The sequence below is a fragment of the Lycium ferocissimum genome, chromosome 11 (assembly GCF_029784015.1).
Source record: "Lycium ferocissimum isolate CSIRO_LF1 chromosome 11, AGI_CSIRO_Lferr_CH_V1, whole genome shotgun sequence".
Taxonomy (NCBI): Eukaryota; Viridiplantae; Streptophyta; class Magnoliopsida; order Solanales; family Solanaceae; genus Lycium; species Lycium ferocissimum.
Window position 1 is genome coordinate 26224195 of NC_081352.1, and position 72089 is coordinate 26296283.

Consider the following 72089-nt stretch of genomic DNA (forward strand, 5'->3'; position numbering starts at 1 on the left):
CAAACAAACAAAACTTACTTCGGGGCATTTTACAAACCCTAAAACGATGATCCAAACATTTAGGTAAACTTGATGTAATGAACAGACATTATTGTCGGCAAAAAAAAAAATCAAGTTATATAAAATATTAATATTTCGGAGTTTTGAAACATTACTAATCTTGCGTCAAAGTATGAAAAAAAACGTGAATTTGAGAGCTTTAAAATTAAGGGGAAAAATACTACTCTTTGCGCACTAAATTAGTGCGCAATAGGGCAAAAAACGCAAAATTGTAGTTTGGTCCTATTGCGCACTAATTTAGTGCACAAAGGTTAGTTCGGTCACTTTTTTTTTTCTGGGGTATTTTGGTACCTTTCAACACATTTTGGGTCATTTAAGTTGCGGACTCGTGTTAGACATGTTAACACACCCCCCTCACCCCACCCCCACCCCACTCCCCACCACCCTAAGTCCCGAAACAATAGGGAAAAAGAAAAGGGAGAGGAAAAATGGGAAACTTAAGTAAATGTACCTTCCGCCAACTAGTTTACCAACATGGCCGAAGTATACACTATCTCATACACTTTGGTTGTATATATTGTGTATGTATAGTATATGTATATTTAGTAAAAAGTATACACTCGGTTGTATATGTTGTTCATAAGTATTTGATATAAAATATACACTATGTACATATTTTGCAAATTAGATTACCAATTGGTATTAGACTGTAATTTTTTCAAGAAAAAAAGGGTTAAATTTGTTGAGCAATTTTACCCTCCCTTAGACATGTAGGCTAATATTACCCGCCACCAGACTGTTTTTTAAATTATGGTTACAAATTGAGGGGTAAATTTAGATTCTTTTTCCAAAGAATTTGGACATGTTGTCTCCATCAATTTTGCTCTGCAATGTTAATGGCAAGAAAACAAAAATACGGACATTTACTAATGACAAGGGTATGAATGGATCCAAAGTATAGAGTGAAAATTTAAATAATTTCTAGCGGTACAAGGACAGATTCGAATCTTTTTCCTAAGGAAATATGAAATTTTAAAATATTTTAATATACCATGCTTTCTTAATGTAAAGAGGTTCGGGGAGAAGTTTTTTAGTCCTTTACAAAAAAAAATTAGTTTTATGATCTTTTTTCAATAGACCTTCATTTTTTACAATAAAAGATCTAAAAAAAAAAATATAAGAAATCTGAAAAAAAAAATTCTTATATTTAAATTGTAAGAGACAAATAATCTTAATTCCTCGGGTTAAAAGCCACTAGACAATGTCAGAAAAACATAGGAGGATGTGCGATTCACTGTGATGACCATCATTAATGAATCCTCCTTATCCATTTCTTAAAATTTGAGTCTTGGTTACTTAAATAAAAATCTCAATAGAATACTTTTAATTCATTTCTAAAGAGGAATGGTTTTTTAGCCTTTTACATTTTTTTTTAATTTTATAACCTTTTTATAAGAAATTTTTATTTTTTTACATAGAGATCTGGAAAAAAAAAAACATAATAGATCTAAAAAGGTCATTTCTTCCATTAAAATTGTAAAAAGACAAAAAATTTCATTTTCGTGACTCCTATAATAAGGTACAGTTGGAATGCTGCTAAGTAGGGGTGTACAAAGTAAACCGATAAACCGCACCAAACCGATAAATCGAGTCAAACCGAGAAAAAAACCCGACTAGTGGTTTGGTTTGACTTGGTTTGGTGTTGGAAAAAAAAAACCGACCATAATTGGTTTGGTTTGGTTTTAACTAAAAAAAAGTCAAACCGAACCAAACCAACCCGATATTACATGTATTCAATTTTTAAAATATTTTATACATAAAAATATTTATTTGTAAAGTAATTTATAAATATTTCTTAAATTTTTTCGTAATTTTTTATCTATTATCATATTATTCAAGCTTGAACTTAGAATTTTGAATGTCAATAAGTTTTATATCCTATGGATGTTAGTAACTCAAATAAAGTCCAAACCAAAACCAACTCAACACTAATCCTAACAAAAGAAATTCAATTTACCACTAGAAATGACAATAATGTTGGATATTTATTCTTTAGTTTTGCATAATTGATTTAGAGCGTAAAAATACATAACTTAATTTTTTTTTTTCTTTGTCATATAATTAATACTTATTTTAGCATGACTTAGTATTTTTAGATTATGGTCATTTTCTTTTATGGCTTGTTAATTAGTAATATTTATTTTAACCGATTATATTTGCTTTTGTTGAATAATTTAATACAATGTCATCACTCTTAGCACATTTTGTGTTATTTTCTTAAGAAACACCTTAATTATATAATTGTATCTTACTAGGACTAAAGAAATATTTAAAGTAAAAGTTATATGTTTTGTATCAAGACTATTCCGAAAAAAAACTCGAAAAATCCGAGAAAACCGAACAACCCGAGAAAACCTGAGGTTGAAAAACCCGAATTTTATTGGTTTGGTTTGGTGTATAAATTTTAAAACCCGACGCAATTGGTTTGGTTTGGTGTTTAAAAAATCTAAACCAACCCGGTCCATGTACACCCCTACTGCTAAGTATGATTGAGAATATTTCTTTGATTGGCTTTTGATTACCATAAGAAAGGTCAAAGCAATCATATATATCATATATATAAAAGGGAATTTTACATAAATGACTAACATTTAGGGGTTTGAAATTGGGCATAGCTACATTTTAACTATTTACATTTCGTAGCTACAGTGCGCGCTACAGTAGTTTGCTACAGTTGATTGTATTCAGAAATCGGATTGTATTCAGAATTCGGATGAGTCGGATTTTGCTGTATTTAAATCAGATGTATTCAACTAAAATATCAAAAACCCAAAAATTTGCACTAAAAAAATTAATGAATACACTCAAAAACTGAATACAAGAAATAAATTTCACTCTATTCATTTGTATACACTTCAAAATTCACTGTATTCATTTGTATACAAGAAATAAAATTAACGAATACACTCAAAACTGAATACAAGAAATAAAATTTCTGGCCGATTCCCAGATTTGGTTGTTCCCATCCAGATCTGACCACTGCCACCGTCGTCGTCATCAACACCGGATTGTATTCAAAATAAGAAAGCCATTTCCAGCCAGATCTGACTGTTTCCGTCCGGATCTTACCGCTACGGGAGGCGGAGTTGTAAGTCGTCATCGTCGTGAGGGAGAAGAGAGAGAGACGGTGAACAACAACAACCACCACAGCCAACAACAACAACAGCACTGTCAAAATGAATACAAAGTCTCCTAATCTTCTCCGCCACAACAACAACAACAGCCATTGCCGGAGCTTACTTCTCCCGCGAACCACAACAACAACAACACGAACCACAACCAACAGCAACATGAATTAATCAGTGATTCCCCAAGTACAAGAAATATCCCTACAATGTTCCGTTTGGCTTTCTCATGAAGAAAAGGACGATGACGATGAGGAAAGGATGTGTCGAGTCGTTCGCGGAGCTCACGCGGCGATATTGAGAGCGTAAGGGAGGGAGAAAGAGGGAGAGAGAGAAAATGTGGATACGGGGTTCTTTTTTTATTTTAACCTATTTTGTATGTTTTAGTTATGGAGTGTAATTGATATACACCTTTTAGCTACGAGGTGTAAATAAATAAAAGTATAGCTACTAGATAAAAATAAGGTCTAATATTAGCTACACCATGTAGATTTCCCTTTATAAAAGCAAGACAAAAGCCCGTTGACGTGGCACTCTTAGATGCAAGGAAAGATATTTATCTTTTTTCTCAAATTTTTGATTTTTTATCCTTATTTTTCATTTAAAAAACAGAAATTTAAAGTTACTTGATTTACTTCAGGAATCCGAAAAATCACGTCATTTAGTATTTGAGCCCAGAATCAGTTGAATCGGTAGGCAGTGGCTTAACAAAGACAAAAAGACATAGTAAACAGACGTAAATCCAGCAAAGAAATTCCATTTCAAAGATCCACCAATCATTTGTCTTCTTTTATTTTCTTCTTCCTTTTCAACTATACACTTATTCAATACTCTGGCAAGTACCAAGCATTAAATTATATGTTCACCGCAAAAATTACATCATGAAAATGCTTCAGAACATGGATTGCGGAAGTGGGCAAATGAATCGTGGATGTTTAAATAAGGTTAACATGCCAGGTTAACACACAATAGCCTGAACTTATTCGCTTTCTCAGTTCACATTTCTTTACTTTTACTTCACAATTAGTTCATGATCTTATTATACATATATTTATGAAGGACTTTATGAATTGTAATTGATCTACTTTTAAAAAAAAAAAAAGTAATTGAAGCAAAAGAATTGTGAAGTTATACGTGAGTATGTACTTCGCCCAAAAAGAATTGAAACCCTTACTTTATTTTCGGGGAGAAATGGGTTATTTGGTCCTTTACAAGCTGTTTTTTAAAGTTTTATGGCCCTTTTACAAGAAATCTTTATTTTTTACACATAAGAGATCTAAAAAAAATACATAATAGATCTGAAAAAGTCATTTTTTTCTATTTAAATTGTAAGAGGCCAAAAATCTTATAACTTCCTGTTTTCGTTCGGTGTTTTTTTCCTTCATGTTTTGACAAATTTGTTAATAACATTGTATTGTTTCTTGCAGTATTCCTACGACACCAGTAGGATTGGTGATTTACTTTATTCTTGGTTGCTTTCAAATGGCAGGTCAATTTTCTAACTGTTTTTCTTTTCTTTTTTTTTTTTGGTTAAATAGATACTACCGATATATTATATATCTACATAATAGTTAAATTAGAGTTTATGGCATGGGAGCCAATTAGATGTTCAAAAGGGCCACCTCCATTGGTGGTACAAAAAGGTACAGACCGTTCAAAAACAACTCCACATTTGTCTGCCCAAAAAACATTCCTTACAAAAACAGGAGTTACTTCTAATATTTTCATTTCCTCAAAAAGCTGTTGCTTCCCTCCTTCCTTGGCTAAGAGATCCGCCACCTTGTTTTGTTCTCTAAAGCTATGCCTTAGATCCGGATGTCCCAGCCTTCTCATTAAACACCTGCATTCAGAGAGAATAGAATTGTAAGGCAAGTTTCCTTGTTTAATCATTCTGATTACCTCTGTTGAGTCTAAATTGATTTCTAAAGGAATTAGATTATGCTCAGCGGCAATTTTTAGACCTTGCATGATAGCAGATAATTCAGCAAGGGTGTTAGTAATGCGTGGTAAGACCTTCATAAACCCTATTACCCAATTGCCCCTATTGTCTCTAATTACTCCTCATATTCCTCTTATACCAGGGTTACCAGTACATGCCCCATCAGTATTGAGTTTGAAAGTATTGTTGTTGGGAGGTTCCCATTTAATGGAAATGGTTATTTTGGTAGTAGGAGGGCTGGTATTACTGCATATCCTAGAGTATTCCATGGCTTAGCTGTAAATGTGGGTGGCAGAAGGATACTCATGTTTGTGATTGAAGAGGTTTTGGTTCCTATTAAGCCATATTCCCTAAAAGCAGAAAGGCATTAGTTGTGTCCAATGGATTAAACGGTCAAAGTTCTGTCTTCTCAGAGGTTCCAGGTGTTAATCCAGTGAGTAGTGCTACTAAAGGCTGAATTGCTAATGGTAAGGTTACCATGCTGCTTTAGGCTGTTCCAGAAATGTTTGCTAATATGGCACTCAAAGAAAATATGGTTAATGTCCTCTTGGTGGTGTCCACAAGTTGCACAGTTGGGGTTAACATTATTGCCTATTGAGTGGAGGCAGGAGGTTGTGGGCAATCTATTATGGTTCAGAAGCCAAAAGAAATATTTGATCTTATTAGGGGCCTTGAGTTTCCAGATCCAAGTAAAGTCCATAAAATAGCCCTGAGTATTATTGGTTCTGTTGTCCAGCATTGCATAGGTTGAACTAGAGCTAAACCTACCATTGCTAGTAAGTTTCCAATGGTTGTAGTCTTCTTCACCACTATAAGGATTAGTATGAGTATTGACAATGATGTTTCTAACAGGTTTAGGGAGAACAAAGGATAAGTTATTCAATTGCCATGTCCCATTATGATGGATGTCAGATACTTTTGCTTTATCCTCATCCCTATTTAGTGGTCCTTCTATTGATTCTCTTAAGCTTGGGCTGTGAGGGATCCAATTGTCATGCCAAAAATTTATCATAGTACCCTTATTGACTACCCATTGGGTGGCTTTTCTATAATGTTTATACCCTTCTAGGATGTTTTTCCAAGTTCTGGTTTGTTACACCCTGTACTTGCGGAGAAGCACTTATCAAATTTGAGCGTAAGTATGTTGAACTATGGTTAAGTAAAATAACTTTGAAGAATAAGGGATGAAGCATTATTAAGTACATTTTATGAGTAAAGGATGCGTATGAGGAATTCCAGAAGGTCCTATAAGGAAATGAGTGGAAGAAGTTGAGTTAGTATGACTTTGGAAGAAGATGAGCGCTACTTTGAACGACAAAAATGAGTAGAAACGCACAGCTACAGTGCGCGACACGCGCGCTACAGTACCCGAAAATTCTAGGTCGGTGCCAACCGACCCTAGAACATTATAAAAGGGGTTTTACCCCTTATTTTTTCATCCAAACACCCCTAAAACCTTCCCTAACCCCCTAGAACATTCTCCCAACTTCCTCCATAGAATTTTAGCCCAAATCAAGTGAAACCCCGGGATTTAGGCTCGGGAAGCGTATAAGGTCTTGCAGTTCTTGTTCTAAATAACGAATCTCGACGAATCAAAGGAGGCAGCCGAAGATAAATAAGATTTCAATCCCTACCAACCTTGATTGAGGTAAGGATATTCTTTACTATGGGTATTATGAATTGTACCATGGAAATTTAGTTGTTAAAGCTTCGTAAAGTCTAGTGAGTGATTGAGAAATTGGGGAAACATCGTGTGGGATGTTTTATTAAGCATATTGATGTTGATGATGATGTTGTTGATATTGGTGTTACTATGGTTGTTGTTTTATTGGTATTGTGATTTCGGGCTAGGGATATAAACAGGGGAGATGCTGCCCGAATTTCGACAGATTTTAAGGGGATTTAATTTGAAGGCTTAAAACAACTATATAACGATAAGCCTAACAATAGTATGAATTCTCTTGGAAGTAGATTTACAAGCTTGGAAGGACAAGCTTGGAAGGATAAGCGTTAAGTAGTTAAGGAGACCAAAAAGGTATGTTAAGGTTGTTCCTTCTTTTCGTGGCATGATTCCATATGTGGTAAGAGTGTAACGAACCTTATTAGTAGAGATTTGTCAAAGTAGAGCTTGTCATATTGTTGCCTAGTTTCCGAGTGTTATGTTATTCTTTTTGAGAGGCCATATTCCCTCCCTATGTCCTTGAGTTTATAGAGAGACAAAAGAGACATGTTACAGTATCAGTGTTTTTCAGCATATGCATGATATACTGCATGATATACATATATATTTTTCTTTAGCCTGGCCACTTGGTCAGGGAGACATTTTCTTTAGCCTGGCCACTTGCCTAGCCGATTGCCCGGCCGACAGGTCAGTGAGAATTTTCAGTTGCCTGGCCACTTGGTCAGTGAGATATATAATAGTATTATATTTCATGTCATATGAGACAGGTCAGGTGAGATTTTCAGGGAATTTTTTGGCCTCCAGATTGTATTATTTTCAGTTTAGTTTCAGTTATTCCATTGCCTTACATACTCAGTACATTGTTTCGTACTGACGTCCTTTTACTTGGGGGCGCCGCGCGTTCGTGCCCGCCGAGTTCGGTAGCCGACGGACGATCCCGGCTCGGTGGTCTTCCACTCGGTGCCGCCGGGGGCGCTCCACTTGGTTCGGAGCTGCAATCCCTTTTGGTATGCTATTTTGACATATATATATGGGTATGATGGGGCCTTGTCCGTCCTTTCTACAGCCCGTGTTCTCTAAAGGTCTGTAGACAGTTGTATGTAGTTGAGATGTTATGTAGCCTTGTCGGCTCTCATTTTTGTTGTACAACATACATAGCAGTTTCGTCGTCTTGCTTAGTTGTGTATATATATTTTGGATGTATGTGCTCAGTTCAGACGAGACAGTCAGCATTTATATTTATATCCAGATTACGGCCTCGCCAGCTTGTTGGTATTGTCTGTGTGCAGGTAGGCCTTATCAGAGTTTCAGATTTAGAGTGGTTAGCTCAGGCCTAGTTTCACTACTAAAAAACTGCCAAAAATCGACGGACAAAAAATCGACGCACTGCGTCGGTTTAAAAAAAAACGACTCCCTGCGTCGGTTTTTTACATTTCTAATTTTTTTTAATTATTTTAATTAGAAAACCGACGGACGACGTCGGTTTTTTTGGCAGAATTTTGAAAATATATATTCTCAAAAAAAAATCGACGTCCCACGTCGGTTTTATTAAAAAAAATAATAATAATAATAATTAATATAAAACCGATGGTCGACGTCGGTTTTATTTTTAAAAATATTTTAAATAATATGCAATTCAATTTGTTTTTTAAAAAAATAATAAACAATTTTTTTTTAGGAAACCGACGGACAGGGTCGGTTTCCTATTATTATTTTTTTAAAATTTTAGGTCAAATCTGGTCAAACGTGCGGGAAAAACCGACGGACAGGGTCGGTTTTGTCCGTCGGTTTTTCTTTAAAAACATTCCAGACGGGTTTTCATACCCATTTCTTCTCCTCTTCCCAATTAAACTCCCATTCCCCTCAAACCCTAGCTACCCGCCGCCCTCCCTCCGCCCGCCGCCGCCGCCCATTTCCTCGCCCCGTCCCCACCAACCCCCCCATGCACCCGTTTTTTTGAAGTTAATTAATTGAGGTTAGTTTCTCTTAAATTAGGGCTTTTAAAATTCTTTCAATTTTAGTTTTATTTGTAGATTTTAGGCCTAATGCTAATCTATTTAGCTTTGTTAAACATCATTTGCAATGTTATTAATGTTGAATTTGTGAAAAAAATGATAACTAAGCTAATACATCATTTGCAATGTTATTAATGTTGAATTTTCACAAAAAATGATAACTAACTTTTGTTAAACATCATTTGCAAAGAATGATAACTAAGCTAATACAAATACATTGACCGCTTGAGATTGTGCTATATTTCATGTTCTTTGTCAATGTATTTGTATTAGCTTAGTTATCATTCTTTGTACTATTATTGATGTTGAATATGTGCAAAAATGTATACTTTAATTATTTGACTAGTTTTTTTTTTTTTTTTTTTTTTGTTGGATTGTGCTTTTTGTTAGAATTCCATAAGTTATTAGAATTGTTATTGATCATTCCAAATTAGAATTGGTTGAGATTGTGCTTTTCAAAGTTAGAATTGCTAAGTTATAGTATTTCTATAACCTCAATACTAAAATGTAGATTTTATTTCTCTAGATTTACTTTTCAATTTTTAGAATTGGTTGGAATTGTGCTTTTCAAAGTTAGAATTATTAAGTTATGTTAGAATTATTAAGTTATAATCTATATATATATAATAAAAGAGAGACTTAGGCCCGGTGATGTGGCACTTTCTAAAGCCAAAATTGCTATTTATCTTTTTTCTCATTTTTTTTAGTTTTCTCAATTTTTTTCACTCACAAAAATTACTCTTTTAAAATATTGGTGCCTTTTCGGATTCAAAACCGTTTATCTCCGTAAAACTTATGGTGCCTTTTCACTATCCAAAAGGTGAGGTACATTAATTGTCTATTAGATCAAACTTTATCTTTTGTTGTCACACACACACCGTTTGGATTTCGTCTCCCTTTCTTGCTTCTTTTTCATTTTCTCTTATTCAATCATTAATTTTTGTTTTAATGACAGACTACACTCATCTTATGGTTCCATCCAATTGTCAATTTCAGTTTCCACCATTACATTGAATGTTATATAGAGGAAGTAAATAAAGGTATATATAATGCCCTCTCCTCACCGAAAAAAGTAAGTGAAAATGGAATAGTACACGTTCTCTCATGTTCCCAGTTAGAATTATGGGGAGATCTCTTTGTTGTTATAAATTTTGAAAAATGGTCACACGAACCCGGCCATAGGAGATACCAAAATTACACTCAACAGAATGAGATTTGACGACAGCTTTAACACCAAAAAAGTTATGACATGGCTACGAAGGTGGCGAAATGATGGCGGAAGGGAGAAGCGTGAAGATGCGGCAACGCTCAAATACATTTGGGTATGTGCTTAGTATTATTACATATAAATCATAATATAATTTTACAAATGATAAACAAATCGAAGTCTCACAAAATTTTCATTATCCATAAGTTGATCATATTATACTCTCTTTTTCCTTTCTGTTGAACTTTGAGTCGTGATGCCTTTATTTTATAATTAGTGTGTTTTATATGCAAGAAACTGGTGAAAAATTGTAATTGGTAAAGATGATTTTTTTAGATATTTGTGTATGAGAAGTGGCGTTTTATATTATGTGTGATTTTTCAAGGAAAATTAATTTTGCTAACGTTTAGTGGTTGCTAGAGCAATGATTTTAGTTGCTCAGTATATATGTGCCAAGTTTAGACGAGAAAGAAGAAAGAAGTTGAAAACAAAATTACGAAGAAAAACAAGGCAACTAGAAAAGAACAACAAAAGATAATAAATGAACAACAATATTAAAAAAAAAAAAAATTGCTAGCTACAGATGATAGTCAGGGTCAGGATGAAAAAAGAAATATACTTATTTTCAAGTCCTATGAGGTCCAATAGTGTACAAGTTGGAAATCTGCTTAATGAAGTTGTAGTAGCCTTTGTTTTTTTAGTTTTCACACCCTTTTTACTTTCCGTGACATGTTAAGATAGGAAAAAGTTGTTAAAGTACTGATTTTCAACTATCTTTTAAGTGAAGAAATCAAATATTTACACCTACATGTACCCACATAAAAATAAAAAAGGTAATTGCCTAAGAAAACAAAATGTGTTTATAAAATAAAGATGGAGTTCCAAACGTTATGTAAGAAAATTTAAGCAATATTATTTCTTTTTTCAAAGCAACAAAACATCGATAATAAACTCACAACTAGAGATCTCAAAATGAGATTTCTTAAAAAAAATATTTAAACACATAAAACTGTACATTTTTTAAGAAAATGGAGAGTTAAATAAAGCATATGTAAATCAAAATTTTGTTATTCTTAATATCCAAAATTCCATCTAAAAATCATTTCAAGAAAAAATATTTTATAATCGCGCGAAGTGCGTGCAAATCTACTAGTATTTCTATAACCTCAAAACTAAAATGTAGACTTTATTTGACTAGATTTACTTTTCAATTTTTAGAATTAAAGTTAGAATCCATAAGTTATTAAAGTTAGAATTGTTATTGAGAATTCAAAGTTAGAATTGGTTGGGATTGTGCTTTTCAAAGTTATTACAGTTAGAATTTATAAATTATTAAAGTTAGAATTGTTATTGAGAATTCAAAGTTACAAGTGGTTGGGATTGTGTTTCCTTAAGTTATATTTTAAGTTATAATTCTTAAGTTATAATATATTTCTATAACCTCAATAATTTGTGGGTATATTTTTTAGATGGATCGTATGTGGATGTATAATATGAATAATAGTAATCGTGTGGGTGTACATGATGAATTTGTTGAAGGTGTTGATGGGTTTATCATACATGCAATGACACTTCACACTAGTAAAGCTTTCACTTTAAAACATGGCCACAAAAATTCATGGTTTGATTGTCATCGTCAATTCTTGCCTATGGATCACCAATTCAGGAAAATGAAACAAGCATTTAGAACTAGTTTGGATTTAATAATGGACTTATGTTAAAACTAGTTAATGGTACTTTTGGTTGGACATTTAAATATTTCTGAACTTTGAAGGTCTATTTAGATCGTATTTTATGTGTTTAGATAGTGTTTGATGTGTTTTATTATTACTTAGGGTGATTTTATGTGTTGTAGCTCTTTTAGAATTGATTTGGAGCATTTTAATGCTAGTTTTGAGCAGCTTTTGGTACTGGTTTCTGTGCAGGTGTGGCTGCAGAAAATGCATGAATTGCATGCAGGAAATTTTCCAGAAAACCGACGCAGTCCGTCGGTTTTCTGGAAATTAATTTTGCAAATTTTCCAGAAAACCGACGGAAAACCGACTCAGTCCGTCGGTTTTCTGGAAATTAATTCTTAAATTTTATGAAAAAACCGACGCACTGTGTCGGTTTTTTCATAAAATATATATTATTTTTATATAAGATCAAAAATCAGAAATTAAAAAAACCGACTCAGTCCGTCGTTTTTTTTAATTTTTTTTTTAAAATTATTGGATAAAACCCGACGGACCACGTAACCGACGCAGTCCGTCGGAAAAAACCGACGTGGTCCGTCGGTTTCCAGAAGGCGAGGCTATGAAAATCGACGGACCGTAAAAGGTCGGTTTCTCATCGGTTTCATTAAAAAAACCGACGCGGTCCGTCGGTTTTCGTCGTCGGTTTTTCCCGTTTTTTTAGTAGTGTTTGGCACCGAGTGCCGGTCATGCCGCTCCAGATTTGGGGCGTGACATGGTTGGGTATCTAATAGGGTTTGGCCTATAGTTTTTAGCAATAAGGATGGAAGCCCAAAGTGAATCAGGCTTCTTTAGGAGTCTCCGAGATAGGCTAGTTAGGTTGGTTTTATTCTTCACTTCAGCTTTTTGGATACCTAAGCCCCCTTCTTTTTTTGGCCTAGTAATAGTTTCCCAACCTAAAAGGTGGATTTTCTTCTTCTCAGCAGTAGTGCCCCATATAAAGTTCCTTTAGGTCCTATTGATTTGGTTAGTAATCTTGGTGGGGAGCTTGGTATATTGCATAACATAGGTAGGGATACTACTCAAGCAAGCCTTGGTGAGGACAGTTCTGCCAGACATGTTAAGGAACGTGGTTTTCCAGCCAGCTAGCCTTACTCTAAGGTTGTCTAGTATGAATTGGAAATCAGCACTGGTGGGTCTTTTGTGCAGAATTGGAAACCCAAGGTATTTCCCAAAGTGGTCACTTGTCTTTATGGAAAGGTAGTTTGAAAAGTTGGCTTTATCAGTGCTACTACAATTTCCAGAGAAGACAACCATGGATTTGGTAAAGTTGATTTTTTGACCAGACACAGAACTAAAACTGGTAAGGGTGGTCATAATAGTGTGACAATTTTTGTAGTTTGCTCTAGCAAACAAGGTAAGGTCATTAGCAAAGAACAGGTGGGAAAGTTTTGGGCCAATGTCGCATGTGGAGATAGGGTGCCAGTTAAGGATATCAACTTGGTGATTAATGCTTCTAGAGAGTCTTTCTATACACATAATGAACATGTAAGGGGATAAGGGGTCACCTTGCCTAATATCCCTGGTGGGTTTGAAGAATTCTATTCTTCCCCCATTCACAAGGACTGATATTGAGGAAGTGGAAATGCAGGAAAGAATTAGATTGGTAAGCTTTTGAGGGAAGTTAAAGAAGGTCAGGGTATCCTTGATAAAAGACCATTCAAGTCTGTCAAAGACTTTTTCCAGGTCAATTTTCAGGATCATATTAGCATTTTTGCCCTTCATGTTTTTGAAATGGCTGATGTATTCCTGGACAATGATAGCATTATCAGCTACCCTTCTTCCTGCTAAGAAACTAGCTTGGGTAGGCCCTATGATTTTGGGGAGAAGGGGTTTAATTCTATGAACAAGAATTTTGGTAATAATTTTGTATTGGGTATTACAGAGGCCAATGGGTCTAAAATTCTTCAGAATGGTAGCATTGGCACATTTAGGAATTAAGCATAGATAGGTAGTGTTAACATCTTCCTTCATAGATGCAGTAGTAAATACTTTTCTGCAAAAGTTCTCTAGGGGTCTATTAATGTTCTCCCAAAATTTTTGATAAAAGAAGGGGTGAATTCCATCAGGTCCAGGTGCCTTGAAGGGTTTAAAGGAGTAGACTGCTTGCTTGATCTCCTCAGTTGTAAGGGGTCTATCAAGAAGGTTTCTATCCTCTTGAGTGAGGCTGCCTCTTATTGAAGGGTTGGAGCTTAGCTGTCTAGTAGTTTGTTGTTGTTCAGTGGTGTAAAGGTTTTGATAAAATAGTGAGATGGTAGCCTTAATGGTTCTAGTGTCATATATCCAGTTACCCACATCATCCTTAAGGGCAAGGATTCTGTTCTTTCTCCTCCTATTAAGGGTAGAGGTGTGAAAAAATTTAGTGTTAGAGTCTCCCTCTGCTAACCAAGATATTCTAGATTTGAGTTTCCAAAATTCATACTCCTGCCTTAGGATGTCATTATACTCAGCCTGGAGAGTATTCTCTAGGTTGTGTAGAAAGGAACTATAAGGGTAGTGGATAGCTGAATACCTTGAAGTCTGGCTAAGAGTTGTTTTTTTTTTTTTTTTTATGAAAGATATTCCCAAAGGTTTCTTTATTCCAATGGGTTAATCTATGCCTAAAGGATTTTGTGTCTCTGGTGAGCTCTTGGGAATTTTCAAAGCTTTCTCTAACAATGTGTTTAAAGTCAGGATGACTGCACCACATGGTTTCTAGTCTAAAGGGCTTGTCATTGGGATTCAGCTGAAGGTTAGTAAGTTTTATAAGGAGTGGACAATGATCAGAGTGGGTTCTTGGGAGATGAGTAACAGTAGCATCAGGATATAGTTGGAGCCATGCATCATTAGCAAGGCATCTGTCATCTGTTTTTCATTTCTATAGTTTTTGTTTTGTGTTATTTTAAATAAAAAACCAATCATTAAATAATGAAAATAATTTCGGGGATGAGAACGAGGCATCTCAAGCAGGTGACCTACAGCATGTCTATATTTATCTCTTTTCCTGATCTTTAAAATTTTAATCCTTATTTCATTACAATTACTCAATATTAAAATATTTCACTATACATAATTATGATTACGAGTCTTAAATAAGAAAAGAGAAGGAGATTTTGAAGAAATTGCATTACGCTTTTGTAGGGTTACAATAAAATTTAATATACACCTATAACTATATAAAATTAATATCAATGAGAACAATGAAAATTTGTAAAAGCAATAAAGAATTATAGAAATGAGGATAGCGGGGACTCCTCTTCCTCGCGAAGTTCCTCGCGAAGATAAAGGTTTCTTTTTACAAATTCAACCCTCCTCTTAATCCTAAACATAGGGTAGAATACTGCTGTAAAATTTTCTCTTTTAATCCTTCCTTTGTATTTTGAAGTTTCAATATGTAATATAGAGTTTGTCTGTCACATAAATATGAATGATATGACACTTTGTTTTCTTGAAAACAAAAATTAGGTATATTTGGGCTTTCTAATAGTGAATGCTATATTTCTTTTGAAGAGCAATAATTGGATATAAAAACTTATTTTTGTATGTCTAATTTGAGAGTGTTATTACAGGGATTGTTTGAGAGAGAGAGAGTAAGACATTAACAAAGATAAAAGATTTATAGGTATGTCTATTACTGATTTTATCGTTCTCTGATGTTTCTTTCTTGATTATTTGTTATATTTTACATTCTAGAAGTTAAGATTTTACTATAAAATATTAATTACGTACATAGAAAACTAAATTTTGTGTAGAACTTTTGTTTTCAAAGTTTCAAAAGTGATACATTCTCAAATTTTATTTAGTATTTTAGCTCTCCTTTTCCCATTTATCTTATAGCTTATTTTGGATATTCAATCCTATAGATAAAAAAATAAAAATAAAAGAGGATGATACAAATATTATAAAATTAAAACTAAACTTTGTGTTGATTTTTTTATATATTTTATTATCCATGAAACTAATTTTTTTTTTTTTTTGATAACATGGGAACCCGCAGCCGCTACCCTTCGGGTGCGCACAGGGTAAACGAAATACGTAAAAGAAATTATATGTTGTTTTCGATTTCTAATTCAGTGTCTTATATTCGTCTGTAAAATATGTGATATCATCCAATTCTGCCAAATAGTAGAACAAGGTATCCGCGTCAATAGTTAGACGAGGTTGAAGGATATAAGAAAGAAGCATTCAATTTTGAGAATATTATTATATCAAGGAACACTGAATAGTATTATGGTTGGGAAATGTAAATAAGATAAAATTGCTAAAAAGTAAAGATGAATATTTTTATTATCAGAATTATAATAATTATTTGAACATAAGTTAGTTTTTTAAATGATCGCGCGAAACGCGAGCATTCTCACTAGTTTTACTAGACATATACACTATAAGCTAGTGATCTATTGGGCCACGTATCAATCCATTAAAGAAAACATAAGGCGAATAATACTCTTGGCTTCTCAAATTTTGGTAAATTGTAATTTTGATCCCTGTGATGTATGATTAAACACGTTTAATGTTCAATCAGTTAAAATATATATTTTTTATCTCTTTATATAAAGCGCTTGATACAATTAGACAAATTTAGAATTATAATGCCTTTAAATATGAAACAATAATACAATTACTTAACAGAACATATGGGGTAACTAAATGATGTAACGGTAGATAATTCATTAAATTTGTGAATATTTAAAAGCAGATAGATCAAAGGTGCACATTTCAATTAATTCAAGATTAAGTGTGCTTAGCTAGATACCACAAGGACTAAAATTATAATTCGTTGATACTTGAGGGACTAAAGCACAAATTTCCGTTGTAATTTTCTTTTCCAAATTAACATTACTTATAACATGTGATAATACTAGGTTAAACAACCCCAATAGGAGAAAAATTATACATTATCAATATAATTAGATCCAAAATATTTAACTCCACAAAGATATTTATAAGGAAAGTGTATGCATGTAATAAAACATCAAGATCTCTCGAATATATTTCGAAGATACAAGTATATCACTTTCCTTATCTACGTTAAACCCCTAATTTTCCTTTTAAATACATGTAAATTTGTAGCTTCTTTTTCATTAAAAAGTATATTGATCAAATTAAAGTTGTGCCCAAGTTAAATGTCCGTATGCCAATTTCGCACGTCATATACATACGATGCAGTAATTAAATATACAGCAAGAAGATCCTATTATTTATGAAGTCAATTTCTATGCGCTCGTAGTGTAAAAAGTATTACACGAGTGGCCAAATAGGTCGCTTATACTTAAGGTAATTACAAGTAAATTTTTATGCTAAGCATTAATTATCAATTTAAGCTGATAAAATTGGTACTACGAGATTTATCACTAATAAGTAGTTCGCAGTTGATATGATTTTTTTAATATGCCATTAATTCGTCGTTAAATGGAATTAGCTACGGAATTTTACCCATTTAGTGATAGGGAGAAATGGATTTTTGTCCCTTTACAAACTTTTTTAGTTTTATGACCTTTTTACAAGAGATCTTCATTTTTTACACGTAAGAGATCTGAAAAAAACACATAAGCGATCTGAAAAAGACATATTCTTCTATTCAAATTGTAAGAGGACAAGAGATTCTATTTCCTAAGTATATAAAATGCATATAACTTAAATCCATTATTTATTTTAAGCAATTAGCTAGCTTCACCGTATTTATTGTGTGGTTTGTACCTCGTCGGAAAATTTTTCAACTCCACAAAGACATTTAATTTATAAGAAAGTGATCAATGTAACTAAATAGAAACTTAATTCAAGATCTATCGAATATATAGCAATGATCAAAGTATATCACTTTCCTTATCAACTTTAATTACAACCCTAAGATGTTCCTTTTAAATACATGTACATTATTATTCACAATTTTAAAGATTGTTGCATGCGTTTCACAATGTCTTCAAGAGACGGTTCCCTCAAGTTGTTCAAAATAATCAAGAAAATCTATGCAATCGCAGTGTAAATAAACACATTTAGATCACTTATAATTAAAGTAAAAATAATAAACATTTATGATAAACATTAATTGATAAGTTGATAAAAATGGTAACTAACCGGAATTAAAGTATAATGATCGGATAAAATGCGTATGTATAACTTAATTAAATCCATTATTTATTTAAAGTTTGTAGGCTCGCTTACACTAAGCCAATAGATGCACAACATGTGTTTGCATGTACATAGACTTTTAGTATTTAACTGTGATGAATTAACATGTATTTGAACCTCTTTAAATTATTTAACTATAATAAAATTTACATAATTTGATGTTATTTTTTGTTTCCCACCTGGTGCCGGTCCCCCATTGAGCCTGACTAAATTCAGATTCGCAGCGTATGGCTTACATAATTAATTTGATGTGCGAGTAAATATATTCTTCGGAAATTTTCTAACTCCACAAACACAAAGACATTTTTATGGAAAGTGATCAATTTAACGTGAAAACTTGGTTCAAGATCTTTCGGATATATAGAAAATATACAAATTATATCACTTCCCTTACCAGCGTTATTATTAATTAATTAAAACCCTAAAACGTTCCTTTTAAATACATGTACATTATTAATTCACCAACTTCAAAGTATTGCATGCGTTTCACAATGTCTTCATCAAGAAACAATCCCCTCAAGTTGTTCAAAATAATCAAGAAAATCTCTCGTATTTTCTTCATTTCCTCAAATAATAATCCCTCCAAAAACAAAAGAATTAGAAAAAAAACTCAATCAATGTATCCTTGTACTTCCTCCTCAGAATCGAGTCTTTATGAATGCAATTGTCAATATCATGAAAAAGAAAGAAAAAAGGTTGAAAAAAGGAGAATTTTTTTTTGCCAAGAGAAATTGCATGGCCAAGAATTGTGGAATACAAAGGTTGATTATAATTATGATGAGCATAATTATTTATCAGATAGTGAGGATGATGATGAAGAAGAAGCTACTTTTGAGGAGAAGCAAATTTTGGAGCAAAGAGCAGAAGACTTCATTAGGAGATTTTATGAGGATCAACGTATACAAAGCAAATATTCGGAGAATGAACTTGTGACCTAAAGCAATTTTTGAGAGACTGCCTGTGGAGTGTAGAAATATTTGGCATTTTTAGTATGGAGGCGGTTTCAGGATCTTAAGTTAGTACAGTAATAGGTTTGTGGCCTTGCATCTTTTTTTGTTTACTAAGTTTTAGGTAGATTATCATACATATTTACTGAATTTTTTTAACATAAATTCGAAGTTTGAAATAATGAATTCTGCCGAACTCGTAACTTCAACCATAGATTAGCCCCTGTTTTTGGATGATTATGTCTATGAACATCTCCTTCTTTTTTGACAATTTAACTTAGATGTTGATTAACTTTTTTGCTTTTTTTTTTTTCTCATCTTATACGGAGGATTCAGAAAATAACTAGAATAATCATACTTGGGATTTGGACTTATGACCCAAAGCAATTGTTGAAGCTCCTTTGTTACAAATATTTACGTCAAAAAGATTCAACTGATTAAATATAGAAAAAATGTATTTTTACCTTATTTCCGCAATATTGTATTTCAAGGAGAGACATTCAGTTTAACCTCTTCCCTCAACTTAACTGCCTTTGTTTACATTAAATACATTGTTCTATAGTTTAAATATAGAACAAATGTAATTTTTGTCTTATTTGTGAAATATTATTTTTCTTGCCTCAACTTAGTTTCCCCCTTGCTTACATTAAATACATTGTTTAGATAATTAATGTATTTTAACCGGTTTTAGCATTTATTCACCACTATTTGATTAAGTCACACTAATTACCTAGGTAATGTTCATCTTCTTGCAAGTGAATACCTCTTGGACACATACAGAGTAGTCAAAACTCAAAAGCAAAAATCCATAAACATAAACAGTAACTATTTGTTTGTTATGCACGAAAATGTAACTATAAAAACAAACAATACTTATATATAGTTGGACAAAAAATGGGGATAACTATACTTATGCTTTATTTGCGAGGAAAAATCATGGCAATTAAGTTGAGAAACTGTTTTAAATTTTTAATTTAGATGAAAATATTTAGTTTAGAGTTTTTTTGTGACTAGTTTTCATATACTAAATTTCTCGTTTAACCATTAAACATACTCTTACCCTCTGTTTGGATGGTTGTTTCCCCTGGTTCATTAATGTACAGTATGGTATGGTACGACATGGTGTTGTATTGTATTGTCTTGTATTAATGAACACAATGTTTGGATAGATTAGATCGTTTGTTGTGGTTTAATAACATTTGTATTGTTTGGTTTGACTGTATGGTACTGTATAATAACTTGTAAGTTTACTAAAATACCCTTAACTCTTAATTAGAAATTAGTTTATATATATTAATAAATTTCAGGTAAAGAATGAAATAAGAACTTTAAAAAATAAATAGGTAGTGAGTGGGGGTGGTGGAGGGGTAGGTGGTGTGAGGTGCGTGGTTGTGGGATGAGGGTGGGGGTAGTGGGTGATAGGGTGGGGGTGGGTGGTGGTGAGGGGTAGTGGGTGGTGTGAAGTGGGTGTTTATGGGATGAGGATGGGAGTAGTGGGTGGTAGGGTACGGGTGAGTGGTTGTGAGGGTGGGGTTGGCTGATGGTGAGGCGTGGGTGGTTGTGGGATAAGGGTGGAGGTGGGTGGTAGGGTAGGGGTGAGGTGGGGGTGAGTGGCGTGGGTGGGGTGGGGGTGAGTGCTAGGGTGGGGTGGGGTGGATGGTGGAGGGGGATGGGGGTGAATGGTAGGGTGGGGTGGGGTGGATGGTGGAGGGGGTGGGGGTGAGTGGTAGGGTGGAGGTGGGGTGGATGGTGGAGGGTGGAGCAGGGGTGGGGTAGGGTGAGGGGATGGTGAAAGGTGGGGTATAATGGAGAAATGAAATACATAACCACGGAAAAACCACCAAATCCGTCGTTACAAAAATTGGGACTTTTGATGGTTATATAACCATGGGATGAACCACGGGTTTACAATATCATACCACATAATTTTAAGAATAATGGAAACAAACATGGTTTCATACAAAATCATACATTAATGAACCACGGGAAACCACCATCCAAACAGGGGGTTAAGAATTAACACATCACCTTTTTACTGTATATATTCTCTAATATTTTGCCCTTAAAGACAATGATATTAGCGAAGAGGTGTCTGTAGTCAAAGATCTAAAATTTAAATTTGGTCAGTTCAATCTTTAGTTTCTTACATGAACTGATACACTAATCTATTCTTCAAGCTTTCGCCTATCGGCTCGACAAACAAGCTACCTCGATCCGTCTTCAGCTTCGATTCATTTGCTTAGAATCTTCAACGAGCCCTAAAAGTCTCTTAGGAACTAAGCACCCCGGCGAATAAAGAAAATCTAGAACAAAAATGGAAGCCTAAGCCTTCACATGCAAAACTAAAAAATAGCCCCTCTTTAACTTTGATATAGAACACATAAAGAGGGAGAGTCACAGTCTCCCTTATTTCCTAACGATCCGGCTAAAACTCAGAGAGCATCAATATTTGATCGTATGCACCCATAGAATGCTATGTATTCTTCACTTTCGGATCTCGCAAAGAGAAACTCTCTAGTTTTCACATATATAGAGCCCGTTTGGCTTAGCTTATAAGCTCGTTTTAGAACTTTTTTTGAGTGTTTAGTTTGTGAACTTATAAGCCATTTTGTTCTTAAAATAAGCCCAAAAAAATAATTGAACCCGTTTGGCTTAAGCTAAAAAAAAGCAGCTTATAATAAGCCAAAAAAAATAAGTTGGGGTATAAGCTGCCTTTTTTATGCCCATCCAAACAGGCTCTTTAGACAATTTTTCTGCTACGGAAGAAATACTAGTTTCTTTAGCTGAGACTTTGGTTCATCAAACTGCTAGAGCTATTTTCAGTTTTAAAACACAATCGCTGCTATATAGTTTCTTAACTATGAATCTATGATTACTCTTTTCAAAATAATGACACATAAAACAAAATCTATACATATTTTAGGAGTCGTCTATAACACGTACATGGTTTAACTTTTTAAGAACAAAACATCTGTTATAGTAACCTTCACCTCAATTCTCAAACATATTGTAAAAAAATTTGTATTCCAAAAACTTTTGATGGAACAGATTTTCCTTTCCATCTGTAGAGAAGAAGCTATTTTCATCTACAAACTGAGCCTAAATAAGGATATTATCGTGTGCATAGACTACAATTAAAATTGCATAGAAGTTTTTCGAGTAATCCAATTGCCTCGCGGTGAGCCTTGAATGGCGCGAACCCAGATTAGTCGAACTTGCGTGTTTCGGACACCGAATACACTTGTATATAGCAAAGCCAATTAAGGGTACTTCAACATCACTAAAACCTCGAAATTCGTCCTGTTCAAATTAACATTTGATAATGAGTTTCTTTCACAACAAAAAAGGTAACAGTAGAATATAAAATTTGCCAGCCAACCATGATACCCTAACATGGATAAGGTTTAGAACAAACCTTTCGACTAAATGGCCAACTTTGTGAACTTGGCAACAAAGAGTCCGCTCGTACTAGATGTCAACGGATCAAACCGTAACGTTTTCTGTATCCGACCACTTTTGCATGGCCAATTTTTGGCAGCAGTAATCTCTAGCAATTCTGCAAATAAATAAGAGACTGACTGTATCAAGAAAACAAAAAAGGGGGAGCTGATAGGCCAAAAGGTGCCAGAGATGAGGAAAGCCTGTATTCGCGAGGAATATGACTCAACGTTGTCTTTCACGCAATTCTTAACTCTACTGATCAGAGTTACAAGCAGCTGAATAAAACCCGTCTTGCTTAAGGCTTTTGTTAATTTTTTCACCTTGTTAACTTATATTAGAAAGCATCCGCCGCCAACTAATTGAGAAGTCCCCAGCCAAAGTAATAGTAACACAATTTCCAAACTGTTCAACTTTACTGTAGGTAGGTATATATATTGATAGGTAACTTTACTATAGGTATATGCCATGGAAAATGAACAACTTCAACCATATATTCGATTATATCCAGCACCCAGCTTATGAAATCACAAGTACCTTAAGCTATTAGTTTCTAGATTCATTTGTTTTAATCATTTATCAGTTTCTAGATTCATTTGTTTTAATTGTTTATCAGTTTCTAGAATCATTACAAAAGTAAAATTTTACCTGCAGATGTGTTCTCCGAAAGAAACTGCTCGACCACATCTTCGTTCTGAGCAAAGGTTAAACTATTTGGTACACACCACAACAATAAAGGAAAGGGGTTTATGAGCATTTAATAGAATGAAAAGAAAGAGGATCTGTAACTAACGGATACAAGTAAATGACACCTGCAAGTGCTGTAGACAAGGACTCCCCCAGCTCTGAGCAATCTGAATCCATTAGTCAGAAGTTGCAGCTGCAAGAAACGAATAAAATACTGAGGCAAAGACTAGGAAAAAGCCACACTAGAGCAATGAGAAAAGCCCAGAATGACAAATGAAGCACCAAGATAGGAAAGTTCCAGTGAGACATGGAAATTAACTACATGGCACTGAATTCAGAAAGATTCATGTATTCATCAGAGATGATTTTGAGGGCAGTAAAGAAGGAGTAACAGAGAAACTGTGCCCATCACCCAGAAGTAAGAAGTGTTACATGGAAAAAGATATAGCTGCAGAATCTTCCCAACCACATAGCACAAGAAACAAGTTCTATCTTTTTGTGATGATAGAAAGCAGACACCAACTTCTCTTGAATGTTAAGAAAATTTAAAGCCTGGGATAGGACATCTTCAATAGCCTTTCCCAATTAAAAGAGTATCTACTAACTACTGCCTAGCAGCCCACAATAGAAAAATCAACCCCAAACTAAAGTTACAGTTGAAGAGTGCTACTAAGACCTGGAACAAGCATCAGAGTTAATGGCAAAACTTGGAAGTGACATACTAAATTCATTTTGATATACCTAATTATGATTCTGGTTCTATGAATATTGAAGAGCAATAAACTTTGAATTTTTTTTTCTTATCACGCAATAACATGCATGCAAGATTAGATCTTGTGCTTCCCGAGATATTGCTTTTGGAGTTCTCTCGCTTCTTGGGAACTAGACCATGATCTAAGACTCAAGTATAGTATACACGCGATCCAGACAGCAAGAAATTCAACAAGAAAGTTAGAAACTGCCAAAATCAAAAACGGGGTGCAAAGTTGCATCTTTACATTACAAGTTGAATGCATTCAATTAGATCTTTAGATTCTCATGGATTTATTATTTCACAAAATCCTAAACCTTCTACAAGTAATTAAATGCATCAGCCATCAATTAGACAATGAAATTCTTGATACAGCAACAACATACCCAGTGTGATCCCACAAGTGGGGTCTAGGGAGGTTAGAGTATACGTAAACCTTACCCCTACCCTGCGTGAGGTTGAGAGGTTGTTTCCGATAGACCCTCAGCTCAAAAAGAGCGTTTTAAAACAGGGTTAAAAATGCAAGAGTGAAAGAAGCTCTAATGAAAATACTAAGAAAAGAGAAATATTGACAGCAAAATAGTAAGATAAAAGCAAAAAGAAACAACAGTAGTGGAATTCTTGATATGCTTATTAATCTTTATTTTTTGAAATGGTAATGGTATTATTAATAAAGGTAACAAGAAGGTATAGAAGCTAGAAAGACCAAAATATACTGAACTACATCGATTATGCAACTACTAATTGGAGCAACAGTAAAGTGGTCTCCGTGTGACCTATAGGTCACGGTTTCGAACCGTGGAAGCAACCACTAATGCTTGCATTAGGGTAGGCCCTTCCCCGGACCCTGCTAACGCGGGATGCTTTGTGCAACGGGCTGCCCTTTTTTACATCAATTATACAACTACTAACCTCCTCCTAACATTTCTAGGAAAGTCATAAATTGCTTTATGCTTATTAATCTGGTAAACTGTTATACTGTGGTTTTTAATTTTTCCGGTGAGAGAAGAATTGTCATTAAGGAGGTCAGACAAATTATTATAAGCAGTTCCAATTTTCAAACTATTACTCACCACAAACAACGCTTAGTTATCCAAATTATACTATACTAATCTTTACAAGCTATGAGCCAATCGCTCTTGTTAACCCCTAGCTATGTGAGCCGCAAGAAATCAGTCGAGTGTTTTCAAGGCAGAATATATTTGTAGGTTTGGGAAAACAAGCTAACTGCACCTGAAGGACAGTCAGATCATCGGTTCTTTCTGCATCTAGCACGCGGCGCTCGAGGGTTGTCCAGCCCCATTGTTCAAATTTCTGAACGTGCTTAATAGAACCATCATGGGTACATTCTGCATCCACAAGAACCTGACTTAAACTCAAACCAGTCAGTAGTTATTCAGGAAAATATAACAAAAATGGCTTCAAGCCATTCAAACTGTTGAATAGGAACCAAAACAATATTCCTGACTTGATGATGATAAGTTTTTAGAAGAAGAAAATAAGCCTTCAAGTCGGAGCAAAAACAATTAAAGGTTAATAGTAAACAATTGGAGTTTCGAAATTTTGGTTTACCTTGTCATAGCCGAGCTGCAAAACCTCACTGATGGGCATCTTTTGATATAATTCATTCTTTCTAATCCCAACCACCCCAGAATACCGACCATAAAATATAAGTTCTGGTTCTTGAGTTGGTGAGAATAGCTTGGAGACACCTTTTTCTCTCGCTAGAGCTTCCTTCTTCCTTTCTTTCCATGGTCTGCGGGACTTCCACTCCCTATATACTTCAGAATTTTCTCTGGAAGCAAATTCATCTGCTAGATTAATAGAAAAACAAAATACCTTTAAATAAGACTATGACCAAAAAAGTTTGCAAAAATCATTAAGAAACAAAGAAGCATCTGCAACCAAAAGTTACTGAATGATAGTAAAATATTTTTACCATTTTCATTTTGCAACGGAGAGTCTGAATGGACCCTGACAGGAAGAAGGGAAAAGTTGGTTCCATCAGCAACAAAAAGACGACAATGGTCACCAAGACCGTATTTCTGTATCATGGTTCTACAGGCCGCTAAACGATGTTTTGCAATGTCAACACCAGTCACAGAACCCGAACTGCCAAGAATGTCCAACATCATACAAAGTTTAGCACCTAAAATAAGAAATTAAGTGAGTTACAAATTGGCTAAATGCTGTTTCAAAAGTCTATACAGGGTACTTGGAAGTTTACGAGCTTCTAACATTTCACACTTAAGCAAAAACGCCTATGTATAATTCATATCTATCTAGTACACACTTCATTTAGCTATGGCCTTCTCCGACCCTTGCCCAGCACCTGTCCAAAAATATATTAGATACATTATAGGACTTTAAGTTGCTTTGATGTGTACACTAATATTTGTTCAGTAAATAAGCTTTGATCACTCTGTAAAAGCTGTCTTATAGAGATATTGTAGTACGTATATATGTGCTTTTAGTCCTAGCTCAGAGGATTTCTAGCTATTCGTTTTTGTTTAAATAGCATAAAATCCAAAATCATGTGGTGCATAGAAACTTAATTTACTAAAAACACAGATATGGGTTTTATTTTCTTTTTAAATGTCCTCCTCTTTAAATTTACAGTGTTGTCTGACTTGTCTCATATGTGCAGCAGCTACTTAGATGGATATGACATACTGATTGCTATTACTTTTTCCTACGACTATTTTCATTCAGATATTAACTTTTCCACTAAATATATTCAATAAAAATCTACTATTAATTAGACTCGTACTCTTACTAAAAGACAGGACTAATATTTTAATTCTAGATAGATGGCCTATATGTATAACTCGGATTACGAATGTAATTAATGACTCTTTCAACTAGTTATATACTTTTAAAGGCATCCACTAATTCTCTAGCTTTCTTTATATCCAAAACACTGCTAAATAATAACTTCTAATTCACTCACAACTTTCTTGCCATCTCTTAACAGTGTGCCCTGAACCAAAATTCTGACTAACATGTGAGGTGACCAAGTGCCAAAATCAACAGCCATTATAGAAGTTACTTTTTCCATATTTAAGTCAGGAGTTACCAGGTGCAGCACAAAGATCAAGGACATGATCCCCAACTGAAATGTCCAAAGCTGTCACAGCAGCTCCGGATGCCGCATCAATTCCATACATCTGGATACAAAGAAAAAGCAATTACTCAAAATCATCAACTATAATAGAGTGGATCATATCTTATAATCAACCTCTAGACTAGTTACGTTCAACATCAGGCTGATTACTACAGGATAAATAACAAGAAAAATAAAGACATTGATGGGGATAGGGAAAAAGAGAGAGGTATATATTATTGTAGGAACAGGAGACGAACTTCTATCTGGACTAATCTTTAGATGATATCAAGGAAAAGAATTTCATGAAGAGCGTTTTGGACATACTGGAAATTGAATAATTATCTCAAACTCAAAAGTATCATAGTTAGCAAGAGACATGATTTCAAAAGTCAAATGCCTCACCTTCCCTTCTTGGTATGCCTTCGAACTAGCAATTCGAACATCAGGTGGAAGATAATAGAAATTGGGCAACCAACAAACTTTTTCAAGCTTGCATCTAATATCAGTTTCGATCTCTTCAAGACAATCCCCATAGCCGGGCTTTAACCTTCAGAAAGAAAAAAATGTGCAAGCATGAGAGTCTGAACACAGATCTTTTACACAAGTCTTTGCGAATGCATATCCCCAGATCCCACTTGTGGGATTACACTGCATATGTTGTTGTTGTTGTTCATGAAGGCATACCTATAATATAGTAAGAGTGTGTATGCTCTTCCGGAAAATATTTCTCTTGATGAAATCATTTTCCTATGTTTCAAAATCTTGATTTTGTGGAAAGTACATTCTTAAGAAAAATATTTTCCAACAGAAGGAGAAAAATGACTTCATCTATCTATGGGAAAAAAACAGTTCCTTTGCAATTAGCCCGACTATTACACAATCCACTTGCTTCAATCCGCAGTTAGACATTGTCGTCTATTTTTATGTTCAAATATATTACAAAGACACTATTATCACCCGCAGTCAGAAAACTATATATCACCTACTTTTATGCACAACCTAACACTGAAAAATGATTCAAAAAAGTTACTAGTTCACAAGGTGGAAAATGTGTAAAACATTTTCATGGAAAAAAGTTTCCTTGAAAAAGGTTGTCCTCCATAACAAGTGCAACCTAAGCTTAATAGTCTTTCATCCCATAGCTTATCTGCGTCCCCTCTTGTTTAAAGTTAATAATGGAAAAACCATACAAAAAGGTACAGGAACAGGAGTATAGACTTTTCAACTGAAATGAAAAATAAGATGTTACATAGCATAGACTTATCGATCATGGCTGATTATGACAGGTTTTGTAAGTTCTAACAATGCTAAACGGTTGTTTTGAAAAGTAATAAGCTTCAAAAGTATCACCACTCAAGCATCTAAAGGTATGGCCTAGCGCCCAATGAAAGCTAAAATGAACCATGGGAGAGACTACAGTTCAAATCCCAACACGTGCAAAAAAGCACTGGGTGTTCTCTTCCTATCTGTTTAAGCCTTGGTGGACATAGTTATCTAGTATCCCAGTCCAAGAAAGAATGACACCTTTATATATTTTGTAAAAATTTAACTTTGAACTTACTATTTTACCCTTAATAAAATGATTTATAGTCATACAAATACCTACAGATTATTTTCAACCATAAGATTCAAAAGTCTTTCTTTCATTCTTAAACTTTGTGCAAACTTTGTGCAGTAAACACCTTCGCATAAATTGGATGGAGTGAGTACCACTCTATTCCCTTGCTTATTATCATGCGAAAAATCGTTATGTGATTTCTTCTCATCTATCGAAGGCTTAATGAACAAAGTTACCCGATATTTCTGCTAATAGGAAATAGTGGGAACACGATAAATTAGTCAAAATGCACTCAAGTTGGACCAGACACCATCGTTGTCTCAACCAAAAAAAAAAAAATTATATCACCACTATGCTCCCCTTACTTATTGACATTGGAAGCAAAAGGTGAATACAATTAAATAACTAACAAGATTTGGAAATGGTAATAAAGAAAACGAGCTAATGCATTAGACATGCTTGCTAAAATACCTTATATAACGAGGTGTAGTTTCAGTGGCAGTATATATAGAAGGATCCAAGCCATGTTGATTCAGAAAATTAATAAAAGCTTCTGGCAGAGGCAAACTTGAGGTTTCTTCCACATCCATCATCCGCAGAACTAAAAGAAAGACAATAATTTTTATCAAGTCAAGAAAGTGAAACCCATTATTAATCCTTTAAAAATGCCTTTCCAATACAGAAGTCTTTACTTTGCTGAACTTTTTCAATGTAACAGAGCTTTATAAACGGGTACAGCCAAGGGTCTATCGGAAACAGCCTCTCTACCCCCCAGCCCCACGTTGTGGGACTATACTGGGTATGTTGTTGTTGTTGGATTCTGGATTCTAGAAAAGACAGCTTACAGCTTGTTTGGATGGTTATTAACTGTTATATTGTATCATTACTTTAAATACAATGTTCGATTTGATTATTACCTAAAGCCGTTAACTTCATCGTTATGTAACAACGAAAAGTCCCATTCTATGTAACGACCCATTTGGTGTTATCGCATAGTTACCTTATTGTTTTCTCAGTTTGCCTTTGCTTATTATTTAATAATGTTATTTTATCCCTTACCCCACTTTATTTTTTTATAATAACTCTACCTCGTACCCTACTTTTCTTCATAATATTGTAAATTAATTCTTCAAATTACTGAACAGTAGCACTATGTGACGCAAAATGATACTCCCTCTTTCTCAATTTATGCGGCACACTTTCCTTTTTAGTCTGTCCCGAAATCTCTTTCTTAAACTCCGTGCCTAGTCAAATGGTGTCACATCTATCCAAACACAGTATTCATCAAAACAATACAATCAGGGGGTATCCAGGTATAAAAAATAGGTCATGTGAACACATTGCACCCGACTAAACTCGATATATTATGTATATAATCCGTAAAATATATCTAGTATTAACTAAAGGAACACATGCTCAAACTAGACCGAACGGAGCACTGGCTAAGTGCTACCTTTAATCCCTTAACGTTGTGGGATCGAACCCTACTAAATGCACTTTTGCGTCTTTTTTTAAAAAAAAAAAAAAAAAACTAAGGTGAACCCATGCTCTTGAAATCCCAGATTCGCCTCTGACTACAATACAATACAATACAATACATTATGAAACGATACGTAACAACCATCCAAACAAGCTGTAAAATTACTGGCTCTATATAAACTATCTATACATACTAAGTGTACTTCTAACACAAATTACTGTAGCTCCACCTCTGGGCACACTATCTAGCAAAAAGGAGAAAAGAAAACGAAAGCAAAAAAAGGGTGTGTGGGAATACCTGTAAGAGAAAATCGGGGATGTAATATGCTGGAAGATTTGTTGATTATGTACTCAAAAATTTGTATAAAAGTAAATTCAGGGAGGAAAAGGGGAATTTTATTTTATTGGTAGCTCAATTTTACCATGAACAAGAAACTGTAAAAAATGGAACTACAAATGCCTTTCAAAAATTTCCATGTAAACCCCTGAGTTCACATAAAATGGCAGCAAGAACAACAGTAGCGGGATTCAGCAAGCAATTTGTTGGGCTTGGGTCGCACTCCAGTAGATACGGCGGACTCGCTTCATTTTTTTGAGCGGTCTTTAAATTTTGCCCCTGTGGTCTTTAAATTATTACTCTCATATTTATGGTCTTTAAATTATTTCCCTCATATTTGTGGTCTTTAACCTCATATTTGTGGTCTTGGTCTTTAATTTCTGCCCTTCGCATTACAACCCTGAGCATTCACGCAGAGATCATGAGATTTTGGGTTCGAACCCCCGCTCAAGCATAAATTAAAAAAAAATTGCAAGGCAAGGTTTGGGTAGCATGTATGCCGGACCTGGCATACACTTGTTAAGGAATTACTAAAGTTATACCGGACCCGGCATACTCACGCCTTATGGGCAGACTTGGCATAAGTATACCGGATCCGGCATAACTTTGGTAATTCTTTCACAAGTTTATGCCGGGTCCGGCATACTTATGGGCAAACTTTTAATAGGCAAACTTTTAGTTAAGCCTTAACTAAAAGTTTTTTCCTAGTTATACCTTATGGAGCAGACTTTAGTTAAGGTACAACTAAAAGTATGCCCCATAAGGCATAACTTTTTCTTAAGACATAGACTTTGTCTTATAAGGCAAATTAAAGCATAAGTATGCCGGATCCGGCATAACTTTGGTAATTCCTTAACAAATGTATGACTGTGGGGTTATAGCTAAATTTAAACTCTGCCTTGCGATTTTTTTTTTTAATTTTTGACTGAGTGGGGGTTCGAACCTGGAACCCATTGATTTTAGCCGAAGGGCAAAATTTAAAGATTTCAAATATGAGGGGCAAAATTTAAAGACCACCCCAAAAGAAGGGCAATTCGCAAGCTATTCTTTTGGGGGCAATTTGCAGGATTGTTCATCGCTGCGGGTGGTCTTTAATTTCTATCCCTCAAAATGGTGGTCTTTAAATTTTTTATCGTTAAGGCAGAATTTGCATGGTCAAATTTGTAAAAACTCTGCCTGCCTTGAGGCCTTGCGAAATTTTTTTGTTTTTTCTTTTTATTGAGCTGAAGTTCGAACCACAATTTTAATGTGTTAGGCGAATGGAAAAACTTAAAGACCACCAATTTGAAGGTCAAAAATTAAAGACCACCCCAAATGACGGACAATCCGCTCAAAAAGAAGTTTTTTTTGGAGCCCACTCGCTTGGACAATTCGCAGGAATCTCCTTATTTCGGGGGGGTCTTTAATTTTTTCTCTTCAACTAAAAAAGTGCCCGAAAATGTCATGACATTGTGAGTTCGAACCCAAGCAGAATTAAAAAAATAAAGTTTATAAGATAAGATTTCATAGCAAATTATGCCTTTTTATGATAAAGTTATGTCTTAAGGCATAACATCTTAGTATCCCAGCAGAGTAAAAAAAAAAAAAATAGGAAGGCAAGGTTTCATAGCAAACTATGCATATTCGAGGTAAAGTTATGCTTTAAGATATATGTTCTATATAGAAGCTGTGTCTGAAGGCATGATTTCTATAGAAGTATGCCTTAATGTATAACTTTACCCCGAATAGGCATAGTTTTTATAAAATTACTGTCTTGCAATTTTTATTATTATTATTTTTTTTTTTACTTTGCTGGGGTTCGAACCAGAAACTATGATTTCATGGACGCACGAACACTGGCACTTTTGGCCACAAATTTTCATTAAATGAAAATTAGGGGTAACAGTTAAAGACCACCGATTTGAGGGACAAAAATTAAAGACCAGCCCATGTGAAGGGCAATCCGCATAATTTTTTGCACTCGCTTAGCTGATTTTGGGACTCGTATTTTAGGGGTCATTTGCACTTTTGTCTCTATTTTGTGTTGGTCCTTAATTTTTGGCCCCCGAGGCAAATAACTTTTTTGCGGGATATAAGTCTACATTTTAACATCATAATATTACATAAGTTATGTCTCGTTCCCTTAAAAAGTTTATACCGGCTAGACATAAGTTCGATTTGGAAGGGCATAAATTAAAGACCTGCCAATTGGAAGGGCAAACCGTGCAATCTCTTTGTACTTCAGCCGTGGCTTAAGTTCATGAATTTTTGTATGTGAAAATGTCCAAAATATGCTGGAACTATTTGAAATAGGTCAACTTTATCCTCCGTTACCTTTTTGTTTAAAAAAGCCCTTGTTCTCAGTCAATTAGCATAAAAATGCCCTCGAACTAGTCAAGTAGCTCAAGATTACATTTCCTAGTAACGTGTCACGACCCAACCCCGTAGGCCGTGACTAGTGCCCGAGCTGGGCACTCATACGTACCTATCAGCCATAGTCGTTCTACTAATAGCATAAGCACAGGCGAAAGTAAGTCGTCGCCCCAAAGCTAACATATATATAAACATAGTTACATATATATACATAACGGACGTAGCCGTAAGGCTATCAAAACATAAGAACATAAAGCATACAAACCCAACTGTACAGAACTCGCCCACAACCCACACGTATATGTCTACAGACCTCTAAGAGTCATAACAGAACCATATGACGGGACAGGGCCCCGCCGTACCCATGAACAACATATACAAATAACAGAAAGATCTGTACCCAAAAGTGTAGGCTCCGGATCAAGGGAGCTCTCCAAATAGCAGAATGGATGCCCTAGGCTGATGAATCACCAGAACGTCTACCTGTACCTGCGCGGCATGAAACGCAGCCCCCAAAGAAAGGGGGTCAGTACGGAATATGTACTGAGCATGTAAAGCATGAAATAAAGTAAACAGAGTTATGACCGAACTGGGGTTTACAGAACAAGTATGGTAATAAAAAAAAAATCAGAAGACAGAAAAATCGAAAGACTCGCCTCTGAATCATATATCCTGTATGTCAGCGTCATATTATAATATCATCATATGTGCATATCGTACCCGGCCCTCTAATGAGGGACTCGGTAAATGAAATCATATACTCATCGTACATAGCCATCGTGTAATCATATACATACACATACATCGTACCCGGCCCTCTAGTGAGGGACTCGGTGAACAGAATCAACATATCATACCATGTCCTCATATTATCATGTCATCAGATTATCATACCATTAGATTATCAAATCATCAAATTATAATATCATCAGATTATCAGATTATTATCATAATGTCACATCACATACCCTATGCGGCCCATAATAGGACCCGGCGGACAACGTGGTCGCCCTCCCGCTGGCGCCACAACTCATCATACTTCGGAAGTTTTATATCTCCCGCATCTCCGTCGCACATCATCACATCATATCATATAACCACGGTACCGGCCACAGGGGGCTCGGCGTACGGACACATCATAATACCGTAATATCGTAAACTCATCATACTTCGGTAACATATCATATCATATTAGGCGCTCATCATACTTCGGAAGCTCATCATACTTCGGATTGTGCGCACGATAATAGCCGGCCCGGGACTCGGCGGAGGAAGCAAAAATAGTGTGCACGAGCAGAATCGTAGGATCTATATGCATCTCAAAATACGTATATCCATATGCCATGTAAAATCATACGCAATGCAAACATTTACAAAAACTTAATAAATTAATCAAAGCAATTCATTACTTACAAATTACTATAATAGTCCAGTCGCGTTTCTTCCGAATGCCACTCGGGCACATATCAAACCGAACCTTAAGGATCATAACTTCATATTGGAATCATATACATAGTAATTCTCATTTCAAACTCGTTACATAAATAGGTAATCATATTCGGGGATCAAGATAACAAACATGCTAAGTTCTTTACAAAAATGTTAAAACTGTACAAGAAAAGTCTCGAGGGCCCACGGACGAGCGTCAAACCCGCCCGAGCCCACTTATGAAAGTTGGGGGATATTATGTCTTATGGAATCACCTATGAAGGTTTCGGGGCGATCCGAGCTCGTCTACGAAAGTTACGGGAGTTCGTAGTTACGAAACCCCTTTACGAACACAATTCTTTTTAGAACATTTAAACTCATTCATATCAAAACATAAGAACTTTGGATTGTCCACATTAGGAGAATTAACTTTAAGAAGCGAAGAAGAAACGCATATAAGCTCGGATCTTAAGAGTGGAGTTCCCCGAGGTTCGTATGATATTCACCTTACGTCTAAGACATGCCAAAGAAAGAAAGAGGAAGCCTTACATACCTTGGCCGCTCCTTAAGCTAATCCAAACTCAGGCCTCGGCTCTCCAAAGTCTACACGACGTCGACAAATATCAACCATTAGCCACAAGTATTTAGAAATTCAATCCCAAACTATTTCTTAATTCTACAGAAAATTAGGCAGCACCTCCCCTGTAAATACAACAACCCCGAGATTTCCACTCGGCCAATTCTTCAACAACAATACCAACAACTATGTTAATAACATTGCCAATCAATTCAAACGCATTATATCGCTAAAAATTCTTCTCCACATATTTCGACAACATGTCAATTATTTTCAATCCAAGTTCATATATTCAAAACCCATCTAAACAACATTCAAGAATACTTTAAGCAACTCGCACAATAATTCCAACTCTCCAACAAAAGCATTACTCTACCCGCAACTTCTGCAACCCAACAACACCACATAAACCACACTTTAACAACATTATTCTTACAACTTCAAGAAACTATAATAAGGTCACATTGAGCTTCAAATCAGCCCACACGGTTTCTAACTTCACTTGGATTATTAACCTTCATTTTACGTCATAGAATTCATGACGACGACAACCAAAATACTAAGTGACACTAGTACATTTCTTGCATACCAAACAGCCCCTACACGGCCCAACATCAACATATATTATCTCATGAGTTTCATGCATTCTCTACACATTACAACAACACACAAACATGTTAAATTCAATTAACTCACCACCCCCACACAACACACACACCACCACAGCCAACCCACACACACACACGACGCCACACTTTCACATCCATTTTTTTCATGATTTTCATTCATATTTGCATGCTACAACACTCATAAACTACGCATAACATATAAAAGAGAGATTAAAGCATACCTTCTTCACTTGGTTCTTCCACTTAGCTAGGGCTTGTTTGAACTAATTCTTGTTCTTGCTACTTCAACAACCCCTCCATGTTGTTAAGCACCTTCTAAAGAGTAGATTTGCTAGAGAAAGTTATTTTTTTTTATCACTTTTTCCTTGTCTTGCTCTCCCTCTCTCTTGGCCGAATGGAGCTTGTTGTTTCTCCAAGCTTCTTGATTTTTCTACCAAGTTTTGGAAGTGAGCAAAAAGATGACCAAGTCATCTTTTTAATCCCATATTTTGGCCATCCATGTGGCCATGGCCCACATAAGGTGGCCGGCCACATGGCCTTTATTTTCTCCTTCTTTTTTTTTCTTTTTCTTTTTCCATGTAATAATACACCTTCCAAACATAGAATACTTTCTAAAAATGGAAGTTGACCCCAATTGTTTCCTTAACATTTCCATACCAATAAAATTATACACCACCTAAGCCTTTAAAACATACAAAAGTCTCTACTTCATATCTCGAAATGATCTTGTCCTTAACTTATCAAAGTTGACTCGGATTATCCCGACGTACAAAGTACGGGATATAACATAACGGTTGCTCTAAAATAAGGGAAAAAGTGTCAATTTCGCCCTTAAATTATTTGATAGGAGTTTTTTTTGCATCTGTTGAGGTCGATAATTTTGCCAAGAAAAAGAAAGCAAAATCAAGCATAAGGTTGTTTATCGGTTGATTCAGTTCAGATTTATGTGTTATCGGTTCGATTTTTCAGTTATTGATTTGTAAACATGCTAAACATATAGAGAAAAGGACATATGTGGCCACTCGGCCACAAATAATCCCATCCTCTAGCCCAATTTTTTCCAAACCCAAAATGTAGCAATTAAATAAATCTCATCCACTAGCCAAAACTTAAATAAGACAATTTTCAAATAAAAACCCAAACACAAAAATGTTTGAGGCGATTTTTATATATAATATGTGTCATTTGTGTATAAAATATGTATCAGTACCTATCTGTAATGTATAGAAACTGTATAAAATATGAATCACTAAGGTATGTATCATTTTTGTATATAATACGTATCATTTGTGTATATAATGTGTATCAAAGACAAGGTGCAAATCGCCCCGTATAGAATAGAAAATTGTATCATTTATGTATATAATATGTATTATTTTTGTATAGAAAGTGTATATATAATTCCGGCATGTGTATATAAATCGTATCGGTCTTGTATAGAAAGTGTATTATACGTATAAAAAATGTATTATAGAAACCGTATCATTATGGTATATAATATGTATCACTATTGTATATGTAAAAAAAAAAAATATCATATCATTATTGTGTAATATATGTATAATAAATGTATAATTAACGTATAATTTATGTATAATAATTGTATGATTAATTCCAGCATATGTATATAAACTATATCATTAATTCCAACATATGTATACATGCTGTAGCAGCCCTTTAGTGGCGATGTTTTTGTGGCGACTGAGTCTTTTTTTTTTAAGCGCCTGGGCTGTTGGGCCGGCCAGCCTTGGCATTATTTTGGGCCGGCCGGCCATTTTTTGGCATTAATTTGGGCCGACCGAATTCCTGGCATTTTTTTGCGCGGAGTGCCCTTCTTTTGGGGTGGTCTTTAAATTTTGCCCCTCATATTTGTGGTCTTTAAATTATGCCTCGTATTCTTCTGGTCTTTAATTTTTGCCCTTCGCATTGCAACTTTGAGCTTTCGCGCGGGTTCCGAGTTCGAACCCCCCGCTCGGCAAAAATTAAAAAAAAAAAATTGCAAGACAAGGTTTGAGTCGCGTGTATCTGGGACCGTATACTTTTTTGTTAAGGAATTACAAATTTTATGCCGACCGATACCATGCCTTATGGGCGGATTTGTCATAAGTATGCCGGTCCGCATAACTTTGATAATTCCTTCACAAAGTTATGCCGGTGGGGAGCATACTTTTAATGGGCAAACTTTTATCTTTTACCGCATAATCCTTTGTGAAGGAATTATCAAAGTTATGTCGGACTGGCAAGATACTTACGCCAAGTCTCGCCCATATAGCGCATAAGTATGCGGTCCCAGATAACTTTGATAATTCCTTCACAAAGTTATGCCTTGGGGGCATACTTTTAACGGGCAAACTTTTATGCCTAATCCGCATAATCCTTGTGAAGGAATTATCAAAGTTATGCCGACCTGGCATAAAGCAAAGTCCGCCCATAAGGCATAAGTATGCGGTCCGCATAACTTTGATAATTCCTTCACAAAGTTATGCTTGGTGGCATACTTTTAATGGGCAAACTTTTATGCCGGACGGATAACTTTGTGAAAGAATTATCAAAGTTATGCGGACCTCATACTTATGCCAAGTCCGCCTGCATTGGCATAAGTATGCCGTCCGCATAACTTTGGTAATTCCTTAACAAAAGTATGCGGTCCGGATAGCGAAATTTAAACTTGCCTTGCGAATTTTTTTTTTTTAAAATTTTGACTGCGCGTGGGTTCGAACCTGGAACCTATGGGTGTTAAAGCCGAAGGGCAAATTTTAAAGATTTCAAATATGAGGGGCAAAATTTAAAGACCACCCCAAAAGAAGGGCAATTCTGCGAATTGCCCAATTCCTGGTGGGATTAAGCCCAAACAGGGATTAAATGTGGGATTAGTTTGACTGAGTGGACACTTTAAGTGTCCTTTTTCCAAACATATAACCAAACCAATAACATATTCGCTGTCAGTTAATAAATCGATTAGTGGTTCGTAATGATTCGGTTATTGGATTAGCCGATAAGATAATGTCTCCAAGGGGTCATCAACCAACCTGCTCTTCTAGATATTTTTTCTTTCCCTTCTTGCGCAAGAAATACCTAATGCAAAACAACAACCTTTTAGCATCAACCTGGGCAAAGCTCCATCTTTGATTTTTACTTTAGTTTAATTGAGTTGTATCAGGAAATATAGTGCTACTAAATGAATGGTACATATCAATATAATCATTCATCGAATAGAAAATCTCAGGTTAATTATGAATCATAAGTTTATTTAATTATAACAAATTTTAATGCATTATATTCTGAGACTAATGGAACTTAAGAAAGGGAAATATAAAATTAGTATTAGGGTTTCTAATTTTAAAGGCACCTTATCTAATCAGGAATAAATAGATAAATTTAACATGATCTTATTGAGTTATCAATTTAATCTTTAAGTAAACTCAAAAAACCAATAACCAAACTGGTATACCAATATTAAAAAATTCATTTGAAAACCACTAAATCGATAATACAATATTGATAAAATCACTAACATTTATTGGATTTATCGATTAAATTGAAATTCGCACACCCTAATCAACAAAAAGAAAAAGCAAAACTCAGGGTCGTTTCGTTCATGGGATAAAATGAGATAACCCAGTATTAAGTTTGAGATTAAATTTATAATTTATTTGGTTGAAGGTATAAATTTATCTTAGTTCTGAATATTTCATTTTATCCCATCAAATTTGGTGTATTTTATCCCTCCTTCCCGGTAGGAAAAAATTATCTAAAAATCATAATTTCAAAAAATATAATCCCGAGATAGTTTATCCCCAAAATTACTACTCATACCAGGAAGTGATTATAATTTGCACTAATTTTAAATTGTAGCTACTTCATCCGTCCCATATTAGTTGAACACAATATTATAAATATCTATCTCAAAATACTTATTCATAAAATCAAGACAGAATTAATTAAATTTTTCCTACTTCACCCTTAATATTAATTGTTTTCCAAAATTATCACTATTGATTATAGTACAATTAATTGGAGAGAGATAAGGTAATGGAATAAAAATACAATTTTATTTATCACTTTTTAAAGGGTGTCTGAAAGGAAAAGCGGAAAAGTATTATGCGAGTGAAGGAGTGCTGATTAAATAGAAACAATTAAAAGTGGCTATATATCATGTTATTTCCACCTTGAAAAGTGAAAAACTGTATTATAGCTGATAGAAATCACTTATTCACTAAATAAACCCCATTTTCCACAAAAATTCTTTTGATCGGTTAACAATGGTACTTGAGGTTAGTAACTTGGCGTTTCTGTTAGTATAGATTCATTTCATCTGTAAATTTTGGTCTTGCAAATTAGGGTTTTTTACTTTCTCTATCACAAGCTTATTAAGTGCTATTTTTTTTATAATAATTATTTCTTTCAGGCTACGATGATATGTATTGATAATTCTGAGTGGATGCGTAATGGTGATTACCCACGTAATCGATTTGAAGCTCAATCTGATGCTTTTAGTTTCATTTGTGGTGCTAAAACTCAGGTATTCAACTTTTACATAGCTTATTGGCGTTGTTTTGATCGTAATAAACTGTGTATTAGTGTTGTCGACGGCGAAAAGTGAACCTAAAAGAAGTGCAAGTATAGTGTAGGGTTTTTAATGAAAGAAAGGGCAAATGTAGAAAATATAAAATGTACTCCCTCTGTCCCAATTTATGTGGCGCAGTTGAAATTTCGAGATTCAAACTTCTAAACTTTGACTGTGAATTTGGACATAGAAGCTTTTAATTTTATTTTTTTAAATGACAAGAGAACCGCAACCGCTACCCTTCGGGCGCGCACAAGGTAAACTCCGTTCCTGTGCACTTGCCCGCAAACCACATAGGAGAAATAACCTGCACTAGGCAAGCCCCGTGCGACGAGCTCGACCCAGAAAGTAAATCCCCTGCTGCCGTAACTAGGGGTTTCGAACCTGAGACCTCCATTTATGGAAGTCCCATGCTCAACCAACTGAGCCTACCCTTGCTGGTTAGAAGCTTTAAGTTTTTCGAAATAATTTTTTTTTTTATGACAAGAGAACCCGCAACTGCTACCCTTCGGGTGCCCACAGGGTAAACCAAATAGGAGAGATAACCCGCACAAGACAAGCCCCGTGCGACGAGCTCGACCCAGAAGGCAAATCCCCTGCTGTCGTAGGCAGGGGGTTTCGAACCTGAGACCTCCATTATAGAAGCTCCGATAATTGACAACTTAAAATATTAAAAGGCATATAAAGAAATTCCGGTCAAAGAAAAATTTAGTTGACTCTCGAAATTCAAACTGTGCCACATAAATTGGAACGGAGGGAGTATATATGTAATTCAAGAACAATAACTAGAAACAACAACAACAAGAAGCCCCGATAATCCCACACGTGTGGTCCGAGAGGTAGAGAGTGTACGCGGAGACGAACCCCCACCTTGAAAGGTAGGGCGTCGTTTCCGAAAGACCCTTAGCTCGAGAGAGGAAAAGAGAGGAAAACAAGACAAAAGGTCAGATAGGGCCAAGCATATCGAAAACAATATGAAAACAAGGAATAACAAAAGCGAGAAAGTCATGGTAGAATAGTCCGGAAAGAAAGGAGCATTAACTACTATAGATAAATAAGATAATCAAAGTGCAACGACTAACAAATATAAGAAAGCAATCAAATGCGAAATCAAATGGCAATAAACAAATGAGCAAAACCGCAACTACTATGGTGAAAGGATAAGCCACCTAGCCTTCTATCTTAATCCGAGTCCTCCACAACCTCCTATCTAAGGTCATGTCCTCGGTGGTGAATGAAACCGTGCCATATCCCGTCTAATCACCTCTCCCCAATACTTCTCTCGGCCTCCCTTACCTTTCCCGAAACCGTCCATAGCCAACCTCTCATACCTCCGCACCGGAGCATCTGTGTCTCTCTTCACATGCCCAAACCATCTCACCGCGCTTCCCGCATCTTGTCTTCCACCGATGTCACTCCCACCTTGTCTCGGATATCTTCATTCCTAATTCTATCCTTCCTAGTGTGCACACACATCCACCGCAAAGATTCGCATTTCCGCGACTTTCATCTTCCGAACGTGACATCTCTTGACTGGCCAACACTTCGCTCCGTACAATAAAGTCGGTCTAACCACGACTTTGTAGAACTTGCCTTTAAGTTTTGGTGGCACTTTCTTATCACACAGCACTCTGGAGGCGAGCCTCCGTTTCATCCACCCTGCACCAATACGATGTGAAACATCGTCGTCGATATCCCCATCTCCCTGTATAAAAGACCCAACATACTTGAAACTTCCTTTCTTTTGAATGGCCTGGGTACCCAGCCTCACTTCCTCGTCAGCCTCACGCGGTACGCCACTGAACCTGCACTCCAAGTATTCTGTCTTGGTCCTACTCAATTTAAATCCTTTAGACTCCAACGTCTGTCTCCAGCCCTCCAGCTTGTCGTTAACTCCGTTGCGAGTCTCGTCAATCAGGACTATGTCATCCGCGAACAACATACACCAAGGCACCTCACCTTGTATTTGTCGCGTCAATTTATCCATCACCAAGGCGAATAGAAACGGGCTAAGAGCTGATCCCTGATGCAACCCCATCAGAACAGGAAAGTGCTCCGAGTCTCTTCCTACCGTCCTTACCCTGGTCTTAGCTCCATCATACATGTCCTTTGTCGCTCTAATGTACACCACATGTACACCTTTAGCCTCCAAGCATCTCCATAGGACTTCTCTTGGCACTTTGTCGTAGGCCTTTTCTAGGTCGATGAATACCATGTGCAAGTCCCTCTTCCGCTCCCTATACTGCTCCACCAATCTCCTTACAATATAAATGGCTTCCGTAGTCGAGCGGCCCGGCATGAATCCAAACTGGTTCTCTGAAATAGACACACCTCTCCTCGCCCTCATTTCCACCACCCTTTCCCACACTTTCATAGTGTGACTTAGCGTACTGATACCTCTATAGTTATTGTCAGTACTTTTGAATGTCTCCCTTGTTCTTGTACACGGGAATCATTGTACTCCACCTCCATTCTTCCTCAAGATCTTCGCTGTCTTGAAAATGATATTAAACAACCCAGTCAGCTACTCCAAGAACAATAACTAGAAATATAAACAAAAATATTGGCAGCATTTTGACCATAACAAACTGTGTATCAGTGTTATCAAAGTCGAAAAGTGAATGAAGGACCAAGTATAGCTTAGGGTTTACTGAAAGAAAGGGCAAATGTGATGAAAATCAAGAAGCTATATTGGGCTTTTGTTATTTTGGGCGTCAAGAACAAGCTCTTGTGAACCCAAGAATTGGTATGTGGACTTGTCTTCAAATTCAAGAAGCCCAAGGATGATTTCAAGCCCAAGAAGTCAAGTTAAAATTATTTCCTTCTTAAATTAGGAATAGTTGTTTTCCTTTTTCTAGTAGGTTTTACTTTCCCCTTGGGCTTTTTCATCAAAATCAGGAACATCAACCTTCACATCATCTCTTTTCTCCCTTATATGATTCCTCCTTCTTCTTGGATGATCAAATTCATCATCTTGTCGTCTCCTAGTAAAATCAGAATTATCGCTAGAGTCATCTTTATCAACATCATTAAAGGGATTAATATCAGACCCTTCGTCATCATCCTTAGGAATCCTTCGCCGTTCTTGCCTTTGGTAACGTCGAAGTTGTGTAATTGTTGTATAGTCCTTCTCAGCTCTTCCATCTCCATGTCACGATCCGCTGCTCATTCGTCATCTTCTTGAAACCAACGTCCTCTTCTTGCTTGCATATTATTAGCCATGGTACTCCTCCTCAACTGAGCTTTGATACCAAATTGATGTGATTCTTTGAGTTAACAAAGAACCAATCGACCAGGATCTTATTCTTGAAGCGGTTTGATGGGCAGATTCAAGAAACGGATGTATCTCAAGTTGTAGGCGTCAGATTAATAAAGAAGAGCCATTGTATATTGCAGTAGCTATAGGAGACTCACAAGAGGAGGAGAAAGAGTTAGATGCACGAGCCAAAAAGCTACTTACTAAGTTTGATGATGTGATCTCTGAGGATGTCCCATTAGAACTTCCACCTATGCGTGATATTCAACATCAAATTGACCTTGTACCTGGGGCTTCTTTGCCAAACAAAGCTGCTTATAGGATGAATCCTACACAACAAGCTGAACTCCAAAGGCAAGTTAAGGAGTTACTAGAGAGGGGCTTAATAAGAGAGAGTCTTAGCCCTTGTGCTGTACCCACTTTGCTTGTTCCTAAGAAAAATGGCACCTGGAGGATGTGTGTTGATAGTCGGGCAATCAACAAAATCACCATCAAGTATCGCTTTCTAATCCCTAGGTTAGACGATCTGTTTGATCAATTGCCTGGTGCTAAAATCTTTTCCAAGATTGATTTGAAGAGTGGATATCACCAGATTCGTATGAGAGAAGGTGATGAATGGAAGACTGCCTTCAAGACTACCTAAGGCTTGTACGAATGGTTGGTAATGCCTTTTGGTTTGTCTAATGCTCCGAGCACATTCATGAGACTTATGACTCATGTGTTTAGACCATTCATGGGGAAGTTTGTTGTTGTTTACTTTGATGATATCTTAGTTTTTAGCAAGGAGGAAGTCGAACATGAGAAACATTTGGAGAAGGTTTTTGAAACCTTAAGAAGGGAGAAGTTGTATGCACAACTCAAGAAGTGCATCTTTTATGCTGATAGCGTTTGCTTCCTTGGTTACATAGTAACTAGTGCTGGTATTCAAGCTGATCCAAGCAAGATAGAGGCAATCTTAAGTTGGCCAACTCCTAGGTCAATTTCAGACATAAGAAGCTTTCATGGAATGGTGTCCTTCTATAGACGGTTTATTAAAGATTTCAGCACATTGGTTGCTCCTATAACTGAGTGTTTGAAGGGAGGCATATTCAAGTGGAATGAAGCTGCCCAAAAGAGTTTTGAATTGATCAAGAATAAGATGACACAAGCTCCTATCCTTCAGTTACCAAACTTTAATGATCTATTTGAAGTAGAATGTGATGCTTCAGGTGTTGGCATTGGAGGAGTCCTTAGTCAAGAAGGTAAACCCATTGCATACTTTAGTGAGAAGTTGGGTGGACCTAAGCTGAGGTATTCCACCTATGAGAAAGAGTTTTATGCTATTATTCGAGTTTTGCAACATTGGAGTCATTACTTGCTGCCCAGAGAGTTTGTTCTATATTCTGATCATGAGGCACTAAAATATCTTAATCATCAACAAAAACTCAATGCGAGGCATGCAAAATGGGTAGAGTTCCTTCAGAATTTTCAATTTGTGATCAAGCACAAGGCTGGAAAACTAAATCAAGTTGCTGATGCTCTTAGTAGAAGACCATGTGTGCTTTCCATCATGCAAACTAATGTATTCGGATTCGACCACATTAAGGAACTTTATGAGGCTGATCCAGACTTTGGAGTCATTTGGACGAGATGCTTGGAAGGTCCACAAAGAATGTTCTTGATAAGAGATGGCTTTCTTTACTATGGCAAGCAACTTTGCATACCACAAGGCTCTTTAAGAGAGTCCATTGTTAGAGAAGCACATGAGGGTGGATTAGCTGGTCACTTTGGCCATTCTAAGACATCAAAGATGATTCAAGAAAACTTCTATTGGCCCAAGTTGAATCGAGATGTTTTGAGGTTGATTGAACGTTGTGAAACTTGTAAAAGGGCAAAGATGCATGGTAGCAATAAGGGGTTATACGAACCTTTGCCAATTCCTACAACACCTTGGGAACATATCAGCATGGATTTCGTGCTTGGATTACCAAGAACTCAAGAAGGTAAGGATTCTATCTTTGTCGTGGTAGATAGGTTCTCTAAGATGGCCCACTTTATCTCATGCAAAAAGACAAGTGATGCAACACATGTGGCTGTTTTGTTCTTTAACCATATTGTCAAGTTGCATGGTATTCCTAGAAGCATTGTTTCAGATTGTGACACTAAGTTTCTGAGTCACTTTTGGCGTACTTTATGGGCTAAGCTTGGTACAGAGTTGAAGTATAGTTCGTCTTATCACCCTCAGACGGATGGACAAACAGAGGTAGTCAATCGGAGTTTGGGTTCCCTATTAAGAAGTCTGGTTAAGAAGAACATAAGAGAGTGGGAGTCGTTGCTGCCACAGGCTGAATTTGCTTTCAACAAGTCCGTGAATCGAACAACCGGAAAGAGTCCTTTTGAAGTGGTATATGGTAAGAATCCTCTTGGTCCCTTAGAATTATCTCCTCTCATTCAAAATCATTCTTTTAGTGGAGATGCTGATGAGAGAGTTAAAGAGTTGAAGAAAATTCATGAGAAAGTTTTACAAGAGATTGAGAGGTAAACAAAAACATACAAAACACAAGCTGATAAGAAGAGAAAGAAATAACTCTTTAAAGTGGGAGACTTAGTGTGGGTATACTTGAGGAAGGAAAGGTTTCCTAAACAAAAGTATCCAAAGTTGCAAGCAAGAGTTGATGGTCCCTTTCGTGTTGTTCAAAAGTTGGGTAATAATGCTTATAGAGTGGAGCTACCAGAAGAGTATGGGGTATCCCCGATATTTAATGTAGCTGATCTTGCGCCATTTATTGAGCCTTTAGACTCGAGGACGAGTCTTTCTCAACCAGGGGAGAATGATGAAAATCAAGAAGCTATATTGGGCTTTTGTTATTTAGGGCGTCAAGAACAAGCTCTTGTGAACCCAAGAATTGGTATGTGGACTTGTCTTCAAATTCAAGAAGCCCAAGGATGATTTCAAGCCCAAGAAGCCAAGTTAAAATTATTTCCTTCTTAAATTAGGAATAGTTGTTTTCCTTTTTCTAGTAGGTTTTACTTTCCCCTTTCCTTGTAGAATAAGGATTTTACTTTCCTTGTTTTTAGCTATTTCCTTTCTAGAGTAGAATAGGGATTTGTAGTCATCAAAGAAGAGACCCTAGGCCTATATAAAGGGTTCTTATTCTTTGTTAAACAGGATTCACGTTTTTGAGCTTAAACCCTAGTTTGCAATAGAGTTATTTTCTCTATTTGGTGTTCTTTATCCTTGTTTTTGGTTCCAAGCAAGGTGGTGATAGTCTTTACCTTGTTTTCGATTGCGTGTGGTGTTTTTTTATCACGTTAATTGATTTCAAGTGGTGACTTAGGAACTTTATTTGTTCTTGATCATTCAAGAATGCGTTTCTTGATTAAAATTCGTTCTAGTTCATACCCAGAACCTTAATTTTCTTTCCATCGTTCCGGCCTTAATACTTACTTGATTTAAACGATTCAATAGTTATTTTTATAGTTCAAATCGTCATTTTTCACATAGTTTTTGAATCACTTTAATCCGACGCCTACAACTTGAGATACATCCGTTTCTTGAATCTGCCCATCAAACCGCTTCAAGAATAAGATCCTGGTCGATTGGTTCTTTGTTAACTCAAAGAATCACATTAAAATGTAAGAAATTATAAGAATATATGTAATTCAAGAACAATAACTAGAAATATAAACAGCAATATCGGCAGCGTTTTGGTCTTAACAAACTGGGTATCAGTGTTATCAAATGCGAAAAGTGAACCTATAAAAAGGACAAAGTATAGCGTAGAGTTTAATGAAAGAAAGGGAAAATGTAGGAAATATAAAGAGTATACATGTAATTCAAGAATAATAACTCTTCATGAGGGAGCCCATGGGTAATGACAAATGCCGATCCAAAGATTTGGAGTTTATGGATTCCTACAACGATCTCGAGTTAATATACAACCATAACTATGTAACAAACAACAACATACCCAGTGTAATCCCACAGGTGGGGTTTGGGGAGGGTAGGATGTATGCAGACCGTACCCCTACCCTTTGCGGGGTAGAGATGCTGTCTCGGATAGATCCTCGGCTCAAAAGAAATGTATCCGAAGCAAGATTGTAAGAAAAATAGGGCAGCAAAGTAGCAAGATACAAAGCAAATGCAGCAATAGATAGTAGTAATATCTGAGCTCACAATCAATTTTTATAGATATTTAGTGAATTTTTTTTTTAGACTGGCAGCATGTGTGTGTGTATATATATATATATATATAAAAAAAAAATTTGCACCATAACAGTGCAAGCAATACTTACAAAACCTAACCAAGCTTAGTACTGCTTCACAAGGAGCCTATCATATCAACTAGTGATTCAGTCTCCTCTTCATAGTTTTCTTTACACCAAAAGTGAAAAAAGAAAAAAAGAAGAAAAAAAAAAAAAAAGTGAAACAAAATAATACAATTCATCTTGATTTTCTGCACAGAATTGCATTTGTCTTCAAACACTCTACAATTCCTCTCCTATTAAATTCTCCACCAAGTACAAGCTGGGACAAGTTTCCACCACTTCTTTTGTCTTACTGCTCCACCATTTTTTTTTGAGAATGGTAACAATTAATCTATATATCCACAGGTATAACTACATCCAAATGTGTAGTCCCCCTTCAAAAGTATTACAGCTTACATTGCCTTCCTATTTGCACTAAATTACAACCAGTCAATAGCTGTTAAAATATCTACTGTTTGATCTAACATTTCCTGTTTACACCAAAAATAGTAAATAGCTAAACAATTCATCTTCATTTCTGCATGCTGCTCTGCTTATCTTCAAAACATCTTTGATTTCTCTCCTTCCAAACTGTCCACCATATGCTTGCTGGGACAATCTTCCATCTCTCCTCCTCCTTTGCTGCAATACCATCTCTGTTCCAAAACTTCATTACTTCTTTTATATTTCCTGATTTCACCCAGTTGATTTTTTTTCATTTTGAGAAAGAACTGCCACAACTGGTCTGTACTGCTTCACCATTATAGTTCCAACACTTCAATTTTTAGTGAATTTTTAACACACAGAAGGTTTGAGCAAAAACTATTGGGTTCCGGTGAACTCATAGGTTACCCTCTGCCTCTGGAATAGCTACTGGGTAATGAGACACATGTCAAAGCTCTTTGCTGCCTGCACATAAGCTCAACATTTTTTGCACCTAGCTTCAGGGCTTAATTGCTCCTCAAATGAGATTTTGATGACACTTAAAATGTATATAGTCGAAGGTTTTCTAAAAATATATAATGTATGCGAATTTCATTGAGTAGTGGGTGCAGTGGTACTCCACAGTCCACACCTACATTATGAACAATAACTAGAAATATAAACAACCATTAATTTGGGAAAATGAACTGACAAAAATACTACTAACTGAAATAGTTATTGTTTAGTGTCATCCTCTTCGAGAGGGAGCTCATGGGTAATGAGACAACCGCTATAGTGCTTTGTTGCCTTGTACTTAAGCTCAACATGTTTTGCACCTAGCTTCAGGCTTAAGTGCGCCTCAAATGAGATTTTGACAACACTGTCGTGTATATAGTCGAAGATTTTTCAAAGATGTATACTTATACTAAGTTTGCAAATTATTGCTGAGTAGTGGGTGCAGTGGTACTCCGAAACCAACTGGTTATGAGTTTTCCTCTTTTAGGATTCCCTGAATAGCTGACTCAATGGCATTATAATGTATTTCAGTAATTTCTTAACTTTTAGTAAGCACTAAGCACCAACTCTATACTCAACTGTTCCATTTTGTGATTTTGTTTATCTGTTGCAGTCAAATCCTGAGAATACAGTTGGAGCATTGACCATGGCTGGCAAAGGAGTTCATGTATTAGTCACTCCGACCAGCGACCTAGGGAAAATGTTAGCTTGCATGCATGGTAAGCTTCTCCTCATGGCTATATTTTCGTATTAGTAATTCATTACTCTGTAGACGCCGTTACAATCACTTCTATAGGTTTTGCAGCTAGCTATTTTGACATTAGATTTAATGGATGCTAGGTTTACTAGAACATTTTGAGATTTTGATGCCGAAACAAGTATGGAAGATTAGTTATTGGTTTAGAAATATGACTATATGCTGTTCTAGTACCACTTGTGGAGGATCTTGACAAAGGTATTTCCAAAATTTTCTAGATAGGACTCTAGATTTGTTGGTGTTCACTTGCATGCGCCCAAAGACACTTGTTTCTTCCTGCCCAGGCTCTCCCTTCTTTACCAGTTGTGTAATTACATTTTTGTCCTCCGATGGAAGATTTACATAAGAGGGTTGCCAAATATCCCCAATATCACCACTTCATTTTGTGATGAAACCTGCTTATACCCTTCATAAATTTTAAAAAAAATTCTCAAAAGTTTGCTTGCCCTTCCTAGAGTCCAAACGTATGGGCATTACCATAGAGAAGGACGACTATCTAAATGAAAAAAAAAGATATAATTCTTTTGTAATATTGCGCTCTTTCTCGATTCAATTTTATATGTTGCTTTTCTTTTCTAGGCTAGTCCAAAAAAAAAAAAAAAAAAAGACACCTTTCTATATTTGAGAATTGTTTAACTTTAAGCTTCCAATTTTACCCTTAATGACATGCTTTTATAGACATAGAAATGTCATGGCATATTTAACACCACAAGTTCCAAGGATACTAATGTCATGGCATATTTAACACCACAAGTTCCAAGGATACTTTTTGGTATTTCTTCGACTCCGTGCCCAGTTAAATGCCGCCTTATAAAATGAAATGGAATTAGATATTTAGATGTAAATTTTCTTACCTTTTAAATCAAAGAATTTGAAATCAAATGATTTCTCAAAGAATGAAATTGAAGACAAATTAAGGAGAAAAATGATTGACTCTCATGGGATAATAAAAGTGCCCTTCCCTTAATAGCATATGTGTGTCACATGATGCGTGGGTTAGGCATACGTCATGGGGTCGAATGTTGTAGAAGACAACTTGGTATTTAAGTGGAGAAGGGTAAAGGGGCTAGCCCTTTATCCATTTCATACCGTGCGCCACTGCCCTTGGGAATTTCTCGTTTATCAAAAGAGAAAGTGCCTTTTGCTAATAAGATGTAATAAAAGATAACCTGTTCCTACACTTCGTCTGATAGCATTTTCAGCCCTTTATTTGGCAAAGGCAGAGGAGGAAGCTTTTAAATGCCAGTCGAATGAAAGGAAAAAAACTAAGTGAGAAGGATGAGGTTCATAGCATTTTCAGTCCTTTATTTGGCAGAGGCAGAGGAGGAAGCTTTTGAATGCCCAGTCGAACGAAAGAAAAGAAATGAAACGAAGTGAGAAGGATGAGGCTCTTAGGATGAAACGAGGGGTGTAGGATAAAGACCTGCAGGTATGTGATATCAGTAAAAACATATTAGTACATCAAATCGGGAGAGGGAAAGAGCGGCGATGAGTAAGGGCCCAAATTTGGAACCGAAAGGACGTGTAATGCCGAAGGATTGGGCAAAAAATTGAAGATTTCTCTCTGAACTTCTGCATAGAAAGTCAGTAAAGTCCTCAATTTGGCTTTCCTCAATTTTTAGCTACTCATTTTTACGTTGTATTATGTATTTGCAATCACAATAAACTGTCCATCGCCTCCCTATTTAATTTATTCATTATGTATTTGCAATCACAATAAACTGTCCATTGCCTCCCTATTTAATTTATTCAACTGAAGATGGCTGTGGAAATATAAATCTCAAAGCCAGTGTATACTTGACTATAATGTTTATGTATGATACTCACATCCTTGTCATCTTCAGATGTTTTGTTAACTATATATATTGTCTAATAAGCTCCTTTAAATAGTTCTATTTCAATTTCTCATGTGACTGGCCTTTTTTCTTACCTTTTTCAGGATTAAATATCGGTGGTGAGATGAATTTGGCTGCTGGACTCCAGGTGGCACAGTTGGCTCTGAAGCATCGGCAAAACAAAAAGCAACAGCAGAGGATCATTCTTTTTGCTGGCAGGTGATGGCTTTTTCCTGTGTAGTCTTTGCTGCCACAACTGTTGATTTTTTTTTTTCTTTCTATATTGACGTTTACTATTTGTTCAGCCCTGTTAAACAAGACAAGAAGGTTTTGGAAATGATTGGAAGAAAGTTGAAGAAGAATAGCGTAGCTCTTGATGTTGTTAATTTTGGTGAAGAAGATGAGGAGAAGGCTGAGAAGCTTGAGGCATTAGTTGCTGCAGTTAACAACAGTGATAGCAGTCACATCTTTCATATTCCTCCCGGTCCTACTGCTCTTGCTGATGTGCTAATAAGGTAGCTAGTGATATTTTACTGTCTTTTACTTTTAACTTCAGATAACCTTCATAACATATCATGTTGTTCATCTGAAATTGGCAGTACTCCTATCTGCACCGGAGATGGTGAGGGTGGAAGTGGATTTGCTGCAGCAGCAGCTGCAGCTGCTGCTGGTGCAGGGCCTGGCTATGATTTTGGTGTTGATCCTAACTTGGATCCTGAGCTTGCTCTGGCACTTCGAGTTTCAATGGAGGAGGAAAGGGCTAGACAAGAAGCTGCAGCAAAGAAGGCTGCAGAAGAAGCTGCAAAACAAGAAAAAGGAGAAATGCAATCAACTTCCCAGGATGTTACAATGACTGAGAATGTCAGTGCCAGAACGTCTGAAACTGAAAACAAGGCGGCTGATCTAATGGTTGGTATCTCGCTATTTTAGAAATTTCTGAGGACCTTTTGAGTTATTAGAATAATTGGAGAAGAAAAGAAGAAACTGGTATTCTTTCGAATGTTAATTTTTTGATTTGATTTGAGTCTCTATCAGGGATTTTACACACGACCAAGTATGACGGCAAGACCAAGCCTTATTTAAACTAAGTATTAAGTCAAAAATTATACTTTCATGCCTAAGAACTTCAGATGCAAACACATCAATGAGATGAAGTATCCCCGAAATATTGAATGCAGTGTGTCCTTAAGAGCGCAAATTTTTTATTTTTTTTGGGGGGGGGGGGGAGGGGGTTACTTTTTCAGCACCAGGAGATGGACAGCTAAATAAAAGAAAAAATCCATGTAGGAAAGAGAATGGATCGAAAGCTCAGTGGAATTAAAAACTGAATGGCATTCATGTTAAGATAGAAAAATTAACCGCGAGCAGCAGCCTCCCTCTGTTATCAGCAGTAATGGTTTCCCCAATTACAAGGGGAAGTGGTGGAGGATCAATATTATTTCTCAAAAATTAGCAGCTATTCTTGTGTGCCCTACTCCATTTCTCAAAATTAGCAGCTCTTCTTCAATTTCTCACATCCCTAGAGCAAACAATGTCAGAAGCTCTCTTCAAATGCAAAGCTTATGGCATGCTCCAACAGCTTCATCTTCTCAGAGTATGCACTTTCCTGGAGCTTAAGGATAGCTCTGGTGGAAAATAGTACACATTTAACATTCAGTGAGCAACATACAAACTTCCATGGTGGTATTTCATCTGCTTCAAGAAATCAATCTAATGCTTTTATCCATCCTTCAATTATTCATATGATGATGAGAGATTTTCCAGAATCTGCCTCAAGCTATCAATTTAACGCTGTTATCCAACCTTCAAGTGGTCCAGTGAGATATATGGGAGCAAATGGAGTTAGGGGACACAAGAAGAGCTTTAATTTTTTTTATTTTTTTTTTAGAAATATGATCCTCCGCCACTTCCCCTTGTAATTGGAGAAACCATTGCTGCTGATAACAGAGAGAGGCTGCTGCCCACGGTTAGTTTTTCTATCATAACATGAATGTTGTTCAGTTTCTTACTTCCACTGAGCTTTCAATCCATTCTCTTCCCTACATGGATTTTTCTTTTATTTAGCTATCATCTCTTGGTGCTGAAAAAGTCCTGTCCGAACCCTCGCCCCCCCCCCCCCCCCACCACCACCCCCCCTCTTAAAATATCTGCGCTCTTAAGGAAACAATGCATTCAATATTTCGGGGATACTTCATCTCGTTGACGTGATTGTATCTGAAGTTCTTAGGCATGAAAGTATAAATATTGACTTATACTTAGCTGACATGCTGTTAGTACACCTTTTGTTAGTTCCACATTGTCCTGGTGCCTATTAATTGCCCGGATTTGAGAGGGTTGCATGTATATTTGTTGTTTCTCTTTTTTTGGGTGGGCCGGGGGGAGGGGGGGAGTTGTGGAAGAAGGATGTTACTTGTTAGCCAAAAGGGAAACATGGTCAGATTCATATGGTGGACCTCAACTTCTCTGGGATTGAGACTTAATAGTAGTACTTACTTGAATCCCTTATTTTCTTGAGTGTAAAGAAAATAGATGTTGAGTTTAAAGCAATACCAAAAGTTAGCTCATGAGGTGAGCATTTCCCAAGGCGGTAGTATAAAGAGACAATAACCCATATCCTTAATCCACTGTGGTTCTCTTGACATTTCTCCTCCACACGCCTAGGCTGGGCATTTGGAGCATGGACAATATAAGATGGGGGGCCAACATTGGGTAAACTAAGTATAGAGATGGGTCTTCTTCTGAAACCATGTGAAGAAAGATGGACCTTGGGACTAACTCCACCCCAAAAGTTAGCTCAGGAGGTGTTGGATTGCCCTCTTATAACATTTTATTTTATCTACTCATACCTAGCAGAGAAACTTGTAGAGATTGAACTTTTCAAGAAAATGAGTTCAGCTTGAAGATTTTGTAATGCCTGGCCTTTTGTTACTCTACAATGAAACTAACTCCTGAACAATAAATTGATCCCTCACAGGATGATGAGAATGCCCTGTTACAACAAGCACTTGCAATGTCGATGGATGATTCTTCCTCCAACATTGCTACAAAAGACGTGGACATGTCAGAAGCAGCTTCTGCAGATCAAGACTTGGCACTAGGTTGGTTACTATATTTGCAGGCCAAGTTCTATTGTTGGCTTATATCATTAGGCCATAGAAATATTTTTCTAAATTTTAGCAAGTCCACCTAATTGCAGTAGTTCATTTACATTATTTCAAGCTCTTCTTGTCTTTTCAATTGATTTCTAGTAGCAGGTGAATTTTACCAACTACCATATATATATATATATATATTGTATAATATGTGCCTGTCTCAAACTTGATTAGGTGCTTGTTCTTTGATAGGATTGTTTTCATGTAATGCGTCTAATGTATTTTGGAGAAGATGTGGTGGAATTTTGAAGAATGAAAGGATATATGGGTATCTTTTTTTTTTTTTTTTTTTTTAATTTAAATGAAGTCTATGGGAAGTATCTTTATCTTGTTGAGTATCATTTTTTTCCTTTCACGTTCTGTTGTTTCTGGTTTTGTTTGGTCATTACAAGTATGGATATAAACTCCATGGGTGGTTGTCTCCCCTCTCCAACGCCCACCCCCCACCCAAACCAAAACCACACAACACAGACACACCGGAAAAAAGGAGGTTCCGGTAATTACCCTCTCATTTTTTTTAAATAGTTTGCACTTTTGCATAATGTCGTTAAAATAAGAAGATTACGAGTCTTCTTTCAACCATCCTTTGCCTTCCTTTATATCATCCAAAGTATTCTTTAAATGACAAAAGGTGTACAAGACACTGTTATTACCTCTTAGATGACATTGGTTAGTCCTATCAAAATTTTAATTGCTACAAAAGACTGCAACTGTGCCGAATCCTTTTTACTACGTCAGCCATTGATGCAAATGTGCTAAGTTATGTTTTTTCTGATATGTCCTGTTGCTTCGTGTGCTTGCAGCTCTTCAAATGTCTGTGCAGGACAATGCAAAAGATGATTTAAACCAGCCAGATGTGACTAAATTGTTGGCAGACCAATCATTCGTGTCATCAATTCTTGCTTCAGTAAGTTTTCTATGCTGAGTAAAAGATGACACTCCCATTAGTATTATGACAAAGTAATTGCTTATCCAATGGATATCACATTTCATATCTCCTTTGGTTTTCATTTCATGGTTTTTTCGCTTACCCAGCTTCCAGGTGTTGATCCAAATGATCCTTCAGTTAAAGATTTACTTGCTTCTATGCAAGGCCAGTCTGAGGTGAGTTAATTTGGTTGATAAGATTATATTAAAAAGCATGCTGGTAAAGTTTTGGTTTAGTGCCACATCTATTTCTAATTTATGCGTCTTTTACATGTTCGACGGTCTTTCTGTTTGTAGATTTCTAATACTGTATCTGCTTTGTTTAGTGATGACGATAAGTTAAATATTAGCTCTTTCAGATGTCAAAACAGACAGACTCCTTGAATTTCAGAAATATAGTCTAGAACTTGAAAGTTAATCTAAGAAATGTGGCACCATAGACAGCTGGGCACACCTACTGTTTTGTGTGTTAAACTAGCAGCTAGTGTGTATTTTAAAGGCAATTCAAGGGTCTTTTTTGTGCAGATTAATTTGCTGAAAGTGATGATGTATAGCTGTCTTTTGGGTCAGGGGAACACCTTTTGTTTTCCTAGATACTTTGAGCATTTCAATTTTTACACCTTGCCAATGATCTAAAAAAGAAGAAGAGAATCTAAGAAAACTTTTAGACTAAGCTGAGCTCATTCTTGAAGCAATGAAATTTTGTGCAAGATCCTTAGGGCCAAATCTTTCTGAAAGAAATAGAAGGCAAGAAAGAGAGGTGATCAATGAGGTGGAAGGCAACAAAAGGAATATGAAGCTTGTGTTCTTCTTAGATTTCAGCTATCTAAATTAACATAAGAAAAAGCTGGGAAAAGGAAATAGAATTATTGAAAAGCTCATAATTCCCTAGCATTTGAATCATGTTATACTGATTTTTGTACCGCATTTCCTTCTTTCTCCCCCATTCCTTAATCCAGTAGGCACTTAGCGTCTTGTATTGACACACACTTTAAATAGTATGGACATGATTGGGTGGGTCAACTTTGATCGGAATCTCATGTTTTCTTTGGATTTGTGTGGACTGACTAAGCCACAATATTGAATATTTTAGTTTTTATTAGTATTTCGTCTCATTTCTGTCTATTTCATCACAGCAGAAGGATGAAGACAAGGAACAAAAAGAGGACAAGAAGTGATGATGCCTAAATCTAGTATACACCACAGGTACGATGTTCTAAGCAGTGTTTTCCTATTGTGGCTTTGAATTTTCTCTTAATTGTGCTCATATGGATGTGACTAACTTCCTTTGTAGGCTAAGAAGTTGAGATTGTAATCAACAAATGATGCAGATTGATGAAATTGTTTCTGGGAGTTGGGCTTAAAGAATTTTTTTGTGGAAAAGAATTTAAACCACATGTTACTCTTGTCCCATGCTTCTCAATTTGAAGTATAGTTTACTGAGAAAATGCCAATCGTCCCACTTGTGATTACTATTTTCTCTATTGAAATGCAAGAAACATGGTGCCTAATTGTCATTGCAAAACTTAGTTTTGAGTTTGGCTCGGTTTTGATGTCATACTTTTGTTGGTTTGCCGGAGTTGTACCTATAGATGATGTTTCGATTATCGTACTACTTAGTTTTAGTTACTATTTCCTTTTCAGGCAGCTGTTTCTTTTTCCCGAACCACTTTCATTTGCTTGCCTCGAGCCGAGGGTCTATCGGAAACATCTCTACCTCATTTGTTAAGGTCTCACGACATTCTACTGCATCACGTGGGACTACATCACAGATGTTGTTATTACTTCCTCCATCCCAAAAGATTGTCTTAGTTTGACTTGACACGGAGTTTAAGAAATAAATAAATTTTTTTGAAATGTGTGGTCCAAAACAAGCCTTAGATATTTGTGTGGATATAAATCATTTCATAAAGTTAAATTGTTTCTAAATATAGAAGTGTGTCAATCTTTTTAGACAAACTAATAAGAAAAGTAAGAAGTTTTTTGGGACGGAGGAAGTATAACCCAGTCAAACTGGCTTCTAAGAACCTTTTGGTATATTTATGTGTTTAGCAAACACCCAATGGGCTTATAAGCCAAGTAAAAAGTCATAAGTTTGTCACCGCTAACTAATGACTTTTTAGCTTATATTATAAACACGTCTAGTTTAACTAAATTTTTACTATTTTATCTTTAATATTTTGCTCAAAATAAAATCCTTCCTCTCTATCCCATATTGCTGTTTCTCTTTTTCTTTACAAAGGTATTTTAAATTTATAATATTTTATAATACATTGAAGGGTACTTTAGTTATTGTACAAACAGAACAAGTTATCTCTTTTTTTTATCAAATGCGTCAACTGTTTAATTTATCAATTTCAAGGCTTTGCCAAACACACCACTATTAGGTATAAAATCAGTTTTAACACTTAAAAATACTTATCAATATTTAACACCTACTTAGCTAGTTTTAACATTTTAAGTTTAAATAACAGTGAAAAAAAGGATAAACGGAGCAGACAAAAAAGAATTGCTAAGCAGGGAGAGTTGCGTAAAAAGTTTTCGAGGTAAGGTTTTTGTCCTTTTCTTTGAAGAGGTAATGTTTCACCACCTCGACTAATAGCCTGGTTGGCCAAATTTTAAAATCAGCTTATTCTGAGAAGTGTTTTTTAAAAAAGTACTTTTGGTGAAAATATGCTTTTCTAATTGGGATTCTTTATGATTAATTAAGATGTCATTGAGCCACTTTTCGATTTACATGTTGCGTAGTTGATATATATATATGAATTGATGCATGATGAAAAAAATCTACCTCATTGCCTATTTGCGGTTGAATTGATTAATAATTAAGTAATTGCCTTATTAGGCACAAGTTTGTTCTTTCTTTTTTTCCATAGAGAAGTTTAGGTGGCTAAGAAAATTTCATAAATGACTACATTTTAAGGGTTAAAAATCTGGCATAGCAACATTTTTATTTACAGCTCGTAGCTACTTTTTTGTTTGCTGTATTCATTTTTTTTCACTGTATTCAATTTTTGTTTTCGCTATATTCATGACTAAAATAATTTTTTTCCCACTGTATTCATGAAATAATTATCTGTATTCATAAATTGGCTTATTTTATTCATGAATACAACAAATAAAAAACTGAATACATATACACCAATAATTACACAAATACATCGTATTTTCCGATATGTATACAACAGATACAGGCAAAAAATACTGTATACAACATAGATACACCAAAAAATTAACAAATATCAGCAAAAAACATTGTATACACGGTAAATATACAACAAATACAGCGAAAAATTAATGAATACAATGAATTATATGCTAAAAAATTAATGAAAACACTAAAAAAGAAACGTGATTTTTCAGATCCCGTACCGGAATTTGACCGGAAAAGCCACCGTCGGCCAGACTCCGACAAAGCAACACTTGTCGACAAGTGAAGATCCGATGTATATCCGGTCGGATCCGGCCAAGAAAGATTTGACCGATACCGACCGTCAAAGTTCTCCAGAGAAGGATGGAAGGCCAATCGGTGAAGATCTTATTTATATCCGGTCAGATCCGGCCAAGATCTGCCCGTCAAAGTTCGCCGGAGAAGGATGAGAGGCCAATCGATGAAGATCTGATGTATATTCGGTCAGATCCGGCCAAGATCCGACCGGATCCGACCGTAAAAGTTTGCCGAGAAAGGTCGTGGTGGTGGTCGGGCAGAAAGGGGGGGTGGGGGAGAGGGGAGAGAGAGAGATGGGAGGATTGGGTTGGAAGTGAATAATGTGATGATGGGGTATTTTACTTTGTATATATATATATATAGCTATAAGTTGTATTTAACATATAATTATTAGCTATGAAATGTAATTATTTTAAACTATAGCTACTAAATATAAATATGTAGTAATGTTATTTATGCTATGTAGTTATCCCTTTATTTTATGCCCAAGACATAAGTAGTTTAAAAGTCTTCAGGTATTTAGTCTGTCTAATAGTAAAGTATTGCCTAATCAGGCGTAGGCTGTGTTATCTTACACAAGTGTAGTAGATGAGCATGGGCGGCTCGACTATAAGGCCAATAAAGCAGCGGCTCGATCATAAGGCTAATAAAGCAATGGCTTGGAGCCTCAACTTTTTGTGGGAGGAACGCGGGGTGGGGGGGGGGGGGGGGGGGGGGGGGGGGGGGGGGGGGATTAAAGATGCACTATTGTATACTATATATTATTAAAAAAAAAAGGTGTATGGTTAAATTTGAAACGAATTTTTGGAGAGAAACTACAATAATTTTTTACATTTTAATGCGGGAACGTTGCAATAATTGAAGAGTTGAATAATTTTTAGGGGATTGTTTCCTTACGTGAGTAATTGGGTACCTATTTTAATCCCCCATTTATATCCTAACAACGAATATGGGCGCACACTATTATTCGTATATTTATCTTTTTCATTCTCTCTTTTACTATTCTTATTCTCAATATTGAAAAGCCTCTCAAACAAGAACTTATTGCGAGTTACAAGTTACGAAAGATCAAAAAATTGCTTTTTGGACATAACAACAAGCAATCATTATATTAAAGCAACGCAACACTATTTCGATATCATTATATCGACTTATCAAAATCTTCAGCTGGTTTTATTACTATAACTTTATTTTATATTTTTTCATTGAAAGTTTGTCATTGTTGATATTCTTACTTAGGGCCTCTATCTGAAGTTTGACTTTAGACCCCCAATGTTGAGACGGCCCTGTAGATGAGTATACTTATGTCGTATGACATAATTTGTTCAAAACTCCCCAAGTCTCAGTCTGGCTTATTGTAAAGATTTGCCTTATGAGGCAGAGTTTTTATTTTTTTCATTTTTTTTATTTTTTATGAGTGATCATAATTATTTCGTAAGACATAATTTGTTCAAAACTCTCTAGGCCTCAGTTTGTCTTATAGTAAATTTTACTTTATCAGGCAAAGTTTTTTCTTTTGTTTTCTAAGAGTGTAGGTAGGTAATTATACTTATGCATGCCGTAAGGCATAATTTGTTCCAAACTTTTTCAGCCTCGGTCTATCTTATAGTAAAATTTTGTTTTATCGGGCAAAATTTCTTCTTTTCTTTTCTATGAGTGTAGGTAGGTTATTATACTTATGCCGCAAGGCATAATTTGTTCAAAACTCTCCAGGCCTCAGTCTGTCTTATAGTAAAGTTTGCCTTATCAGGCAGAGTTTTTTTTTTTTTTTCTATGAGTGTGTAATTATACTTGGCTCGACCTACAGGGAGAGAAAATCTTTTTATTGCGCTCCTGACTCTCGGCTCTCTCTTTTCCTTTATCCGTGCCTGGTGAATATATGAATGTCTTTCTTCAGGCTTACTATGATTTTATACCATAAGGCATAATTTGTTAAAACTCTCCAGGCATCAGTCTGTCTCACGGGCAGAGTTTCTTCTTTACTTTTCTATGAGCGTAGGTAGGTGATAATACCTATGCCGTACGACATAATTTCTTCAAAACTGTCTAGGCCTCAATCTGTCTTATAGTAAATTTTTGCCTTATCAGGCAGAGGTTTGTTTTTATATATATAAGTGTAGGTAGGTGATTATACTTATGACTACAACATAACATGTTTAAAAGTATGTAGCTCAGAATCTATATGATACTAAAGTGGTTTGCTTCGTATATTCAACTGATATTCATTATAGTTTCAAGTCTAACTCAACAAGTATTGTATATTGATTAAAAGCACCGTATAAACTGATCGAAATCGAAACAAAACAACAAATCTGATAAATTCTAGGTTGTTGAGTGAAATTATCGACAAAATTGATTTCATCGAAATATTAGTTGTTTCTGAACAATCATTGTATTAAACAAAACAAAGATGATTTATTGTTATTTTCTAATAATAACTAAAATAAACTGATCTAAATCGAATCAAAGCAATAAATCTAATCGATTTACGATGTGTGTGTTGAATAATGTTCAATTTTAAGGAAAATTTCATGTATTTACTTTTCCGGGCGTGGTTGCAGCAAAAAGCGACCACCACAACGTCGCCGGAAGGTTGTTTTTTTCTGTAGAAATGTTGGGAAGATTAGTTGCGTCTGTGATTGGTTTTGAGTTTTGTCAGGGACGTTGCTGTTTTTATATGTTACGGTGTCAGAGGAGTCCTGTTATTTTTTTCTTAAAGAGCTGAAGGGAATAATTAAAGAGCTCAGATTGAGGGACAAAAATTAAAGACTAGCCCAAAATAGGGCATTCTTGCCAGTGGACTAACTATATTGAAGTAATTGCGCGGTTTTCTCTTCAAATGGACTGGTCTTTAATTTTTTCCCTTCACAATCGAACTTATGCGCAACCGGGCATAAATTATTTAAGGGTAATGACATAACTTGTAAGGCAAAAATTAAAGACCAACCCATTTGAATGGCAAAAATTAAAGAACACCCATTTGAACGGCAAAAATTGAAGAACACCCATTTGAAGGACCAAAATTGAAGGCCAGCACAAAATAGAACAAAAGTGCAAATGACCCGAATTGAATCGAACGTGCATTTTTTTTGCACGGACTGTCCCTCAAGGCACTGGTCTTTACTTTTTAGCCCTCAAACTGCTGGTTTTTAATTTTTCCCTTCGATTAAAAAGTGGCCGAAAATATCTTGAATTTCTGGGTTCGAACTCTCGGTCAGTTAAAAAAAAAATCGTAAGACAAGGCTTCACGAAAAGTCTTACTTTTTTTCTTCTTCTTTTGCCTCAAGGCAGAGGCTTGCCTTAAGAATTTTTTTTCTTTTTACTCTTCTGAAAAGGCCTAATTTGTAAGAACGAAACTCTGCCTTGCGATTTTTTTATTTTTTTAATTGAGTCGGTGTTCTATCTAGAACCTCAGGGTATTTTAGGTGAAGGCTAAAAATTAAAGACCAGCAATTTGAGGGACAGAAATTAAAGACCACCCCAAACAAGGCAAATTTATGGATAGTAGGGCCATCAACATAAAAAAGCTTCAATTTCATCATACCCAATGTCCTTTGCATAAGATTTTAGTTCGGTCAAAGAGAAATGGTCCTTATGTAAATTAAACACAGCTTTCTCGACATTCGACACATATCGACCTTTAAAAAACCTACCCCCATGTTGAAAAATAGTAATAATATGGTCACCTATGTGACCAAACCTGCAAAAAAAAGAGCAAAATTTACAGTAAATATTCCCTTCCCTTTGACAGATAAAAGAACCCTAGCCTTTACACAAATTTACCAAAAACACAATTTCAAAAGGCAAAAGTAAAAGGAAAAAAAAAATTATATATATATATATATATATCCCAGCTAAACTGAGGGTGAAGAATGGGTAAATCTTCAAGTCCTTGAAGCTTCAACACCGATCTTGAACAATATCCAGTCAAATTGAAGAGAAATCGAGTGATTTTTTGGGTTTCAGTCGTTGGGGCTTAGGCTTTTCTATGCGTTGAATGGGTTGAAAGAGTTTTACCCTTTTAACTTTACTATATTTCCTCCCCTTTTTTTTTTTTGTCTAACCTACGTTTAATTTAGTTGGCAGCTTCTGATTGGGTGACTAATCCATGCAGGAGCGATTGCACCTCACGCATATGACTTGTCATAAATTTGTGTATGCTTGTTCAACTTTTGGCAAGTTGAAGTGCCATTATGTCTTTTATCAAATATGTAACTGTTTAATTTATCAGTTTCAAGGCTTTGCCAAACATGTCATTGTTATGTATAAAATCAATTTTAACATTTAAAAGTGCTTATCAATATTTAATGCTTATTAATTATTTAAAATTAGCTAATTCAAACAGGCTCATAGAACTATTTCTTTCTTCGTATACGATCTATGCTGGTCCTTAGTTGTTGACATTAGATATGACAATGAGGCAGAAACCTATGAAGTGGGTTAAAACGGTTTTTGGAAAATTAAAAGTGGGATGAAACAGAAATGGGTTAACTAGAAGAAACGACTTAACTCCTACTTAACTAGTTTTATCATTTTAAATTAGTCAATTTTAGTTAAATAACAGTGAAAAAAAAGAATTGCTAAGCAGGGAGAGGCGAGTAAAAAGTTTTCGAGGTAAGGTTTCACCACCTTGGCAACTTGTAGTTTTTTATTTTTCATCCTTCGACAGAATAAAAAAAAACTTTTATCTCTTAGCTAAGTGTTAAATAAAACGGAAAAGGGCCAAAATTATCCCTCAACTTTGGGAAATAGTTCATCCATACTTTTCGTTATCTTTTAGGGCTTTAATTATCTTGCTTCTTAGTTATCTTTATGGGTCAATTATCTTTATTATGTCCAATCAAGCCACGTGACATCATCTCAGCCCTTCAAAATTATTTTCCCCTCAAATAATTTTTTACCCACTAAAATAACCCAATCGGACTCAATTTTTTTTTCCAGCCAAGGGGTAATGGGTTGGGTCAGTATCATTTTGGCTGGAAAAAAAAAAATCGGGTCGGGTTGGGTTATTTTAGTGGGTAAAAAATTATTTGAGGAAAATAATTTTGAAGTACTGATGATGCCACGTGGCAGCTGTTAGACATAAGGATATAATTGATCCCATAGTATAACGGTAAGGGTATAATTGACCCTAAAGTATAACGAAGAGTATGGATGAACTATTTCCCAAAGTTCAGGGGTAATTTTGGCCCTTTTCCGTAAATAAAAAGATTCACTATGAGCTATTATTTTCTTTTTCGTGTGATTGAACATATTTTTGTCCTTTTCTTTGAAGAGGTAAAGTTTCACCACCTTGACCGAATTGTATTTTGTTCTTTCACTAGATGGTCTATGCCCGTGCTGCGCACGGGCCCAACACTTCGGATTATAGTGTATCTATGTATATGTAGTTGTGTTTAGATAGTGATAATATATATATACACACACACTATGTTCAAAATACGATTAATATAACATTGTAGTTTGTGCTCCGTATCTAAAACTTTATTATATTCGTATTTGCTACGAAAATTTATTAATACTTTTTAAAAGAGAAGACTTATTTAAAAGAAAACTATTTTCCTCTCTTTGAGATAAAATAATAGCAATATTTAAGCATCAGTTGATACTTTCAATTTTAATTCGATTAATTTAAAGGTGTAAAATACTTATTATTTTTTATCAAATTTTGATTTGGATAATTCTAATTCAAATTATTAAATTAATTTTACATGTTTAAAACGAAACAAAGTAGAAATTGATTTTCTATTTAAACGAAGAAATGCTATTTTTTTAATTTTTAGTAAATATTCTCGATTTAGCTCATTTTACTTGTCATGTTGTCTTTTGCATGGTTTTTTAAGGAAACGTGAATTAGAATTATAATTTGACTAATTTACCTTATTCATTATTTGATCTTCATATGATATTAATCTCTTTTCACATTTATTAGAGTAAGAATAAAAATAAAAAAATAATTAAATTGTATCTTATTTTTTAAATATATATATTTTAAGTATATTTATTTTAGTAAACATAGCAAATAAATGACATGGCGGAATAGCAAATACAACAATTAAATATTTTGAAGAAAAGTAATAATATGGGGTCCATTTTTTTTGCTGTGCAATAATTTCATTTCTTTCCACTAATGGGTTAATATGCGTATGTGATGAATCCACTATTATTGACTTGATGGGGATACTTTGAGAATTACATGAATATTGTTTGATTTTTTAATATATGGGGTGCACTTTTTTTTTTTTTTAATATGGGGTTCACTTTTTTTTTTCATGAGTTTGGAGAGGGTGGGGTTCACTTTTTTTTTTTTCATGAGTTTGGAGATGGTGGGGTCCACTTTTTTTTTTTTTTTAATATTGCTTGACGTTTTTAGCGTGGGATCCACTTTTTTTTTTTTTTTTTTTTAAAGAGTAACTGACGACGAAGCATGGGTAAACCGATGCTTCTATATAATAGAAAAATAGAAATATAAGAAAGTATTTCTATCTACTTTTTAGAAGAGTTGGTAATATAAAGTATAAAATGTCATTTTTTTGCCCTTAAATAAAAAAGTGGGACCGAACACGGATGACGATCTTGCCTCTATAAACCGGCTCTTCTATATAGTAAGTAATAGTAAAGTAATACATAAAAAAAAAATTATCAAATTTTGATTTGGATAATTCTAATTCAAATTATTATATTAATTTTACATGTTTAAAATGAAACAAAGTAGAAATTTAATTTTCTATTTAAATGAAGAACTTATATTTTTTAATTTTTAGTAAATATTTTTTGTTTAACTCATTTCACTTGTCATGTTATTTTTTACACGGTTTTTTAAGAAAACGTCAATTAGAATTATAATTTCACTAATTTACCTTATTAATTAATTGATCTCCATTTAATATTGTTTTTTCTTTTATGACATTAATCTCTTTTCACATTTATTAGAGTAAGGGAAAAATGAAAAAGTAATTAAATTCTATCTTATTTTAATATATAAGTATTTTAAGTGTGTTCTTTGTCAATAATTTCATGTGCTCCCACTAATGGGTTGATACGCATGTGGCATGAATCCATCATTATTGATTTAATTGTTTGATTTTTTAATATAGGATGCATTTTTTTTTGTTAACATTGTTTGTTTTTTTAATATGGGATTCACTTTTTTTTTTTAATATTGCTTGATTTTGTTAATATGGGGTCCACTTTTTTTTCCCGGTGAGTTTGGAGGTGGTGGGTTCCACTTTTTTTCTTCTATTTTTTTAAAATACTGGTTGGTGTTTAATATGGGGCCCACTTTTTTTTTAATATTAGTTGTTGTTTAATATATATGGGGCCCACAATTTAAAAAAAAAAAATTGGAACGGACGGTGAAAAAGTTGAGCCAACCGGCTCTTCTATAGGTTTTTTAAGGAAACGTCAATTAGAATTATAATTTCACTAATTTACCTTATTAATTATTTGATCTCCATTTAATATTATTTTTTCTTTTATGACATTAATCTCTTTTCACATTTATTAGAGTAAGGAAAAAATGAAAAAGTAATTAAATTTTATCTTATTTTAATATATAAGTATTTTAAGTATGTTCTTTGTACAATTATTTCATGTGCTCCCACTAATGGGTTGATACGCATGTATGGCAATGAATCCATCATTATTGATTTAATTGTTTGATTTTTTAATATAGGATGCACTTTTTTTTTTAATATTGTTTGTTTTTTTAATATGGGATTCACTTTTTTCTTTTTTTTTAATATTGCTTGGTCTTGTTAATATGAGGTCCACTTTTTTTTTTTCCAGTGAGTTTAGAGGTGGTGGATTCCACTTTTTTCTTCTATTTTTTTTTAATACTGGTTGGTGTTTAATATGGGGCCCATATTATTTTTTTAATATTAGTTGTTGTTCAATATATATGGGGCCCACAATTTATTTTTTTTAATTGGAACGGACCACGGTAAAGTGAGCCCAACCGGCTCTTCTATAGAGTACAAATTTTCATCCTTCAACAAAATTAAAAAGACACTTTTATCGCGTAGCTGAGCGTTAGTCAGAAAGATTGACCATGGAAAATTATTTTCTTTTTCGTATGATTGGACATATTTATATCCTTTTCTTTAAAGACTAGCAAACTATGCCCGTGCGATGCACAAGACCCAACATGATTAATTTAGTTATTCAATTTAGTTAGTCTTTATAGTTTGTATATTTTGCAAAGGATACTGCAATTTTTCTTAGTGAGTGTCCATTTTTTTTTTCTTTTCCTCTTATTTTTTCCCTTAATTTATCAATTGTTGTTAAAATTTATCTTATTTTGGTTATGTCTGCCTCTTTTTATATTTAGTAAGTTGACAATTTAAATATCCTACATGTCATGTTTATAATCACAAGATTCAAAGGATATTTTACTATATTATACACATTTTTAATTTAGAACCACAAGATTTGAAAGTGTATCTTTATTTCTTAAACTTCGTGTCTAGTCAAACACAGATACTTAAATTGAGATAGAGGGAGTATATGCCAAATAAAGGAAATGAAAGGACAATTGAGACACTGCGGACCCGTGAGACTTAAAAAGCAAACACACAAGAGGTAGAATTAAAGTTCAATTTCTGAAATGTACACACGTTAGTCCCTACTTAGAGTGCAATTTCAGTTGCTTTTTATACAACTTATTGTTGCTGTGTTCGTCCACCTTGGGAGTTTATATAAAATAGAAATATAAAAAAATATAAGAAAAATATAGAATAGAAAAATAGACATATATTTTTAGTAATGTGGCCAAGTAATATGGGGCGAAGGGAGTACTTCATTTAATAATTCTTAAAGAATGTGAAAAGTCAAGTATAGTAATGTGGCCAAGTAATATGGGACGAAGGGAGTACTTCATTTATTAATATGGCCAAGTAATATGGGACGGATGAAGTACTTCATTTATTAATTCTTAAAGAACGTGAAAAGCCAAAAGTGAACAAGTAAAAGTGCATGGAGGAAATAAATATGTGTCAAAGAATTAAAATTGAAGTGCATACATGTATACATGAGAAGAGAATAAATATTCAGCAAGAACGTGAAAAGTCAAAAGTAAACAAGTAAAAGTGCACGGAGAAAATAAATATGTGTCGAAGAATTAAAATTGAAGTGCATACGTGTATACATGAGAAGATAATAAATATTTAGTACTCTAACATATGTCCACGTGGGATTTATTAATTCTTAAAGAACGGAAAAAGTCAAAAGTGAACAAGTAAAAGTGCACGGAGGAAATAAATTTGTATAGGAGAATTAAAATTGAACTGCATACATCTATACATGAGAAGAGAATAAATATTCAGCAAAAACGTGAAAAGTTAAAAGCGAACAAGTAAAAGTGCACGGAGGAAATAAATGTGTAGGAGAATTAAAATTGAAGTGCATACGTCTATACATGAGAAGGGAATAAATATTAACTACTATGACATATGTAAATATTCTTAAAGAGTTTGAAAAGTCAAAAGTGAACAATTAAAAGTGCACGGAGAAAATAAATATGTGTCGGAGAATTAAAATTGAAGTGCATACGTGTATACATGAGAAGAGAATAAATATTCAGTACTATAACATATGTCCACGTGACGTGAAAAGTCAAAAGTGAACAAGTAAAAATGCAAAGAGAAAATAAATTTGTGTAGAAGAATTAAAATTGAACTGCATACGTCTATACATGAGAAGAGAATAAATATTCAGCAAGAACGTGAAAAGTCAAAAGTGAATAAGTAAAAGTGCACGGAGGAAATAAATGGGTCAGAAAATTAAAATTGAAGTGCAACGTCTATACATGTGAAGGGAATAAATATTAAGTACTATGACATATGTCTATGTGAAATAAAAAAGCAGTTGGTTAAAATATACAAATTATATAGCTTTTGATATAAATATTCATTATGTATATAATTTATAAAGCTTTGGGTACAAATAGGTATTGCTGTGTGAGTCATCCTTAACCACTTATATATAATAGAAAGGTAAGGTTTCATCACCTTAGCTAAATTGTAATTTTTTCTTTCTTTTTCATCCTTCGTCAGAATAATTTTTTTTTTTTCTATCACGGGCCATTATTATTTTTTTGGTATGATTGGACATATTTTTGTCCTTTTCTTTGAAGAGGGATTTCACCACTTTGACTAAATTGTAGTTTTTCTTTCTTTTTCGTCCTTCGATAGAATATATATATATAAAATGAAAGCACTAGCTCAACACAAAAAAATACCACATTTTTCTTTTCGGTCTATCTAAAAGAGAATGATATATTTTTATGTTTAGAAATAATTTAACTTGAAATTTCTCCTTTTACATTTAATGAAATGATTTAAATTCACGCAAATATCTATGACTTGTTTTGGACCACAAATTTCAAAGATCTTTCATTTCATAATCAATTATTTTTTTATCCCACGTGGACATATGTCATAGTACTGAATATTTATCTCTTCTCATGTATACACATATGCACTTCAATTTTAATTGTTCGACACATTTATTTCCTTTGTGTACCTATACTTGTTAACTTTTGACTTTTCAAGTTCTTTAAAAATTAATAAATGAAGTACTTCCACCACTCCCCCCCCCCTCCCCGTTCCATATTACTTGGCCACATTACTAAACTATTTTATCCTAGGTGGTCATATGTCATAGTACTGAATATTTATTTTCTCCTCATGTATACATACACGTATGCACTTCAATTTTAATTCTCTAACACATATTTATTTCCTTCGTGTACTTTTACTTGTTAATTTTGACTTTTCACGTTGTCACATAAATTAGGACACAGAGAGTACCTTTCAGTAATATAATTATGAAATTTTTATTATAAAACGTATTATAATTCAATTAATTGAAAATATCAATAAATTATTTTACGTAATCCGCTTCTCCTATATATGATTTTTCTGGTTTGGTTCTCCAATTGAAAGATTTGAAATACACCTTCTCCTACCGAATTTAATGCCATTATCTCTTTCTACTCAACAACACTGAAAAACGCTTTTATGTGTTAGCATTTGTTGTAGCCTTAAATTTTTAAGTATAGACCAACTTTATCATTTTAAGAAAATATGTGTATACGTTTCTTGACCGTTTATATTTTGTCTTCTTGATGTTATTCCTCATTATTTGTGCGAGTCGTATGTGTCTAAAATTAGTACATTTTTATCCTTACCCAAAGGTAGCCGAGGTCTTTCGAAAGCTTGACCGCCCTACCTTTCAAGGTGGGGGTTAGGTCTGCGTACACTCTACCCTCCCCAGACCCCGCATGGTGGGATTATACTGGGCTTGTTGTTGTTGTTGTTGTTATTATCCTTACCCAAAGGTATAAGTTTTAAATCTTTTGGTTTTATGACTTCTTTAGCGGTTTTTGTGTTTAATTTAAATCGTTGTTTTTTTTTTCCTGAATTTCTCTTCTTTAAATTTTCTCTAAGCGCACCTTTACCATTTTCTGAACTTATTCTCATTATTTAAATGTTTTTTTTTGCAATTGTGTCCTATCTTTTAAACTATTAGGGAATTTATCTATTACAAATTAAAAACTTTATCCTAATAAAATATCTGGATCCTATCATTGTAAAAATATTGAAGGACACTACTAATCATTTCAATTTTTCATATTACTATTATGGGCCTAATTCATTATATTTTTCACAAATTGTTGAAAGAAAAATATTCATCTTTCAAAAAAAAGTATGTTGTACCGTTTATAAGGTATTAGGTTTGTAGGATATTTTGTTTTTAATGAAACATTTATTAAGTCATATAAAAGTAAATTGATTCCTCATTTGCTCTAGAAGTTGATCAAATTGACATAAAAAATTGACCTTAAAATAAAATTTGATAAGCAAATGTTTGAAATTGGTAAATTAGTGAGGTGATTCTTGTCATTAACATGATTGACATGTTGGATAGGGTGTAATACAATTTTCTTCATTATAGCTCATTAAAAAAGGGAATTTGCGTGTTACAAATTAAAAAATGAAAAAAATTGCAGGAATTGTCCTTCAAATGGGTTGGTATTTAATTTTTGCCTTTAGCAATTAATTTTAGGAATAATTTCAATAATATACAAACCAAAGATAAAATATTACATCCACATAGTTATATTTTTAATTTACATCTATATAGCCAACTTTTTTTTTACAATAGTGTTTATACACACAATATACAACATTATACACTTACTGTAAATAATGTGTCGATCTTATACAAAAGTGTATAATAATGTATAAAATGATCATTTTGGGTAATACTAAAAATATAAATCATTTCGGGTAAATATTTTTTCATCCACAACACACATGTGAATCCTCACCTTAATTTATTTTTTTACATCAGTAGGAGGTGGACCAACCTTAATTTTTTTTTTTACATTGGGTAGGAGGTGGACCCGCCTTTTTTTTTTTTTTTACATGAGTAGGAGGTGGACGACGATACCACCTCCAAACTCATGCTTCTAATATAGTTAAAATAAAATATTTAGGAGAAAAAGATTAACCACGGAACATTACAAGCAACTTTACCATGGAACACTTCAAAGAAAAAAGGACAAAAAAAAATGAAAAATAGTGGCCCATGCAGGTCTCGAACCTGCGACCTTCGCGTTATTAGCACGACACTCTAACCAACTGAGCTAATGGGCCTATTATGCTTAATCACTCTAAGAAACCATACTTCACTTATAAAAACTCAGTGGTATACAATTTAAGTATTTGCATTGAAGTGAGTTTGGGGGAAAAATTAAAATGGAAGAAACCAAGATTTCAGCTATGAAAGATGATTATGAGGTAAAAAAAATTCTCCTTACATCCTTGTTCATTTAACAGTTATATTTATGCTTGATTTTGTTTTTAAATTTTAATTATCTTGCTACATGACCCTAAGTATGTTTTTTGTTTTTGAGAAAAGGGTTAATCTGATATAGTTCTCTTTCCCTTCAATTTACATTTACTTAAGGGGTCGTTTGGTACGCTGGATAAGGTGGAATATCTCAGGATTAAGTCTGGGATTAAATTTATACTTTGTTTGGTTGATGGGATAAATTTATCCGCAAGTTAGATCAGATGAGGTAAGATATTCTAGGATTAAGTCTGGGGTTAAATTTATATTGTGTTTGGTTGACGGTATAAATTTATCCTCAAGTTAGATGAGATGAGGTAGGATATTCTAGAATTAAGTCTGGGGTTAAATTTATGCTGTGTTTGGTTGACTGTATATTGTCCCCAATTTAGATGAGATAAGTTGGGATATCCCAAGATTAAGTCAGGGATTAATTTAAACTGTGTTTGGTTGACGATATAAATTTATTCCCAAGGTAGATGAGATGAGGTAGGATATTAGGATTAAGTCTGGGGTTAAATTTATACTGTGTTTGGTTCGCGGTATAAATTTATCCCAAGTTAGATGAGATAAGGTGGGATATCCCTGGTTTAAGTCTGGGATTAAATTTATACTGTGTTTGGTTGATAGTATAAATTTATGTTACCCCTTCTAACTTGGGATTATTTTATCCCACCTCCCATGTGGGATAAATTAGTCCAAGGTTTATAATCGCAGGACTATAATCTCGGAATAATTTAGGCAGCCAACCGAACGACCCTTAATATAAGAGAATAATAGCCGTCACCTCAGAGACGGAACGAGGATTTTTAGTTTTTAGGTACTGGACTGCAATTTTGTTTGCTGGCTGGGTTCTGAATAAATTATCTGTACACATTAAATGAATTTTGTAATGCAAAAATGGGATTGAGATGTAATGCTTGAGTGATTAGATTTGCAAAAAAGCAACAATAGTGCAATTGATCA

At 34.9% G+C, this 72089-nt stretch overlaps 3 protein-coding genes and 1 non-coding gene across 5 annotated transcripts in view; 2 read left to right on the top strand and 2 right to left on the bottom strand.

Annotated features, from left to right (window-relative positions):
- Window positions 1–21708: 21708 nt before the first annotated feature.
- On the bottom strand, window positions 21709–30425 carry LOC132036656 (rRNA (cytosine-C(5))-methyltransferase NOP2C). The gene is made up of 11 exons (XM_059427036.1): window positions 30136–30425; window positions 28830–28959; window positions 27203–27347; window positions 26771–26861; window positions 25634–25843; window positions 25267–25508; window positions 24928–25059; window positions 23069–23136; window positions 22905–22966; window positions 22234–22374; window positions 21709–22118 (listed from the first exon to the last, which is right to left on the bottom strand). The coding sequence occupies exons 2-10, from the start codon at window positions 28949–28951 to the stop codon at window positions 22241–22243; spliced, it is 1206 nt and encodes a 401-aa protein (XP_059283019.1). The 5' UTR covers window positions 28952–28959; window positions 30136–30425; the 3' UTR covers window positions 21709–22118; window positions 22234–22240.
- Window positions 30426–39315: 8890 nt separating this feature from the next.
- LOC132036152 (26S proteasome non-ATPase regulatory subunit 4 homolog) lies at window positions 39316–56467 on the top strand. Of its 2 annotated transcripts, none has more exons than XM_059426407.1 (11): window positions 39316–39434; window positions 39569–39682; window positions 48763–48868; window positions 50846–50960; window positions 51047–51256; window positions 51341–51650; window positions 53716–53839; window positions 54697–54800; window positions 54929–54997; window positions 55957–56026; window positions 56115–56467. In XM_059426407.1, the coding sequence occupies exons 1-10, from the start codon at window positions 39423–39425 to the stop codon at window positions 55996–55998; spliced, it is 1206 nt and encodes a 401-aa protein (XP_059282390.1). In that variant the 5' UTR covers window positions 39316–39422; the 3' UTR covers window positions 55999–56026; window positions 56115–56467. The 2 variants fall into 2 exon arrangements, with proteins under 2 accessions (XP_059282390.1, XP_059282391.1); XM_059426408.1 differs by having other exon boundaries at window positions 55960–56026.
- A 14386-nt stretch (window positions 56468–70853) lies between these two features.
- Window positions 70854–70927, bottom strand: TRNAI-AAU (transfer RNA isoleucine (anticodon AAU)). The gene has a single exon. It is a non-coding gene; the product is annotated as a tRNA-Ile (tRNA).
- LOC132036832 (uncharacterized) overlaps window positions 70926–72089 on the top strand; it is a 5393-nt gene continuing 4229 nt past the window's right edge. Inside the window, exon 1 of the mRNA XM_059427227.1 lies at window positions 70926–71071. Coding sequence (XP_059283210.1) covers window positions 71030–71071 — 42 coding nt within the window. The 5' untranslated portion in view covers window positions 70926–71029. The remainder of the gene's footprint in view (window positions 71072–72089) is intronic.

Excerpts from the sequence above, each read along its gene's own strand:
- LOC132036656 (XM_059427036.1), bottom strand. The coding sequence starts at position 28,951 with ATGATGGATGTGGAAGAAACCTCAAGTTTGCCTCTGCCAGAAGCTTTT. Across the intron at positions 26,862-27,202 it reads AGGCATACCAAGAAGGGAAG|ATGTATGGAATTGATGCGGC; the intron begins GTGAGGCATTTG and ends CTTTGTATCCAG. Across the intron at positions 22,375-22,904 it reads TTCGGAGAACACATCTGCAG|AATTGCTAGAGATTACTGCT; the intron begins GTAAAATTTTAC and ends ATTTATTTGCAG.
- LOC132036152 (XM_059426407.1), top strand. Across the intron at positions 39,683-48,762 it reads TTTGTGGTGCTAAAACTCAG|TCAAATCCTGAGAATACAGT; the intron begins GTATTCAACTTT and ends TATCTGTTGCAG. Across the intron at positions 54,801-54,928 it reads TGTCATCAATTCTTGCTTCA|CTTCCAGGTGTTGATCCAAA; the intron begins GTAAGTTTTCTA and ends TCGCTTACCCAG.